Genomic DNA, 72089 nt, shown 5'->3' with positions numbered 1-72089 from the left:
TTCGTGTGCATTAGACCTAAGGGTGGGTTCACATGTGGTGTAAATGCTGCAGGTTTTCTGCAGTTGTTTTGCTTTCAGCAAATCTCCAACATTTTACACTAGTAGAAAAGTTCCTGAAATTTTAAAAATCTTATTCACATGCTGCTGAGAAAACCCCAGTTGTAAACCGACTTGCAGTGCAGGTTTTCAATCCACAACATGGCAGTTTATGCTGCAGGTTTTACCCCCGGCTTTCAGCCTTTGCATTACGTGGTGGACCCGCTGGGATCTCGACAACAATGCTACGGCAGTTTTTGTGGCAGTGGTTTTCCTTTTGATCCACAGCAAACTTGCCACGTGTACACATATCGTAACGTACCCGAGTGCGGGTCGTCAAACAATTTCCACACAGATTTTGCGTGCATTTCTGTTTTTCCGCACCAAAATCTGCATACCTCTTACTTGCAGCTTTTCAGATCTGCAGCATGTCAGCTTATATAATGGATTTCATCCTTCTCAATGGAAAGGGTAATATCTTCTGGCCTTTCTGCAGCAAAAAACGCACATAATATTAGCAGTTTTGTTGCATTTTTATTTATTTTTTTCTGCTGCCAAAACGCAGTAAAAACCGCAGCAGATTTTTCCGCTTGATTTGCCTTTACGTGTGTCCTTGACCTTAGACTTTTTTTCACATTACAAAAAATGATTGCTGTGGAATCGCAGTCCATAGGGAATGCATTAAGTAGCTTGAAAATCTCTTCCAGATCACTGTGGCTTAGACTCTGCTGGAGTGATTTCATTACTGGAGATTAGAGATTTCACTGCGGTTTTATTGACACGGGAGTTTCAGGTCAGGGTCCTTACACACATTGTTTTTCCACCACTATAAAAAAAAAAGCACATGCTTTGTTTTAAGGCACCTTTGGTGTTTTTTTTTTTCTTTTTTTTTTCTTCTAAATGACCTTGTGAACTACATTTCTTTTCTTTTTGTTCTTCCTATAGTGAAAGAGTAAAAACGCCAGAGTGGCGGCATACTGCTTTTTTTTTTTTTAAAAGAAGCCAACTAATTAACAAAAACACAGTAGCAAAAACCATGCAGGGGCAGAAATCGTATGTACCAAGTAGCTTGGAAAGCGCTCTGAATCCATGTAGCAAAAGAATAAATCTATAGCTACTGACTTGTTTGCAGCAATTTTGTCTGCAGCGTTTAACCCCTTAGTGACCAGCCTGTTTTGGGCCTTATTGACCAACACATTTTTTTTTCTTTTCATTTTTTTCTTTTCATTTTCGCGTTGCCTTCTGAGAGATATAGCTTTTAAAAGTTTTCTGTTGATGTAGCTCTATGAGGTCTTGGTTTTTTTTCAGGACAAGTTCTAGTTTTAATGGTGCCACTTTCGGGTACACATAATTTACTGATTAACTTTTATCAACTGTTTCTGGGAGGCAGATGAGAAAAAAACCAATACTGCCACTGAGCTTTTACGTGATAAATATTTCACCGCTCACTTTTCAGCATAAATAACAATAACTATACTCTCTGGGTCAGTATGATTGCAGTGATACCAAATATGTACGTTTTAACGGTTTACTACTTTTGCACAATAAAAAAATGTTTTTGCATCACCGCATGTTAAGACCCATAACTTTTTTATATTTTTCTTTCCACGGAGCTATGCGGGGGCTTTGTTTTTGTGGGAGAACTTGTAGTTTTCATTGGTATCATTTTGGGGTACATAATGCTGTTTGATCTTTTTATTCGTTTTTTTTTTTGTGGCGATAAGGCAGAAAGCAGCAATTCTTTTTTTTTTTTTTTTTTTTTTTTTTAAGTGTTTACCGTACAGGATAAATTGCATGATAATTGCATAGTGCAGGTCATTATTTTTGCTATTTTTTTTTTTTCATTGAAAAACATTTTTATCGATTAGAAAAAGGTTAGCTTTTTGTCATTAGAATTTTTTATTTATTTAGAATGCTTGTAAAATACTGTACATTGCTCTGTTCATGCAGTTCAATGTATTTTGCTGTCATTGCTTTACTGACATCCACTAGAGAGGCATGGACTGCTGAGACACACTGCAGGCAAGGTTGGTACCTTCAATTGTCCACAACTTGCGTGCACAGAAATCGGCATCCCACAATCTCACGTGCACGGTGCGGAAGCTGCCATCCTCTAAACCGCTTAGGTGCTGTGGGTGCTATTGACTGTGGCATCTGTAACATCCCGAAGTATGTTACTAAACTCTGTTTCCCTGCTACAACATGTTAAGTGTAATTTCATTTTCCGTCTGTATAATTATTTTGTCATTAATGTTATTTAATATATTTCCAGGCCTGTTTCATATATTATGCTGTAATTTCCCTGTACACCAGCAGGTGGCAGCAATGTGTTCAGCAGACCCTAGCCAGTTTAGTATTGCTAGACTGGAATAGTTCATTCCAGTTTTAGCTTCCCCTCCTCTGTGAGCAGAAGTGGGCTGGTCCCATGTCCTGTCTCATGGGGAGGAGAAGAAAGTTCTAGTTAGTGTACCAGCTACTCCCGCCTGGGTAGGCTGTGTTAGTAGGAGCTCCCAGAAACAGGGATCCCAAGACAGGATCTAGCCTCGGCTGAGGCCAAAGATCACCCTTCCCAGCCTGAGCCAACAGCCTCAGCTGGTTGACAAGAAAAACAGCCATCTCCAGCCTCCAGGAAGAAGCATTCCATGTGAGCCACACTGTGAGTACATATCCAGAGTCCGGGAGAAGCCAAATTCCTCCTCAGCTAGTCAAGCCCATTACTAAGCAGAAGACAGACAGAGCAGAAGATAGATACCTGCCAGATTCTCCAGGCACATTGTATAGAAGCAGAAGAGATACTGATCCCTGCCATACATTGCCTATACCTGCTGGGACCTAAAGACTTATGCTGTAACGTGTATGGATTACTGCTGCTATTTAGTAAAGACAAGTTGGATTATATTTCAAGTCTGGATCTCATTTACTATTACCAAAGTTCCTCAATTACTCCTATTAACAACACTCATTTTATTGCAAGTGAGCCAGGATCCAGGAGTCTAGCTGTACCAAGGTAGGAGACACCGTTGACATTACACAGAGACATTATCCCCCTCTGGCATTCCTCACCTGGTACGTAAGTTATAACGTAAGTTATAACATCTTAAAGGGCCCTGCTACAGTACCTGCGCAAGCTGCAATTGGCGTCACAAACAAACCATAAACTTATATACACATATCCTGACCCACTGCATAGTTGGCCACCGTACCACGGTCCTGCTCATTGCACATCTAAGGGGGTAAATACCCCGGATCGGCAGCCCAGTCTAATGCCTCATTCACACAGTCAGTGTTAGTCAGTGATTGTGAGCCAAAACCAGGTGTGGCTCTAAACGCAGAACAGGAGCAGATCTTTCTCTTATACCTTATGTCTGTGGAGGCTCCAATCCGTGTGAATGAGGCATAAGGGATTTGAGGGACTGCTGTAAAATGGCATATTGGTGTTCACTAAGGGGTTAAATCAGTCCAGAATACTTACTGGATACAGTGATTTGGAAATAATTTTCAGGCTACAGTGCATTCCCTTGTGGTCAGTAGGTATTCAGACCACTGAGGAAGAAGTGAGTTGACACTCCGAAACGCATATGGTTAAAGAAGCCTGATACCTATGCACTCCAAAACCCACGACCTGATATCCATGGATATGAAATAGAAGAGGGCTCTACGGAAAGTAGAAGCTTCACCCTGAGGGATAAGAAACAAACAAACCTCCCATTGAGGCTCAGAATGCACCGGAGACCATCTCAAACACGTGGGACGCCAGTCACTACTCCCGGACCAGTGTATTTAGCGCAGCCAGGAGATAAACCACTTCGCCAGGAGTTGGCTCCAGGAAGGAGGTAACACACAACCAGGTACCGGCTGCTGCGTGGGACGCCACACAGCAGCGGTACCGCTTGACATATTTTACCAAGGCATAAAGGTACATATGTTATATGCACACAAGGCAATCTTTTGAAGGGGACTGTGCCACAACTGAACAGGCACATTAGTCCCCAACCACAAGATCGAACATTTTTGACCTGTTAATAGTCAAGGTGTATTCTCTACATACATTGACCCATTCTAAGGAGCATCGGCACATGGTTGACTGCAAGTGCATTAATAGCCCTAATTATTCCATATCTTTCTGGTTGAAAGCTTATCCTCTGGCTGACACTAAGCTACCTCTTGCAAAGGGGAATCAATTGTGTATATCTTACATATGGGATTATTTCTATGTGGACTACATTGCTGTTGGTTTGAACAAAAGAAACCACATCCATGATTCCAACCTATGGTGTAAGAACACCTTGACTGATTTACGCTGCAGGAACAACATAGGTGTACTGTAATTACTATTGAATGTTTTTAATCTATCGCTATTAATAGATTTTTAAGTCGATGTACTTTTTATACACTTTTATACATCATATCTAGTCTGTCGGGTATATAAAGCAAATGCTTTATATAAATATAAAAAAAAAATTACGGCGCAAAAGAAAAATTATGCAAACAATATTGACCCGAGAGATGGACATAAACATCTCAAAAAGAGTTCAATCGAGAACCTGATTATTTTGTGCAAACCGTAAAACAGGGTACAAGCGTCTATGCAAAAATATAAATGGTTTATTTACAATAGGTTAAAATACAAACAAAAATGAATCAACATAAATTTCAATAATATACAATGATAGGCAGTACCCAGAATACACCACTATAGGATATCAACAAAACACTACTCAACCAAAACAAGAATATTATGCAATACAGTTAAATTTGTGTGAGATATACAATCAATGGATTATGCCGAAAACTCAATCGAGAAGATGCCCTTGCTCCGCCCAAAAATGATGACCAATCTCTCAGATAATGGTAGTATTGCAACAAAACTTATAAATTATTGGCTTGATATCAAACTAGGGAATAGAAAGATTCCCAACAGAGAGTTTCTCCAATATTGTCCCCTTTATTCAGTTATATGCATCGTAACTGAAATCAGAGAAAATACTCATGTAGCAACTAACGTTACATGTCCGCAAATGAGCGGGTATCTGGCTAAGTATCAAGCCAATTAATTGCCAATTAATTTAGATCAATATTACATAAAACAAAAATATACATTACCCAAGGGTCAAGTGATGTGCAGAGTCTTGGGGCAGCCAGCTCTGAATAGTTTTTCCCGATAATCCAAATGATTCTCCAGAGATCTATAATCCAAATGTTTTTTTTTCTCTTTCTCTTTTTCCTTTTTTTTTTTTTTCTTCCTCCTTTTCAATTCTGTCCTTCTGGATGGTTATGGTATGGGGCTTGGATAAGTCTGGTCTTGAGCTCATTCACAGCTTCCTCGTGACGCTCACTCCATTCCCATTTTACTCCTTTCTTCAGCAACTGCAAAAGAGGTTTTGTAATCTCGGCATAGTTATCTATGAATTTACGTGAATAGTTCATCATGCCCAGGAAGGATCTCAACTCCTTGGTGTTTGTAGGTGACTTTGTGTTGATCACTGCTTCCACTTTCTTCTTCTGTGGGTTAATTCCATTAGCAGTGATTTCGTGACCTAAAAAATTGACTTTGGTATGACACCATTGAGCCTTCTGTAAAGAAAGTTTTACACCAGCGTTTCTCAGTTGGGTTAGTACATGCCTCAGCTCCGCAAGATGCTCCTCAAAAGTCGTGCTTTTGATTAGGATGTCATCCACATAGGATAAGGTACCTCGTTCAGTGGCATCAGGCATTGCCTTATGCATGAACACAGCAAACTCATGACCCGCATTTATGTACCCAAAAGGGAAATCGGGTCCATGCATATTGTTGCTTTCCACATGTAAAGGCCAGTTTGTATTGATCCCTCTCGTCCACTTTAATTGTCCAATATCCTTGCGCACAATCCAGAGCAGTGAAAATTTTGGATCCCTGTATTTGCACCAAACTCTGGTCAATATACGGCATGGGCCATCCAGACATGTATACACGTTTCTTTAACTGCCTTAGGTCTGAACAGAGATGGAATAGACCATTGGGTTTGAGAATCCCAAGCACAAGATGGTTGAACGAGCTGTGCACTGGACGGATGATCCCCCGCTTCTCCAAGTTTTTGACGATTTACGATAGCGACTCATATGCCGCCAGCGGAAGTCAGTACTGTTTAACATATGCAGGGGTGCATTGGGATCCGTTTGGATTCTTGCAACGTGTAGGTCAGTTTCTCCACAGTCGCAAGAATCCTTAGCAAACATGTCCTGGAATTCGGCGAAGAGACCCTTTTAGCTGTTGACGCTCCGACTCCTCAGAACATGCGTCAGCCACAGAGATTTGCTCTTCCACCCATTCCTGAAATTCTGGAAAGATTTCAGGTTGACTTAACTCATAAGCTTCTCCAAGCTCACTAGTTAAATCATTTTGAGTATTGCGTACCTTCTCCTTTCCTGGTTGGCATGACTCGTACTCCTTCTCATCGATCTCATGGTTGAAAATCAGTGATGATTCTTCAATGTGGCATGTACCTTCTTCAGAGCTGAAAGGATAAACAGAGCGGATATTAAATAACCCCTCAGGTGTTGAGGAAAAATGTTGCTCCACTACCTGTTCTTCTGTCAGGTATTCATCAGGAATAAGTCCAATGACATCATTTTGGAAACCAAAAGTGTAATACTCCGAATCCATAGCCAGACCAATTATAGTGTCTTTTTGTAGAGATATACTATGGGGAGACATGTTATGAATTACCATATGCAATGGATCCTGATGGATGTTTATCATAGGACTCGGCTTTACCTTCAGGCCGAGTTGGTGCATCTGGTTGGACAAACAAGATCATCGCCTATGCCAGCAAGTCCTTATCACCGGTTGAGGTAAAGTTCAATGACTGTGAAAACGCATTACTGTCAACTGTGTGGGCTTTGCAATATTTCAGGAGTTTTATCCAGGGTGAAAAGATCATTGTGGAAATTGCACACCAACCCCTGCAATATTTGCAGAGTGATAGAAATAAGGATGGGAATTTATCAAACAGCAGGATAACCGCATGGACTATGTCCCTAATTGGATGGCCATTGGAAATCAGGTACAAACAGTGAATATAAATCAACATTGTTCTTAAAGGCAATGAATACCCATTATAACTAAAATAAGTAAATATAACTGTTTACACTTATGAAAAAGCAGAACAAGTCCTAGGAGATTTTTAGATGTTATCACATAATAAATTTATAATTATTTATATTCAAACCTCTCAGTGTGGTTTCAAAAGTTAAGTGTCTGTCGCTCTTTATCTATTGTTCTACATAATTCCTTTTTGACTGGGTGTGTCAAATCTGACCAGAGCACCTATCCCATTCCCTACCTGCATGTGGGTGAGCCTCTATAATCAATTATCCATAGTTTTAGATTTCACCTAGACTTTGTGAGGGAAAAAAAGTCTAAAATGTAGCCTCAGCCTAAGGCCTCATGCACACAAACGCATTTTCTTTCCGTGTTCGTTCATTTATTTTTTTGCGGACCGTATACGGAACCATTCATTTCAATGGGTCCGCAAAAAACAAAAAAAACGGAAGTTACTCAGTGTGCATTCCGTTTCCTTATTTCCGTTCCGCGAAAAAATAGAGCATGTTCTATTATTGTCCGCATTACGGACAAGGATAGTACTGTTCTATTAGGGGCCAGCTATTCAGTTCTGCAAAATATCGAATGCACACGGATGACATCCGTATTTTATGCGGATTGCAAAATACATATGGTCGTGTGCATGAGGCCTAAGGGCTCATGCACACGGCCATTGCTGTTTTTGTGGTCTGCAAATTGCAGATCCGCAAAACATCTGGCCCTCTGTAAAACTGCCCTATCCTTGTCCGTAAAAAAGACAAAAATAAGACGTTCTATTTTTTCGCAGGTGCTACCAAACAGACATTCGGATACCGACAGCATACAGGGTGCTGTCCGCATCTTTTGCGGCCCCATTCAAGTGAATGGGTTTGCTTCCGATCCACAAAAAAAAAAAGCAGAACGGATTCAGACAAACATTACGGCCGTGTGCACGAGCCCTAAGGCCGCTTTCATACAGTCAGTGTTTGATCAGTAATTTTCATCACTAATTGTAAACCAAAACTAGCTATGGGTCAAAAACACGGAATGGCCTCTATCACACGGTCAGTATTCGTAAGCCAAAAGCAGGAGTGGAACCTAAAAAGAGAAAATATAATGGAAATATTTGCATCTCTTCTGTGTTTTGGACCCACTCCTGCTTTTAGCTTACAAATACTGACGCAAAATAGTGACACAATACTGACCATGTGAAAGAGGCCAAAAGGGACTAATCTTTCTATCTGTCGGGATAAGTTTACAAAAAAAAAGTACAAAGAATGAATCCCAGGGACCTGTGTATACAGAAGTGCTAATTGCTAAGGAATGTGTCTGGCTTTTTTCAAGTATGCTCATCTGCTTTAAATTCCACTTGGATTATGGCACTGAATCCACAACAAAATCCGTGTAAAAACCACAGGCAATTCACGTCCCATTGTTGGCAGTGGACATGCATGTTGCCATTCATATGTCAGATCTGCGGCATTCAGACTTTTCGGACATGTTTAAAATACATATGTAATTCAATGCCGTCGTGCCGCACAAGTGTATGGCCAGCTCCAAGGGTTCCGTTCTGCTGCCCATACACTTGTATTATGACGAAATGCCTCTAAAGCAGAGATGCTCAACCTGCGGCCATCCAGCTTTAGGCGTATAGCTGTAGGCTGTCCAGGCATGCTGGGGGTTGTAGTTTTGCAACATCTGCAGGGCCGCAGGTTGGGCATGCCTGCTCTAAAGGCATTCCGTTTTGCATACCAGCATTGAATTATGTTATGGATTCAACAGAATCCATTACGTAATCCACTTAAAACCCGAACTCGATTTTGCCAAAATGCAGGTTCGCTCAACTCTAGCAGAAAGCCTCAGGTAATACCCGCAGCATAAGTAGACATGGTGCAGAAAGAAGGGGGGTCATTTACTATGGCTTTTACGCCTGAATTCTGACATGGAAGTCACACTCTGTAGTTGCAGCAAAATGTGTGACTTTTTGGCCCTTGTGCCACTTTTCAGAAGTGGTGTGAAAAGGGTAGTTGGGAGGGAGCGGGCCAGGAGGACATACACATATTTACGCTACATCTGGAGTCAATTAAAGATAGGATGCCGTCGTAGATTTGTGGTGCACGGCCTGCCGGAGAATGCGACAAATGCATGAGAAGCCTGTGCCTCAACATCAATTTGTCGCAGCATAGAGAGAATCAAGACCGGCGTTTAAAAATCTCATCCACTCAGCTGCTACTGTACAACTCTTGAGGGTTTGCTGCGTGCAAATCTGCAACGTTTAGGCTGCGTGGGAGCATACCCTTAATATGGTTTTCCGAGACTTAAATACTGATGACCTATTCTCTGGACAGCATCAGCATTTGATAGCTGGGGGTCCGACACCTGGGACCCCTGCCGATTAGGTGTTTGAAAAGGCATCGGCACTCCTGTGAGCGCTGCGGCCTTCTCTATGCTCACTAAGCACAGCACCGTACATTGTACAGCTGTTCTGCTTGGTATCGCAGCTCAGCCCAATTCACTTCTATGGGGCTGAGCCGTGCCTAGGCCAATGAATGTGTCGTCACTTGGCCTAGGGAAAACTGTCTTCTCAAACAGCTGATCATCAGGGGTCCAAAGGATTGGTCATCAGTATATAAGTCTCGGAAAACCCCTTTAAAAGTGTATCCTACTTCTACTAAAGCAATATATAATTGCTTGAAGTTACAGGCCCAGAAGCAGGAGAGATGCTGATTGCGTTGGCCCTTCTGATTTCTGTCAGGTTCATATTATCATGGACGGAGCCCCATGTGTGGATCTAAGGTTGTGTCAGGATCTGTCCTGGAACAAACAGATGGTTTTGCATGCAAGTTCAATCAGTTTTGTCTGCAGTTCCGTTCAGGGATTTAGTTTTTTCCACGCGGGTGCAATCAGTTTTTAGGGGTGCACCGAAATGAAAATTCTGGTCCGAAACCGAAAATTCAGGATGCCCTTGACCGAAAACCGAAACCGAAACTGCCTTTTTGCCCAAATACTTTTTTTTAAATGATTTTATAACAGTGCCATCCACAGACCCCCCACCCACCCCATAACAGTGCCATCCACAGACCCCCCACCCCATAACAGTGCCATCCACAGACCCCCCCCACCTCATAACAGTGCCATCCACAGACCCCCACCCACCCCATAACAGTGCCATCCACAGACCCCCACCCACCCCATAACAGTGCCATCCACAGACCCCCACCCACCCCATAACAGTGCCATCCACAGACCCCCCCACCCCATAACAGTGCCATCCACAGACCCCCCCACCCCATAACAGTGCCATCCACAGACCCCCCCCACCCCATAACAGTGCCATCCACAGACCCCCACCCACCCCATAACAGTGCCATCCACAGACCCCCACCCACCCCATAACAGTGCCATCCACAGACCCCCCCCCCCATTGCCACTCCAGTACAGACTAGTTATAAAATGTGTACAATTAATAAGGATTCTATTCATGAGGCCCCCTCTACATCCTACTCACAGGGCTGTTATCTTAATGCTGGCCGGCCGGGCAGACGAGCGGCAGCGTCACGACTGACGTCATGTGCCCGGCCTACTTTCTGAATGAAGGAGGCGGCGCAGGCATGTGACGTCAGTCGTGACGCTGCCGCTCGTCTGCCCGGCCGGCCAGCATTAAGATAACAGCCCTGTGAGTAGGATGTAGAGGGGGCCTCATGAATAGAATCCTTATTAATTGTACACATTTTATAACTACTGGAGCTGGGGGCCGGAGCACAGTGAACGCACCGGCCCCCAGCTCCTCCTCCCAGTCCCTCCCCGCTGATACATTGCAGCCTGCGATGCTGGAGCATGGCAGGCTGCGATGTCAAAAGGTGGCGGAACGCCGTTCCGGTGCGTTCCGCCAGAAAAAAAGCCCTGTATATAACCAACCATATTTTCTGCCGATATGTACCAATATCGGCCGAAATGGATTAGGCCCATTTTCGGCCGATATTTTCGGCCGCCGGAATTTCGGTGCACCCCTAGTTTTTAAGCATTTTTCACACACATAAAAACCTGAAGCATAACAATCTACATCTCCTAGCCACCATCAGTGAAAAACGCATTGCATCTGGATGCCTTCCATTTTTCACACAAGCCCCATTCACTTCCATGAAGCCAGGGCAGCTTGAAAAACGCACAATATAAAACATGCAATTTTTTTCTGAACACAGAAATGATGCATGAAAACTGCAGAGAACCATTGAAATGAATGGGTCAGGATTCAGTCCGGCTGCCATGTGTGAAGTGAGCGGAAAACTCGCTTGTGTGAAAGAGGCAGATATCATGGAATAAATACTTTTTTAAACACATACAGACGTGGACAAAATTGTTGGTACCCTTTGGTCAATGAAAGAAAAAGTCACAATGGTCACAGAAATAACTTTAATCTGACAAAAGTAATAATAAATTAAAATTCTATAAATGTTAACCAATGAAAGTCAGACATTGTTTTTCAACCATGCTTCAACAGAATTATGTAAAAAAATAAACTCATGAAACAGGCATGGACAAAAATGATGGTACCCCTAACTTAATATTTTGTTGCGCAACCTTTTGAGGCAATCACTGCAATCAAACGCTTCCTGTAACTGTCAATGAGACATCTGCACCTCTCAGCAGGTATTTTGGCCCACTCCTCATGAGCAAACTGCTCCAGTTGTGTCCGGTTTGAAGGGTGCCTTTTCCAGACTGCATGTTTCAGCTCCTTCCAAAGATGCTCAATAGGATTGAGGTCAGGGCTCATAGAAGGCCACTTTAGAATAGTCCAATTTTTTCCTCTTAGCCATTCTTGGGTGTTTTTAGCGGTGTGTTTTGGGTCATTGTCCTGTTGCAAGACCCATGACCTGCGACTGAGACCAAGCTTTCTGACACTGGCTAGTACATTTCTCTCTAGAATTCCTTGATAGTCTTGAGATTTCATTGTACCCTGCACAGATTCAAGACACCCTGTGCCAGACGCAGCAAAGCAGCCCCAGAACATAACAGAGCCTCCTCCATGTTTCACAGTAGGGACAGTGTTCTTTTCTTGATATGCTTCATTTTTTCGTCTGTGAACATACAGCTGATGTGCCTTGGCAAAAACTTCGATTTTTGTCTCATCTGTCCACAGGACATTCTCCCAGAAGCTTTGTGGCTTGTCAACATGTAGTTTGGCATATTCCAGTCTTGCTTTTTTATGATTCGTTTTCAACAATGGTGTCCTCCTTGGTCGTCTCCCATGTAGTCCACTTTGGCTCAAACAACGACGGATGGTGCGATCTGACACTGATGTTCCTTGAGCATGAAGTTCACCTTGAATCTCTTTAGAAGTCTTTCTAGGCTCTTTTGTTACCATTCGGATTATCCGTCTCTTAGATTTGTCATCAATTTTCCTCCTGCGGCCACGTCCAGGGAGGTTGGCTACAGTCCCATGGATCTTAAACTTATGAATAATATGTGCAACTGTACTCACAGGAACATCTAGTTGCTTGGAGATGGTCTTATAGCCTTTACCTTTAACATGCTTGTCTATAATTTTCTTTCTGATCTCTTGAGACAGCTCTTTCCTTTGCTTCCTCTGGTCCATGTCGAGTGTGGTACACACCATATCACCAAACAACACAGTGATTACCTGGAGCCATATATATAGGCCCAATGGCTGATTACAAGGTTGTAGACACCTGTGATGCTAATTAGTGGACACACCTTGAATTAACATGTCCCTTTGGTCACATTATGTTCTGTGTTTTCTAGGGGTACCATCATTTTTGTCCATGCCTGTTTCATGAGTTTATTTTTTTACATAATTCTGTTGAAGCATGGTTGAAAAACAATGTCTGACTTTCATTGGTTAACATTTATAGAATTTTAATTTATTATTACTTTTGTCAGATTAAAGTTATTTCTGTGACCATTGTGACTTTTTCTTTCATTGACCAAAGGGTACCAACAATTTTGTCCACGTCTGTATTTGCCACTATTTAAGTCAGGTAAAATGCAGATATTGATGAAGATAGTGATTTGGATATTCTAAAAATGTATAGCCTCGAGCCCTGTAATTACAGCGATCATATCGCCTCATAGAAATAATCGGGGAGAAAAACACTGGAGGAGATTTATCAAACTGGTGTAAAGTAGAACTGGCAACCAATCAGATTCCACCTTTCCTTTTCCAAAGAAGCTGTCAAAAATAAAAGGTGGAATCTGATTGGTTGCTATGGACAACTAAGCCAATTCTACTTTAGAACAAGTTTGATAAATGACCCCCTCTGTTTTTGTCTTGAATGAGCACAAGCTCCGTGTGATGACCGCATTCCAGGATCAAACACTGCTCCTCTGACTCAAACTCACAGCATCATATTGACTTATGTTGCTGTGAGTTCCCACCCGGATGCAAGTCTACTGCACTGTACTCACGTAATGCAATCAGTACAGTACAGTAGCAGTCAGGCAGGAGCTTACAGCATCATCAATCATGATACTGTGAGTTTGGGTCAGAGGAACAGTGTTCGGCCCGGGAAATGCGGCCATCACATGCACACGAATACACTAGTGTGGAATTAGCCTTATGCTGAAACCTGAACTCTGTCGAAAGTAACAGAACAGATACATTGAGGAAAGTATATCATATTGAAGAACTGTAGCATAAAATTGTTCCAAAAAGTGCAGCCAGGATTAGAAGCATATCAGTGATAACTATCAGACCTTGACCAGACATCACAAGGCAATAGACCAGAAAACACAAGGATTTAAGGAAAGGGACAAAGTTCGCTCCACGATGAGATAGTATAATTCCCATGGAAGAACTGATAGATACAAGATATATATATATGGGAGAAGATCATGAAGAACTTTTAGAGACCAACCAACTTTGGAGTGAATGAGACTCATAAAGCAGGACTAGAGGAACCACTTGTGGTAATCTAGAATGAGGTTGTCTCAGCAGTTATCATATCCTCCATTCTCATGAAGTGATTGAGCCCTAGTCCAGGGAACATCTGACTTTCATGAACTAGGTTTTGTTAGGCAAGTGGCAGAGAGCAAGTGATGCAGCGTAGTGTGTTTGATTATTTTATTCTACTAGGTATAGTCTGCTTTCACGTTCATGACATACAGTTGTGTTCAAAATAATAGCAGTCAGACATCACTAACCTGATCAATCACTGTTTTTGGTAGAAATGACATTTCTACATGGGAAATAATTTACTAGCAGGTGTAGTAGAGTAATAGAAATCCAACAGACCCAACAGTCATGACATGCATGCTGCTGATTCTCTGTAATTGAATCACTAATTGACAGGGACATGTTCAAAATAATAGCAGTGTGGAGTTCAATGAGTGAGGTCATTCATTCTTTGAAAAATAATTATTGCCCTTATTTAAGGAAGGAAGGCAGCAAATGTTGTACATGCTGGTTACAGTGCATTTCTCTCTGAAATTCCGAGGAAAATGGTTCATTCCAGACATTGTTCAAAAGAACAGCGTACTTTGATTAAAAAGTTGATTGGAGAGGGGAAAATATATTTAAAAAAAGTGCAGAAAATGATAGGCTGCTCAGCTAAAATGATCGCAAATGCTTTAAAATGGCAACCAAAACCTGAAAGACGTGGAAGAAAGCGAAAAACTACCATTCGAATGGATAGAAGAATAGCCAAAATGGCAAGGACTCAGCCAACAATCAGCTCCAGGAAGATCAAAGAAGGTCTAAAGTTACCTGTGAGTACTGTTACAATTAGAAGATGCCTATGTGAAGCCAAGCTATCTGCAAGAAGCTCCCGCAAAGTCCCACTGTTGACTTGTGCTGAAGAGGTTACACAAAGAGCACATTGACTGGCCTAAAGATACATTTTGTGGACTGATGAAAGTAAGATTCTATCTGCAAGAAGCTCCCGCAAAGTCCCACTGTTGACTTGTGCTGAAGAGGTTACACAAAGAGCACATTGACTGGCCTAAAGATACATTTTGTGGACTGATGAAAGTAAGATTGTTCTTTCTGGGTCTAGTGGCTGGAGACAGTTTATCAGACGACCTGAATTCAAGCCACAGTACACTGTGAAGACATAAAAGCTATTAGAAGGATTTTGAGCTTTATTCACTTTTTTTAAACACACTGCTATTATTTTGAACACAACTGTACAAGTCTACTGGAAGGTCTCTGTTAGGATGACCTATTCTTTCATCACATTCAATTTGTGACCAGAGGGTGATGTTCATAAATATCTGGTGGAAAATCAATGGACATTAAAGAGCATCTGTCAGAATGATCAGTCCTATTAAACCAGCCATGTTGCCTGGTAGAGTTGATCATGCTAATTAAAACAATACCTTAGCTATGTGTCTAAGTAGCAGCGTTTCCATGATATCAGCATTTTTATTATGCAAATACTCTTTAGCGCACCAAGAGGCTGTCCAGAATGCTTGGAGCATCCTCTGTGCACTGCTATTATAAAACCCATCTTCTTTGGGCACTTCCCCCTCCCCTTTGATTGACAAGGCTAAATATTTTATCTACCCCTGTATTCTCGCTCCTGTGCTACGGCTTAGTGACTCGGCAGACTCGGTCTGCAGAGCAGATTCTGACTGATCGTGATTCAGGATGATCAGGTCTTTCAGCCGGCACCAAAAATCATTGTTTCTGTGCAGCAGATCGTGCTCGGTAAATGGGAATCTGTTGCCCAGGAACAATGTCTCGATCGCTTGTCCTCATACAGTGGAGGTGATTGTTGCATGTAAATGCAACGTCATCTACACTGACAAGCAAGCAATTATGGGGAGCATCTAGGTCATATTCCTGATAATTACCTGAGACATCTGTGTAAAAGGACCGTAAGCTTGGAAAGTTAGATTGGAACGGCTCTTGAACTGTTTGCTCTCATTTATAATGTTTGGTTTTCTTTCTCAGCAAAGTGTAAGTTCCAACATTAGCTAAACAAAGTCAAAGTACACCAAACATAAAATCAGTATAGAGGCAAACACGTGTCATAGCTATAACATTAATTGTGATACATTCACTTTCCATGCAGTGTTAGATACTGACTTGCAGAATTATGTGTTGACTCGTTATCAGTATCAGACCATTGTGAGTCATAACTTCTTATATTAAAAGGGCAGCAGATTTGTACCCATGAAACTGTCTGACCTGTTACATGTGCACTTAGCAGCTGAAGGCATCTGTGTTGGTCCCATGTTCATATGCAGGGGTGCAGAGGTAGCAGTCGCTACCGGGCCCAGGAGCCTGAGGGGGCCCAAAGACCTTTGCGCCCCATTAGAAGACACCAGTATTATAGAAAGTGCATGCTGGTCAAGTTATAGCTCTGGCTGGAGGGAAGGGCTTGGGTCAAGAATTTGGCATGGTTGGGGGGGGGTGGTCTACTGTTTAAATTTTTGCCGCAGGCAGCATGAAGGCTATGTGCTTCCGGCATGCATTGCTGCAATTTATTTCATACTAGGTCACGCCTCTAACTCCGCCCAAAGCATAATTACTAACCCCTGTCACAACTGCAGCAGCTGGGAAACGGTTAGGTGAGTGTAAGTTCCTTTATTTTTTTACAGCAAGTGGAGCACCTGGGACAATTATTTTCTTGCGCTTCAATAGCCATTTAAATATTAGCTCATACATCATCAGATTATGGATATTTTAAGGTACAAATTGAACAAAATAAGGAAGTTATGGTCTTATATACAGGTAGAAACCATACAGACACTTTAGTAAGGAGCAATTTAGTAAATGTATTTATGCACATTGAGGCCTCTTGCACGCGAACGATGCGCATTAGGTCCGGATGCGTTCAGGGAAACTCGCACCATTTCGCAAGCACGTTCAGTCAGTTTTGACTGCGATTGCGTTCAGTTTTTTTGCACAGGTGAAATGCGCATTGATGCATTTTTCACGCACTTGATAAAAAACCTGAAGGTTTACAAACAACATCTCTTAGCAACGATCAGTGAAAAACGCATCGCATCCACACTTGCTTGCGGTTGCGATGCGTTATTCACGCAGCCCCACGCAGAAGATAGAACATGCTGTAATTTTCACGCAAGGCACAAGTGATGCGTGAAAACCAACGCTCATGTACACAGACCCATTGAAATTAATGGGTCCAGATTCAGTGCGGGGCGCAATCCGTTTCGCATAACACATTGCGCCCACGTGGAAATCTCACTCGTCTGAAAGGGGCCTTATGCATTAATTCCCTAGGTCAAAAAGAGGGACATTTAAGGATCACAGAGGGACATGGGTCAAAAAGAGGGACATTTAAGGATCACAGAGGGACATGGGTCAAAAAGAGGGACACTTGGGAGGCATGCTTTTACCACCCCATTACTCTCTACCCTCAAAAACAAACAAAACAAAAAAAACTTTAAAGCCACTGCTTCGGTTGGATTTGATTATTGTTCTTACGTTTCTCTCTAAATTGCATTTTGTGATCTTTACTACCTAACCATGTGATACAGATATCTTACCTAGTCAGAGTATGTGAGAGTGGCTCAACGTTTTATTTCACTCAAGTCAGCAAAACTGATGAAGAGCAATTTCCACGGATTTTCTCTTCCTCTGCTGTAAGAAGTAGTGAAGTGGTTAACCTTCGCCCCTCCCCATGGAGTAGCATATAAATGTGAGCCCAGCAACCTTCTCTCCCAGTAATCTCTTCACATACTGAATGGCTATGGCTTCTGTGTCTTTCATACTCCTGAGCTTGCTTCCTCTGTGTGGGACTGCAGTGCTAGCTGAAGATAACAGCGTTGATGGGTTCCCTTCTTTTTGTGGCGATTATGAGTGTCCTAAATACCAGATATTGAAAAGATACAACGTAAGTTATATATGTAGAATGATATATGACTATTCAGGGTGCTAGATATATTGCTTCATCACCAGTGTCCTATGCATCAAAAGGCCCTTTGCCACCACTACCCACACAGCACACCACAGTGGGTCAATCCATCAAGAATCAGATTATACAAAATACAAGCATTTTACCAATAGAGGGCACTCAGATAGTTTTCAAAAATGTTTAAAAATACTGTGGTTAGATGGATAAGGCTCATTACTCATACACAACCTGCGAGATGTATGAGATCTCAACATCGTGAGATATCCTCTGCCTACTGCCACCATTATTTATGGCTTCTTGTACTGATTTATTGATGATCTAGCTATAACTTGTGTTTTTGTGTAAGAATGTTCAATAGTGGTTTACTAACCACTTTTGGAGAGCATGACAGTTTCCAGGGTCCATGATGACCAACCCCTGTATGGGGGAAATCAGGAGAGAATGCTGATGACCAACTGATATTGATGGGTACCTTAAAGGTTATTCCTTACCATGAAAATGGTGACAAGCTCACTTTAAAAGGGGTTTCCTTTCTGTAGATATTGATGACCTATCCACAAGTTAGGTCATCAATATCACAATGGTGAGGTGTGAAAACCTGTACCCTCACCAATCTACTGCAGATGCTGGAAAAAAAACAATAGACCCAGCCAGAAGAAGGCACTACTGTGTACTGTGCATACCGGCATACTGCAGCTCCGCTCCCATCCAAGTGGTGAAAACAGCTGATCGGTGGGGGTTTGTGGTGTTGGACCCCCTCAATTTGATAATGATGACCCATCCTGAGGTAAGAAAGTCACTTTATGTGTTTAGCCTAACAAGCACATAAACTTCAGTAGGCTCTGTGTATATTTCTTTTGGTCTACTGAAACTGCTGTGCATTGGTTGGAGGGTCAGATGGAAAGAGGATCTGATAGGTGATGCATGGGGAGGACAAATGTTGTCACTGGAAAAGAAGCCAGACAGCAGTGAAAGGGAGAGACTGCTACAGTTTGGTAGCCATTGCTTGGGTCAAGTTGGCTATGGAGACAAGCTGTGATGTACAGTGGAGAAAACAGCAAGTAGTGATACTAGCTGCCTAGTGAGAGGCCTGTTTATCCACGTGTAGTGGCGTGAAGCCCAAAGATGTCCTGCAATGTAAACCCTCATTCACACGTCAGTGTTTCATGCACGTGTGCTCTACGTGTTCCCCACGGACAGCACACGTCCCCATTCATTATAATGTGTGTATTCAGACATCCGTGTTTTAGCACGGTCCGTAGGTCAGTGATTTTAGCATGGATGCATGCTCTATTTTGTCCGTGTTCACGGATCCATCACGTCCATGATAGTCTATGGGTCCGTGTTGCATTTGTGTTGCATCCGTCTTTAACTGATCTTTAAGAAGAGATGCTTTGAAAATTATTTTTGGGCTGTTTCGGGTCAGTAAAACACAGAGGGGCAAAAGGAGAAAAAAGAATGTGCGGCACTCAACACTGTAGATATAAATCCTCCTTTATTCAGCATACAAGTGCTCCGGTACATACAGGCTGGGGCGGCGCGCATATCAAACACACCTGGTAGCAGCGACAACCATTTTGCGCAGAACGCGCTTCCTCAGGCCACTAAACGTCAGCACGTACTCCTGTGCTGCTTTTTAAACATCTCACGGCACAAGTTGTCATAGAAACACATGACTCTAACGTGCCTAGATGTTAATCAATATAAAACAACATGCATTGTTAAAAACAATACTTAGATTAGAAACAGTAGTAGGCGCATCTTTCACAGGAAAACACTTAAATCATTTCTATAATTCAAACCGAGTTGCCCTAAAGCCCCTGCACGCAGGATCCATTTCGCTTCTTTCTGTAGGAGGAGTCGATGTCTATCACTAGGGACTGTCTCAATACCTGGGAATCTTAGAGACTCGTCACTGCCCCATGTGTCTCTCTCATATGTTCACTGAATCTGGGGCAACCTTTCCCCGATCTCACGGAATTCATATGTTCTCTGACTCATTCAAAAGGGCATCTGATAGTTTTCCCTATATAAAATCATCCGGAAGGACTTATTAGCAGGTAAACTATAAATGTGCTTCTGCAGGTAATCAGGTGTTTTTCCCTATGTTGGATTCCTCCAAAACTCAGGATCTTCTTTTGTATATTATACACTGAACAAAAATATAAACGCAACACTTTCGGGTTTTGCTACTATTTTGCATGAGCTGAAACATTTTCTACATACACAAAAGACCCATTACTCTCAAATATTGTTCACAAATATGTCTAAATCTGTGTTAGTGAGCACTTCTCCTTTGCCGAGATAATCCATCCCACCTCACAGGTGTGGCATATCAAGGTGCTGATTAGACAGCATTATTATTTTGCATAGGTGTGCCTTAGGCTGCCCACAATAAAAGACCACTCTGAAATGTGTACAGTTTTGCCTTACTGGGGGGAGTCAGAAAACCAGTCAGTATCTGGTGTGGCCACCATTTGCCTCACGCAGTGCAACACATCTCCGTTGCATAGAGTTGATCAGGTTGTTGATTGTGGCCTGTGTAATGTTGGTCCACTCCTCTTCAATAGCTGTGCGAAGTTGCAGAATATTGGCAGGAACTGGAACACGCTGTCGTATACGCCGATCCAGAGCATCCCAAACATGCTCAATGGGTGACATGTCCGGAAAGTATACAAGAACTGGGATGTTTTCAGCTTCCAGGAATTGTGTACAGATCTTTGCAATATGGGGCCGTGCATTATCACGCTGCAACATGAGGTGATGGTCGCGGATGAATGGCACAACAATGGGCCTCAGGATCTCGTCACGGTATCTCTGTGCATTCAAAATGCCATCAATAAAATGCACCTGTGTTCGTTGTCAATAACAAACCATAACCCCACCTCCACCATGGGCCACTCGACCCACAACGCTGACATCAGCAAACCGCTCACCCACACGACACGACACACGCTGTCTGCCATCTGCCCTGAACAGTGAAAACCGGGACTCATCCGTGAACAGAACGCCTCTCCAACGTGCCAGATGCCATAGAATGTGAGCATTTGCCCACTCAGGTCGGTTACGGCAACGAACTGCAGTCAGGTCCAGACCCCGATGAGGACAATGACCATGCAGATGAGCTTCCCTGAGACGGTTTCTGACAGTTTGTGCAGAAATTCTTTGGTTATGCAAACCAATTGTTGCTGCAGCTGTCTGGGTGGCTTGTCTCCGACGATCATGGAGGTGAACATGCTGGATGTGGAGATCCTGGGCTGGTTTGGTTACACGTGCTCTGCAGTTGTGAGGCCGGTTGGATGTACTGGCAAATTCTCGGAAACTCCTTTGGAGACGGCTTATGGTAGAGAAATGAACATTCATTGCACGAGCAACAGCTCTGGTAGACATTCCTGCAGTCAGCATGCCAATTGCATGCTCCCTCAAACATTGCGACATCTGTGGCATTGTGCTGTGTGATCAAACAGCACATTTCAGAGTGGCATTTTATTGTGGGCAGTCTAAGGCACACCTGTGCTATATTCATGCTGTCTAATCAGCACCTTGATATGCCACACCTGTGAGGTGGCATGGATTATCTCGGCAAAGGAGAAGTGCTCACTAACACAGATTTAGACAGATTTGTGAACAATATTAGAGAGTAATGGTCTATTGTGTATGTAGAAAATGTTTCAGATCTTCGAGTTCAGCTCATGCAAAATGGGAACAAAACCGAAAGTGTTGCATTTATATTTTTGCTCAGTGTATTTGCAAAAAGAGCAACTACCATACTTAAAGGGACACTGACAGGCCGAATAAGCATAATTAGCTGTATATATGTATGTACAGGTCTTCAATTGTGTAATAAAAACATATAAGTCTAACCCCTGTCCACCTTATGAATACTGTAAAATGATGTTTTATAACCTGATAGAATTGCGCGTCTTTCTGCCCAGGGGGCGGCGTTTCAGCTTCACTTCTGCCCAGGCAGCCTCCCTCCAACCGCCGTTCTGAAGCGCCGCCCAGCTCATCAATATTCACTTCGCTGGGCGGCTTCTGCTGTCCCCGACGTTCCGAGATCCGGCGCATGAGCACGGCACCCTCACTGGCCGGGATCACATCGCGCCTGCGTCCCCTCTGCTTTGAGGCCGCTTCAGCCTCTGCGTTCTGCACCTGCGCCGGGCACTTTTCTCAGCAGCGCAGAAGCCGCCCAGCGAAGTGAATATTGATGAGCTGGGGGGCGCTTCAGAACGGCGGTTGGGGGAGGCTGCCTGGGCAGAAGTAAAGCTGAAACACCGCCCCATGGGCAGAAAGACGAGCAATTCTATCAGGTTATAAAACATCATTTTACAGTATTCATAAGGTGGACAGGGGTTAGACTTATATGTTTTTATTACACAATTGAAGACCTGTACATACATATATACAGCTAATTATGCTTATTCGGCCTGTCAGTGTCCCTTTAAAATACAGTAAAACACAGATGCAACACAGACATAAAAAAACAGACACACAGACCCAACATGGATCCTTCGCGGACAGCTTCATGGATGCGGAGAGAGTAGGTTTGTTCAGGAGCAGCAACACAAGCGGCTTGTAAAGAGCGAAAGTGGTGGTCACGCAGCAGCTGGGCAAGGGATCGCAGATCCAACGCGGTCCAAAGACATGTAGAAAAAGTGGAGGGCCACAGCAGCGTATCACCAATATTCTTCTTTATTAGGATAACTAGCTTCATGGATGCATCACTGACCACCTGCTCACGGACGTGTGAATGAGGCTTAAACTGCCAGACCTTGTGTCACATGCACGCTGCAGATTCAGTGGTGGTTAGTTGAACAATCTATGTAAGGTAGTGATTATGATGAGCCACAGAGGTGCACGGCAGATCCTTGTGGAATGACTTCTGCTAGCGGTACAGGCTCTGACAGTGCGTAAAAAGGGGCAAAAGCTGAAATTCATCTTGGGAGCAACTCTGATAGACCTGTTAGAACATCTCACAGTCCTGACCCCAGTCAAGGACCACACAGAAAGTTGTCCTGTCACTGTTCTGGAATATAAATAAGTTTTATTCAATCTCATAGTCTGCACCATTTCACAAGGAGGGCCCCTTTAAGATTTTTTTCACCTGATCATTGCTCGGTGTAGACATGCCTCTGATCATCTGAAAAATGAGCAGATACCAGTTTGTTGGGTGATCACATCTTCTTGCAGCAATAAAAATGCTCATTTGTTGGCAGCCAACAAGTGAAAACTGTATTGGGATCAGAGATCATATTACCAACAGTGTGTCCCTGTATTAATGATAATTCCTGCATAGAAATGCAGATAACAAGTGCTGATCGACATAATGTTATCGTCGATCGGTGCTCATACCTGCCTGTGTAAAAGGACACTCAAATGAATTATCCGGTTTGCAGCAACATAACTTTAAATTATAATTTTGTAAGGTAGCTATAACTTTATTGCTCCTATCCTCTGTTCTGGGCTGTGGTCACATGACCATGTCCATGCAGCTCTTTCTTATTTCCTGTGATCTTATGTCCATGGGTGTGTCAGTGATAGGAAAATTTCTATGTAACTAGCTGGGTGGGAGGAGCTATAAACTACCTGGAAGTTGTTAGGGGCAGTGATAGGGGAGTGTCTATGTAACTGGGTGGTGGGAGGAGCTATAAAGTAGCTGGGAGTTGTTAGGGGCGGTGCTGGAAGTGTGGCAGAGAAATGCTGGCCAGTGTAAAATGCAGCAGGGATGGAGGGAGCCGTAGCCTGGATAATAAGGTTAGACAGGGAGCGGTCTCAGGAGGAAGGGGGGGGGGGGCGAGGGAGAATGGCAGCCGCCTCCTCAATGCCTTAATTAACTATGTGAATAATTTGTGCAGAGTAGACATAGGGGGCGGACATAGGGGGCGGGGCCTTCCATGCGCTTCGGGTCCTCCTGTGCCACGGGCTCTATAGCAACGGCGTGGTCTGCCTATATTGGCAGTACACCACTGCTGCTGACATGCTCTTTAACACTTATCGTTAATGTATTTTGAAGGCTGTGGTGATTCAAGAAGCCTAGCAGCCAACTGAGTTCCTGTCTGAGTGACCACTATTTTACTGTATGTACAAGGGGTCACATAAAGTTCTGCCGTAGCAATATATGATAAGGAGATGGCACTGGAAGTTCCAGAACAGTAAAGATTGTATGATATCTGCTATATGAACTGATACTGTGTTGTGATCAGATAAACTTAATATCCTATTCATGTTATCAGTCAATAACTTTAGAACAAAGTTTATCTTTATCTTACATTTATTTAGCCAGAAATGTTGTGCAACTAAATGATGTGATTATCCTGCCACGTTGACTGTGGTGTCTGAGCTGAAAGCAGCAGGTTATAGAGCAGGAGAAGCTGAGCAGATTAATATATAGTTTTATGGGAAAAGATTCAGTAGAACTTGTATTCTATTCATTTATATTTCTGCTTATTCTGGACTTTGAAGTCCAGGAGGTGGTCCTATCAGAGATTGACAGCTATCTCTGTATACACAGTCATAGAGGGAAGGCTGTCAATCACTGATAGGACCGCCTCCTGGACGTCAAAGCCCAGAATGAGCAGAAATTTAAATGAAAAGAATGCAAGTTCTACTGAATCTTTTCCCATAAAACGACATGTCAATCTGCTCAGCTCCTCCTGCATGCTGCCTTCAGATTACACTGCATTTTCATCATGACAGGTTCCTTTTAGACTAAATATTAATTTGCATAAAGGGGTTGTCCTGGCTACAGATATCGATGAACTGTCCTCAGGATAAGGATACTTGCAAGAAGAAGAGAACAGGACCATGTCAGGCTCTGCCACAGTGACCAGATCTGGAGGCGTAGTCCTCATTACATTTTGTTGTAATGTATAAAAAGTTACGCATTTTTTGGTTGTGCAATTGCCTGATAAAGGAACTTGTCCAGTTCTGAATCACGTTGCTTTTCACAGGTTACAATAAAAGGTAAAGAGGAGAATGCCTCTAGAACGTCTCGCTCCAGGAGTACCTAGGTTGGTCCTCTCTTCTTGTTGGTCCTCACTGTAAACATGAGTCCTCCCCACTGGACTGCAGCATCAGCATTTTATATGCATTCAGGGACATTGTGCAGCTAGCACAACCCCACATGGTGAGCACATTTCCCTGTGAACCTATGAGGTAACCCCCTATGTTGTGCCATAGTACAGGCTAGCTCATCCACATCAGATCTATGGGGGTCCAACACCCGGCACCCCTGGCAATATGCTGGTTTGGGTAGCTGCTGGCGTCAAACTATAAAGTATGTGGACCTGGAAGCAGTTGTCTTCATACACTATGTAGCTGCCGTACCCCAGTGCAGACCTGTACACTGTATAGTTTCAGGGGCCACAGCTGTCTTCTGCTTTCTGCTCCTGGCTTGGTCCACTGTTTCCTTTATGCCACTGGCTACTGATTGTGTGGGAAAAGGATGTTGGAACCCCGCCAGGATTTCCAACTTTTATTTTTTTGAACAATTTATCCAAAAATCACAGACAGCCAACATTTTTATGGACAAATTGGAAAACTATATAAAGATAGGTCAGATACTAATACTAAACACATTACCCGCATTTACTGTGTGCTCTAAAATGCTGAGAATTACAAGAGAAGAAAGGGATGCAAATGAGCTCTTAACAAGATCTGCCTCCGATGCCACCAGATGTAAGGCAGCTATCCTATAAGTCAATGTTCAACCCTTTAAATAGGTCTTGAGACATGACTCTGATATTAAATAAGCCAGCATCTCACCTGCAGACAGTTGTTTGGAGTGATTGCCCCTCATCAGTGCAGAGCATAGAGTACTGGAAAATTACATCAACCTGACAATCAAGTACCGCCAACCTAAAAAAAAATTAAAAAAAAAATCACTTAATTTGTTTCATAGACACTGGAAAAAAGTCTCCTATTTTTATGGACTGTTCAGGAATTTCTAAACGGTTGACAACCATGACCCCCACCAATCTGATGTTAATTACCTTTCCTGAGGATAGGTCATCAACATCTGTAGCCTGGACAACCCCTTTAATTAAATGACTGTGGAATGTTAATCCCGTTCACTGAGATTTTTAGTTTGTATGTCTGGATTAGTACATTTATCCTGGTAAGAATGTAATTTGTTTTTAGACCACAATTAAAATAGCATTGCTTAACACCACTGTGACCAGCACCAAATTTTATTTTTAGGAATTTTTCTACAGGAAGATTTATTTTTTAATTCCCCCCCCCCCCCGAAATACCAAGGTTCTTTAATACCAAGAATCCAAACTGACAAACAATATATGCTTATTTACACCACATTATTAAAATTATAATTATTCTTTACTATCTCAATACATAATAAAATATCAGTTTCATGAGACGACAGTGCTCCATACAATGCATTGTGCTAATGCACTATGACTAATGTACATCATGGGATTGAGTGGAAGCTGGGTTCCTGGTATTATTCCTTGGAATAAAGAAACGTCTGGTACTGGCCACTCATTATTATGCCCAGATCCACTTATTGTCTCAAGGCACTGATGGATTACCATAGCAGCTGGGGGCCCCAGTATCTACTTTGGAGGTTACACCTCCCAAAAGAATATGTAAGCTCAGTGCTGCTGTATTACTTTATAATGTCCTCCACGCAGGTGCTGCTTCTGAGGGTGTGTTACAGAGAAATACAGGGGAGCAGGATCTCCTCTTCTCTGTGTGTGCAGTGTATTGGAGACATCATAGGAGCTAGTCTCCATCCTCTAGCTCAGGGATGGGCAAACTGCGGCTCTCCAGGTGTTGTAAAACTACAAATCCCATCATGCCCTGCTGTAGGCTGATAGCTGTAGACAGACTGAGTATACTGGGAGTTGTAGTTTTAAGAGAGCTGGAGAGTCGCAGTTTGCCCATCCCTGCTCTAGCTCAAAGAAAACTGACAGTTAGAGTCTACACGGGGGAAACTGGTGATAACTGTAGAATACAAGTCATATAAAATGGCCACATATACAGAGTTATAAGAAGTTAAAGGGGTATTCTGGTTATGTTACGTTATCTCTTATCCACAGAATAGGCAATAACTATTATATCGGCGGGACCCCCATTGATCATGCGATTGATTAACCAGAGAACCCCATTAAACAGTCCTATCAGGCTTTTTGATTTTGGATATTTACTAAAGGGAATCCGTCAACAGTGACCTTCCTATCAAACTGTCTGCATAGACACATAGCTGTAGTTCATCTGATTTAAACACTGTTTTCTTTTGGTTGATCGAAGGCTCTGTCTCCAGTGTATGATGCTTTTTCTTAATATGCAAATTAGGCCTTTGGTGCAATGAGGGCATCACCATTGCTCTTGTTGTACCCAAGCTCCACTCGTTTCTATGGTCAGTCCCTCCCTGACAGCTTTACCACTGCCTGGCCCTATCAAATAAAGCAGTGAGGAAGGGGCTGATGACAGAAAGTAGCAGAGCTTGGGTACAACAAGAGCAATGGGGATACCTTCATTGCACCAAAAGCCTTAGGCTACTTTCACACTAGCGTTCGGGCGGATCCGTTCTGAACGGATCCGCTCATAATAATGCAGACGGAGGCTCCGTTCAGAACGGATCCGTCTGCATTATATTAGCAAAAAAAAGCTAAGTGTGAAAATAGCCTGGGACGGATCCGTCCAGACTTTCAATGTAAAGTCAATGGGGGACGGATCCGCTTGAAGATTGAGCCACATTGTGGCATCTTCAAACGGATCCGTCCCCATTGACTTACATTGTAAGTCTGGACGGATCCGCACGGATCCGCACGCCTCCGCACGGCCAGGCGGACACCCGAACGCTGCAAGCAGCGTTCAGCTGTCCGCCTGTCCGTGCGGAGGCGAGCGGAGCGGAGGCTGAACGCCGCCAGACTGATGCAGTCTGAGCGGATCCGCTCCATTCAGACTGCATCAGGGCTGGACGGCTGCGTTCGGGTCCGCTCGTGAGCCCCTTCAAACGGAGCTCACGAGCGGACACCCGAACGCTAGTGTGAAAGCAGCCTTATTTGTATATTAAGAAAAAGTATCAGAACTCAGGAACGGAGGCTCAGATCAGCAAAAGAAAAACTGTGTTTTACTCAGGTGAACCAAAGCTATGTGTCTATGCAGTTTCATAGGCAGGTTGCTGGTGAAAGATTCCCTTTAAATTTTGCAAAGAAACTGCATCAAATTTTACTGTTACTTTAAATTTGAAGCAAAATGGGAGAAAAATAATCCTTATATTCATCTTGGATGTACACATATATATTTTTTCAGACTTTTGAACTTAGAAGCTATGAAGCCACTCGCTGGATGACGACACAATTAGACACAGACATGTTTGGTCTTGGAATAATGAAAAGCTTCAAACGTCTCTATAATTATTTCAACGGCAAGAACACAGAAGGTAGAGTATATGTGGTGCATTCTTTTATTCTGTGCTTCCAAAAACACAACTATAGCTCCTCTTGGAAACATAGACAAAGGGCCAGGCAGAGGCAAACCAGCAAGGGAGGGTCGGCCACAGAAAGGAGTGGAGCTTAGGTGCAACACAGGCAACAGTGATGGCTTCATTGCACCAAAGGCATAACGGCATATTAAGAAAAAGTATCACTCAGAACTTGGGAACGGATGCTCAGATCGAAAGAAAAACGGTGTTTTAATCAGGGGAACCACAGCTATGTGTCTATATAAACAGTTGGTCGCATGATAGATTCCCTTTAAATTAAAAGACCCCTCTAAACTCTTGCACTGCTAGGTGAGGCCAGCATGAGTTAGTGACAACGCAGTGCCACATAGACTAAGGATTTCTTAAAAAACATTTCTTCCAAAATGAAGAGAAATCATATGTTAAAAACTGGTTTGTGGCCAATCCAATATGTCAGACCCCGGGAGATGTGCCCAATGAGCCCTTTCTTTCCCCGCAATTCATTCTCCTTAAGATTATTGTGGTAGTTCTTCTTATAAGTAGTAAGGTATGATATCACAAGCATCACGGCACTGTTTTTTTTAAAATCAGGCAGCATGAACTTCCCTTTAAATAAAGCCCAAAAATGTCCATATTAATTTGTCTGTGTATTAAACAAGCTTTTGCAGGCTCGGACACGGGAGCAGGCGAATCCTCCGATGGGCCCCCAGTCTCCCCATCCCCTGCACAAGTGGCACATGGCAGAATGCACTGACTGTATTACATACAGAGATTCAGTATACCTCAACCAGTCAGATTATTTAAAGAGTAAACAAACTTTTATTCAACTTAAAAACAAAAAACAAATGTATATACCTTATTCATTGATTTTGTCTTTTTACTAAATAATTTTCCACCTAAAGTCCTGATTTCAACTGTGCTTTAAATTCACTATTCTCGCACATCGCTGACTTCTCAGCTGGGTACAGAGTACGGACTCTGCATTGTATCAATTTGGCCGTAGCGAATGGTGTACGGGCAGGAGCGTACATTGCTGCTCCTGCCTATGCTGCCCCCTGAGGTTGGCTAAATGCTGGCATAGCACATCCGTACCATGTGCTAGGCCAGGATTAGAGGAGCAGAGCAGATGTGCGCTCCTGCCCATACGCCGTTCTCTGTGGCCCCATTGATACAGTGCAGAGTCCGTACTCCGTACACCACTGACAAGTCAGTGGTGTGCGAGAATAGTGAATTTAAAGTGCGGTTGAAAACAGGGCTTTAGGTGGAAATTTCTTTAGTAAAAAGTCCAAATCAATAAATACAGTATAATAGAAAAAATATTTTTAGGGCATTTGGGACATAAAAAAAATAAATAAATAAAAAGTCGAATAAAAGATTAGTTACACTTTAAGAAACGACTCATTTTATTATAGATGCATTGCGTGATGGGGATAACTTCTGGGCATGGGAGCCAATTTCCCCAGGACAGAACAGTCTGAGGCACAGGCTAGGCAGTGGGCTATTACTGAAAAAGAAATGTGTTTTGATAAAGTTTTAGGAACTTGGAAATGGAGGTCAGTTAAAGGGAAACGTAACTTAAGTTTTTTTAAACTGCATTAAGGCTGCAAGCTGTAACCCAACCAGAACCCATACCATTTGTCTGGCTCCTGTGTGAGCCTGAAACACACACAGAGTATCATGTCGCCTGATCTTCCCTCACAAAACTTCAAAGACTACAATCCCCACAATCCCTAGCTTTCCTGCTGAGTGTTGATGTTTATTGATTGTCTGTCTCATATACAGTCCGGTCATGCCCCTCTACTCAGTAATCACAAGCACACTAACACGTCCTTTGTTTCACATGTTTAGCTAGAGTAGACAATTGATAGCAACACACTGAGCATGCGCGACCTAACGAAGGCTCAGAACTACAGGTCGATGCCATGGTAATTTATGAGGAAACACAGTGGGTAGCAGAGGAAGAAAACTACTTTGTGAAATTTACATTATATTAGTTAATTATTTATGATGAATTAGTGTAAAACAGAAGTTCAAATTATGGTAACCGGAATACCCCTTTAAAGGGAACCTGTCACCGGGATTTTGTGTATAGAGCTGAGGACATGGGTTGCTAGATGGCCGCTAGCACATCCGCAATACCCAGTCCCCATAGCTCTGTGTGCTTTTATTGTGTCAAAAAAACGATTTGATACATATGCAAATTAACCTGAGATGAGTCCTGTCCCTGACTCATCTGACACACAGGACTCATCTCAGGTTAATTTGCATATGTATCAAATCGTTTTTTTGACACAATAAAAGCACACAGAGCTATGGGGACTGGATATTGCGGATGTGCTAGTGGCCATCTAGCAACCTATGTCCTCAGCTCTATGCACAAAATCCCGGTGACAGGTTCCCTTTAATGTGCATTTAGCTGTACAGTGAGCCCTCCGAGTTTTACTGGTGGGACATAGGCACCCAGTCCGACACAGAGCTGTTGCTTTAGGTCAGGTTAGTAGTGCACAGGGGCGTAACTACCATAGCGGCAGACCAGGTGACTGCTATGGGGCCCATGGCAAGAGGGGACCCAGTCTTAGTTGGGATTAGCTCTTCTTCTACTGGAGGTGAAAACTTGCTCAGGATGCTAACCTCTAAAGGAACAATTTTAAGCAAATGAGGCAGTGGACAAATGGCCCAAGGGTCATTGAAAAGGGTTTAGGCAGAAACCTGTGTGGGGGGCCTGGTTTGATCCTTGCTATGGGGCCCTTACTTCTCTATGTACACCGCTGTTAGTGCAGCTTCATGCCATGGGCCTGCACCACTATCAGCATGTACACTTAGCGTTAGAAGAAAAATGTTGACAAAATAAAATAAGAAAACCTGCCATATAAGTAAATGCGAATTTAGCCCAGACAGACGCTGACTGAATAACCCCAGTTAAGATAAGCCTTTCAAATCTCCTCTAATGCGGCTTAAAAACCACATTAATGCAGCTATGTATCTCCCTGTGACTGTAGGTAATTGGATATATGGTAACTACCTGCAGCATTTAAGAAAGCGTCTTTCATAGTTCATAGGCTGTAAATGCTATTTTTTTTATAATTTTTTTAAAATTAAACTTTAATGCATTCTTTAAAGGATTTTTGTGGAAATAATAAGCTTTTCGAAATACTTGCCTGTGGAATTCCTCATTACTCTCCCCTACTGCATGTGTGTTTTACAAGTTATTTCCCATCAGACCCAAACGGAATATCCAGTTATCCAGTGCCTATATGTTACTAAAAGAGAACTATGCCCTCAGGACAAATAGAACAACAAATACTTATGTCTGTGTATATATATATATATACAGTACAGACCAAAAGTTTGGACACCCCTTCTCATTCAAAGAGTTTTCTTTATTTTCATGACTGAAAATTGTAGATTCACACTGAAGGCATCAGAACTATGAATTAACACATGTGGAATTATATACATAACAAAAAAGTGTGAAACAACTGAAAATATGTCATATTCTAGGTTCTTCAAAGTAGCCACCCTTTGCTTTGATTACTTCATTGCACACTCTTGGCATTCTCTTGATGAGCTTCAAGAGGTAGTCACCTGAAATGGTTTTCACTTCACAGGTGTGCCCTGTCAGGTTTAATAAGTGCGATTATAAATGGGGTTGGGACCATCAGTTCCGTTGTGGAGAAGTCAGGTGGATACACAGCCGATAGTCCTACTGAATAGACTGTTAGAATTTGTATTATGGCAAGAAAAAAGCAGCTAAGTAAAGAAAAACGAGTGGCCATCATTACTTTAAGAAATGAAGGTCAGTCAGTCCGAAAAATTTGGAAAACTTTGAAAGTGTCCCCAAGTGCAGTCACAAAAACCATCAAGCGCTACAAAGAAACTGGCTCACATGCGGACTGCCCCAGGAAAGGAAGACCAAGAGTCACCTCTGCTGCGGAGGATAAGTTCATCCGAGTCACCAGCCTCAGAAATCGCAGGTTAACAGCAGCTCAGATTAGAGACCAGGTCAATGCCACACAGTTTGGGCTAAAGAACACAAGGAATGGACATTAGACCAGTGGAAATCTGTGCTTTGGTCTGATGAGTCCAAATTTAAGATCTTTGGTTCCAACCACCGTGTCTTTGTGCGACGCAGAAAAGGTGAACGGATGGACTCTACATGCCTGGTTCCCACCGTGAAGCATGGAGGAGGAGGTGAGATGGTGTGGGGGTGCTTTGCTGGTGACACTGTTGGGGATTTATTCAAAATTGAAGGCATACTGAACCAGCATGGCTACCACAGCATCTTGCAGCTGCATGCTATTCCATCCGGTTTGCGTTTAGTTGGACCATCATTTATTTTGCAACAGGACAATGACTCCAAACACGCATCCAGACTGTGTAAGGGCTATTAGACCATGAAGGAGAGTGATGGGGTGCTGCGCCAGATGACCTGGCCTCCACAGTCACCGGACCTGAACCCAATCGAGATGGTTTGGGGTGAGCTGGACCGCAGAGTGAAGGCAAAAGGGCCAACAAGTGCTAAACATCTCTGAGAACTCCTTCAAGACTGTTGGAAGACCATTTCAGGTGACTACCTCTTGAAGCTCATCAAGAGAATGCCAAGAGTGTGCAAAGCAGTAGCAAAAGGTGGCTACTTTGAAGAACCTAGAATATGACATATTTTCAGTTGTGGCCGGGGCTATGTGTGAAAGAACCTACTGCCCTGAAATACCCCCCAAACAGTACTGGCGGCTTGAGTTGTGGCATAACCGCTTCCGTCGAGAGTACACCTGAAAGAGGGTATACCCTGTGGGAGAATGTAAAGGAATGGGGCGGGCTGGGTGGGGAACACCGCTGCCGTCCGACGTAACATGGAGAGAGGTGTGAGCCAGATATAGGCCGGGACGCCCCTCCCACAAATACAGGCCAATAAATCGGCCTTGCTACTTGTGGCCGGGGCTATGTGTGAAAGAACCTACTGCCCTGAAATACCCCCCAAACAGTACTGGCGGCTTGAGTTGTGGCATAACCGCTTCCGTCGAGAGTACACCTGAAAGAGGCCAAAAACCCAGCATGAAAATACAGACGTCTTTATTGACACATTTACAACACCAAATTCTGAAAGGCACAATGAATCTCACTGACAGGGTTCGGAACATACCGACTGTAACAAGAAGAGCGCCACCGGCCCAACTTACGAATGATGTGAGCTGGCACCTGATTCCTGGAAGCGGCCGAGGCTGCTCCTATCCTGAACGAATGCCCTGACACAGTGAGGGGTCTAAACCTAAACTGGCCGCCAGTGTGCGTGCGTGCGCTATGAATTGGGATGTGGACAATGCTGCTGTCCCGAAGGGTAACAGTGGGGTATCGGTGCCGCGATTGGCCAGTGCCTCGGATAATTCCTGCAGAACGTGGACCGGACACCATTTGTGTGATGTGGGAAAGAATCTAATCTGGGTAGGGGGACCCGACTGGGAGGTCTTGGTCACAGGTAAAGACAAGACGAAGCCCTCTGGGCTGGGAACCAACTGTCGGCGGGATAGGAAGGGGCTGCTGAGTGACAGCGACGTGAACTCCCCCGGCCTCATGAAGCCATAAAAGGCCAAATAAATGGCGGCTTTGAGTACTAAGCTCTGGAGAACCCCGAAGGGCCTAAGGTCTAACAAATCGGACATGCCTCTGAAGATAGGGCCAGACACGGGCTGTCTACGGGGGGTAACACCTGGGGTACAGTTCTGTAAACCTTTCAACGTGGCCTTGACCACGTGACTGGAAAACAACGACGTTCTTTCTGGCTGAAAGCGCGACAGATGATGTTGGACCCCTGCCAGGTAAGTTTTGACGGTACCGGGAGAAAGGTGCATGTGCTCATGGCAGTACCCGATGAACGCCAATATGAAGTCTATGTGGCTCAGGCCGCCTCGGGGGTGTCCCTGCTGGAATCTGCAGTTCAACCGCCAGCCAGTGTTGTACGCTCGGGTGGTATTAGCCGAGAGCGACCTGGCAAACAGCCCATGGGCCGTGGTCAGGTATTTGTTTAGTTGAGAAAGAGCGTGGCCGGACGTGGAGACGGGGTTCTCGACGCGTCGGCTTCGGGGCAAACCTGGGAAAATAAAGAGTAATCCATCTTACCTAAAGCGTCAACTGCTACTACTTGCGCACCACATATAAGGGAACCACAGAATAAGAAGTTATGTAGGAGCGACAACTGTACCAGACGTCTCATCAAAGACATGACCAGCTGAGACCTGGATTTGCCACTGTCAAGGATGGCCAGGGAGGAAGGACTAGCAGAGGCGAAGACCACAGTGCGGCCTGTCCACTGGTAGCCCCAAACACGAGCTGCCGCCACTATGGGATACAAGTCCCTAACCTCCGTCGTCTGGGGGGCTCCCGTGGTCTCGCAAATCTCCCCCGGCCATGCCCCGTTCAGCCAATGGGGGCCAAAAATAGCAGCGAACCCAGGGCTGACCCCGCTGCTGGAGAATATGACGGGGGAGCTATGCGAGACCGCCGGGACAAACATGGACACGCCATTCCAATGACTCAAGAAGTGGTCCCACATGCTCAAATCCGCTTGCGCTTGACTATCCAGGAATACTGGACTATCCTGACAGGGAGCTGCTGAGAGGAGTGGTAACAATCTGGCTACAAAAGATCTACCCTGGGGAATGACGCGCATGGCAAAATTTAACATGCCTAACAATGACTGTAGTTCCACCTTGGTGGTGACCCTCCCCGTGACGAAACTGTGAACGACTGCCCTGACCCTAGCCAACTTGTCTTCTGGCAATTTTGCTGACATGGTCTCTGTGTCCAACACGATGCCCAGGAAGGTGATGGTGGTCGCAGGACCATCAACTTTTTTGGGGGAAAACCGGAACCCCTAGCTGAGCGAAACAAGCTAACAAGTTCTGAAGATCGCAACGCGAGCCCTGTGGAGATTCGATCAGCAAAAAATCGTCCAAGTAATGTATCACGTGTTCGCAACCAAACCTGTTCTCGAGTATCCAGTGTAGGGCTTTTGCCAGCTGATCGAAAATCCAAGGGCTGCTACGGGATCCGAAAGTCAATTTGGTGGCAAAATAATAACGGGAATTCCACTTGATCCCGTGCCACTGCCAAAGTTCTGGCCTGATAGGCATCAACTTGAAGGCGTCTGATATGTCCGCTTTGGACAAGATCGCCCCGGTGCCTGTGGCAAGGATGAGTGCAATAGCCTGATCGATAGAGGCGTACACCATGCTGACCTCCTCCGCCGGAATGAGTGAATTCATACTGGGAGTAGCTAACCCGTGAGGAGCCGATAGATCGAAAATCAATCGCTCTTTGTGGCTGAACTTTCCCGTGACCACCCCTATGGGGCTGATCCTCCAGCGCTCGAATGGGGAGGACAAGAAGGGGCCGATGATGTACCCCTTGTCTAGCTCCAACTGGAGGAGTCTGTCTATGGACCCGGGGTTGAGGGATGCGGACTGCAAGTTCCTACACTCATGGGTGTGATCCGGTAAAGCAACGAGACCTGTGTGGAAACCCTGGGTGAAACCTGACACAAGAAAGTCGCAGAAGGAAGCATCCTGATGCCCTTGTAAGTATGATTGCAAGAGATCTACATTTACCACGCTCATGCAATGTTTGTTGGTCTTTAATGAGCAGGCCACTTTCGGGTGGGCTCGAAAACAATTGGCGCAAATGTGTAACAGACGGCACTGACTATAATTGCAAGTGGCAAAATTGTAGTTGTTACAGATCTGTGATCTGCCCAGATATTTGATTGGCCGGCCGAGTTTATCAACCGCCAAATTTTGCTGGATGCCAGTAGATGGACCAGGAACAGGAGGAGAAGGGTTGGACCTGGGGGCGCTTGCGGCATTATGACACCACTCTCCAGTGTGATAGATAGACTGGCATGAAGAGCATGCCGGTGCTTTCAGTCCCGCGAAATGCCTACAGAATATTTCTGTGTCTATGTTGGCCCAGTTGGTAGTGAACTGGAACTGACTGAGTGCAGCTGCTGCCTTAGCAGAAAAGGAGCAATGGTAGTCATAAAAACCGAAGCCTCCGTACTTGTAGCCCAACTCAGTGACCCTGAAGAGGTACAGGTCCAACTCCTCTCTCCTATCTGGTCGTACTGAACAGATGATGTCTCGGTAGAGACTAAAGGCAAGTACGAACTCCGGAATCGTTAACTTCCTGCTAAGCCTCAGATCGCGCCCCTTCAGGACGACAGAAACATCGCCGCACGCAATGACCCTATTGTCCGATAAATCACGAGTGGCAATTAGAAGGGAGGCTAAGTTCACGTCTCTGCCATCGAGGATATCCTTCTTGATGTTAGCCGGAATAAAATGAGCTGGAGTGACGTTGGGCACTGTAACAAAGTTACCTGAAGTACTGGCAACGGGTGCCGCTACGACTGGCAACAGAGTGGCGGGTGAGGACAAGCCAGCGACCCTAGCCTCTACCGACTCCAATCTGGACTGTACCCCGGACACGGAGGAGGTGAGGCTATTCAGCATGACGTGGAGCTGAGTTAACGAGGTCTGAACCGTGGCCATGGAGACCTCTTGCTGACCAGGTTCTGCCGGGGTGGACACCAGTAGCCTATACAATTCCGCCTTCCGGGCAGCGGCCGAGAAAGGAATTCCTCTTTTGGCTAACTCAGACATGAGTTTCGGCACAGTCCAATTGCGCAGAGATGGAATACTGCCGGATTCCGATGCCCTAGAACCCAGGTCTTCGCCAGAAGCATCCACAATATCTGACCCGTGAGACATGACCGGACTGTTGAAACAAGCAAAAACGACGAACCGTCACTACCACTGTTAAGTGCCAAGACTGACTAACACCCGTGTTTTGACACCACCACCGCCACTGCAGAAACGTCATGCAAAGAAACCTAACCCTGGTGACCACCTGACAGCTGAGGTATGGAGGAAGAGGAGATGTGCGACAGCGGACGAATTAGACCAAAAAGACCTTACCGAGACAGGACAATACGCTGGTATGAGAGGAACAAAAAGGGGTCAACCGCAGAAGTAGACCTGTACACATAAAACAAAAGTTATTTTTTTTTATTTTTTTTTTATTTTTTTTTACTTCTTTCATTAACGCTAGTACCAGTGTACAATTAACCCAGGCTGGGTAACGAGGTACAACTGTCTGATTACCGGGAGAAATCGCGGAGTTGGCTGAACGATTGATGACCCAGCGCCAAAAAACACGGCTAACTAAGTGGTAAGCTGGATGTATGAAGACAGGGTTTTTTTTTTTTTTTTTTAACTTGTGCCATGCACTGTGAAGGCCCCGGCGTCAAACATATCGGGGTTACTTGTTACTGGGGGCACGGCACCCCAACAACTCAGTGCCTCCACCCTGTATGACAAAGCTGCCCCCCCCTCCGCCCCCTACCTAGCTAAGAGCACGGCGGCCCGTGCCAGACTTTAGCCCCCCATCAAACGCTATCAGCAGCCCCTTGCTGTCAAGTTAGGTGCAGCAAATACAGTAACACACACTTTGATGCGGGCAATGCAGTAACACACACTTAATGCGGGCAATGCAGTAACACACACTCAATGCGGGCAATGCAGTAACACACACTTTGATGCGGGCAATGCAGTAACACACACTCAATGCGGGCAATGCAGTAACACACTTTGATGCGGGCAATGCAGTAACACATACTTAATGCGGGCAATGCAGTAACACACACTCAATGCGGGCAATGCAGTAACACACACTTAATGCGGGCAATGCAGTAACACACACTCAATGCGGGCAATGCAGTGACACACACTTTGTGCGGGCAACAACTCCCGCTGGACAACTCTCACACACGCCTCTGAACAACATCCCCCTGAGAAAATAAAACTTGAACGGAGGAACCGCCGAATGAATCGGAGTCTCGCTGACTCCTGCCACCTGCGTGCGAGTCACGTGGGAGCGGGGCGTGCTGCCAGACTGCCGCTCCGGTGTGGGGATGTCCCTCTCAGCAGCTACTTACCCGCCGCACGATGCAGACCAGGACGCCGAACTGACAGAGGAAGCGCCGACCGGAAGTGACGATGTGTTACCTAGGAGACGCTGTAACAGGAACACCGCTGCCGTCCGACGTAACATGGAGAGAGGTGTGAGCCAGATATAGGCCGGGACGCCCCTCCCACAAATACAGGCCAATAAATCGGCCTTGCTACTTGTTTCACACTTTTTTGTTATGTATATAATTCCACATGTGTTAATTCATAGTTTTGAAGCCTTCAGTGTGACTCTACAATTTTCATAGTCATGAAAATAAAGAAAACTCTTTGAATGAGAAGGTGTGTCCAAACTTTTGGTCTGTACTGTATATGTATATATATATTACACACATATATCACACATCAGTTGAGACTATCATAATACACAATACAAGGAACTAGGGAGACATCTGGTGGTCAAAACTTGAAATGGCATTCAGACCCAATGTTCACATAAATCCTTCACATCTGCTCCAGGTTCACTAAAATGACCATGGTGCTTCAACAATGCAATACAAGAGGCCAGAAAATTGCCCCACCACACCCAACGCGTTTCGCAAACTGCTTCATCTTGTGTTTTACAAGATTATGAGGGAGATTTTTCAAAACTGATCTAAAAAGGAAAACTGGCTTACTTGCCCATAGCAACCAAACCAATTCCAACTTTCATTTTCCAAAAGAGATCCAAAAGATGAAAGGTGGAATCTAATTGGTTGCTGTGGGCAACTAAGCCAGTTTTTCTTTACACCAGCTTTGATAAAAATGTGTTGTTCACAAGAGTGATGCTTCATGTGAACATGGTGGCCAGTCACGGCCTGCTGTTGTGAAATCACTGTTGTGGACACATTACTGCAGTGGCCTGTGATTGGTCAGCCTGCTCATGTGACAGTCATCATGACACAAGAACAGCAGTAGTGCTGAAACGGTGTGAAGCTCTAAAGGTGAATATATATATTTTTTTGCATGGAAAAAACGTTTAAAATCCGAAAGATCTCTTTACAAGTCTATTTTCAGTGATTAAGGCGTACTATTAAAAGGGAATCACAAAGGAATCATATACAGGTATACAGCATTACAGCAAGGTGGCAGCTTACATTATTTGAGTGTTTGAAGACCTAATGGTTTTCCCCTCTAACTTTTTTTTTTTTAGGTGTATCTATTAAAATGACTGTCCCTGTTCGTGCTATTGTGCCATTGTTTGACCAATCCATTAATGCCACAATGTGTTTCTTTGTGCCAACGACCATTGCGAACCCCCCTGCACCTACGGACTCTTCTTTGTATTTGGACAGCCTTCCTCCAACATCTTACTATGTCAGGTAATAGCAATAAAAAAAATGGGTTGGTTTCTGGGACAGTTCTGGCTGCGTGCATACAAATTCAGAGTTTGTGATGGCGGACCATGCAAACAGGTATCTCCCAAGAAAGAGAGAACCATCTCTCCAGCACCACATATTGGAATAGACTCCCTATGAGTCAAGATGTGACTTTCTAACAAGCTTTGGAATTTGACAAGGGAATATAGTCTGGCCAGATAACCGTAGACAGCTGTTTTGGGTGCTTGCCCCTCATCAGTACAGAATAGGATTCTGGCTGGCTCAGTGCGATAGCTTGGAAGTGGCTTAGGAAGGGTGCTGCATCTTCTTAAAGGGCTTCTGTCACCCCCAAGACTCATTTTTCATTTTTGGGCATATTAAAATCCTTATTGGACGACTATTCCCTATATAGGGCTCTTACCTTGTTCTGTGGCTTGGTTTCACTAAAAATTGAGCTTTTAAAATATGCAAATGACTTCACTACCAGCAAGTAGGGCGTCTACTTGCTGGTAGCCGCCGCATCCTCCTTTAAAAAAACGCCCCCTCTTCCCATTGATTGACAGGGCCAGCGAGCGCTCTCCTCCTCCGGCTGGCCCTGTCTGCAATTCAAATCCTGCGCCTGCAGCTTACGTGTCTTCATTCGGCGCAGGCGCTCTGAGAGAAGGACGCTCGCTTCCTCAGCACTTCCTCAGTGCGCCTGCGCTGATGACGTCATCTCTTTCGGGTTTAGAGGTGAAGTCATCGGCGCAGGCGCACTGAGGGAGTTCAGTTGATAGGATAGAGCTATAGCAGAACTACTCAAGTATCACTCTATGTAGCCCTAAAGTTCTACTTGATAGAGTTTTTCAGCCACAATTTCAGGTTAGCAGAGGCCTTGAGGTGCCAAAACATAACATACACCCCTTTTCATCCGTCTCTTCTAATCAATATTGGATGTTTCTAGCCACGTGACAGGTTGCATTGTCTTGCTGGAAGATCCCATCCATGCCAGGAAAGACAGCATTTATGGGTGTACATGATCTGCAAGGATGGATTCATGCTCAAATGTCACGGATGGTGTTGCAGAAAGCAGGAACTTATAAATAAACATCCGACTGGCTTGATCCCAAACTAAGGAGCATATGGGTGAGCCCTATAAAACCCCTAGAGCTCTCCCTAACTGCTATTCCCATGCCAAGGTCTTTATGGTAGACGATTGCATGTCCACGTACCTCATACTATGTGACACATGAAAACCCTATAATAGTGAGGGGACACGACCACCGGCTCCCTGCACTTAATAGGGACGGAATCAGGGTCACCTAGAATCAAGCCAGCAAGGAAACAGACTTATCTGAGGAATCAGCAGAAGCAGCATCCAGCAGTGAACACAATCCAAGAAGAAGTATAAACCGCAAAGTGAGGCAGTATGGGAGGGAATATAAAGGGAAACAATTAGTGTAAATAGGTGACAGCTGGGAGAAGGAAAGGAGATGACAAAGTGAAACCAAAACAAAGAACTTCATGCAGGTAGAGAAGAACATCTAACAGACCTTCTCACAGAAGTGGCGGTGACACCAAATCAGTTGAGTGCCTTCCACATGGATGAGTGGGCCCAGAGAATGCCACCTAAACATTCCTACATTAAAACAGTACCTCTTAGAAGGAAGTGTCCCTTTAATAATTTTGCAATGAATGCGCTTTTTAGCTTGTACTAAATAAGGCGTTGTGTGACTGATGTCTGCTCTCGTCTTTTGCAGGTCATTTAGTGGCTATGCCCTGAAGTCCGACTATGAGAAGGAATCAAAGGCTCTCTCAGAAGAGCTTGAAGACCTAGGTCTAGCTTATGATATGAATTTTGGAATAGCAGCAGGATATAATGACCCTCTGACATTTTTTAAGCGTCACAATGAAGTGTGGTTCAGGGCACAGTAAATGCAGAATTTAGTATTTTTGTGGTGCAGCATTTGTACTTATGTGAGTATGTTTCTGAGATCTGAGATCTAGTTTTCTTATAACCTGAAACCACGTTCTGTGCTTTGTTTTGTACCTTACTGACATCACTTCCCTTTTTATTTTGCAAAAGGTGTATACTGGGCCAAAGCAAAAGTTGGCAATAGTAATTAAATGAAGGTGTGACATAAAACTATGAAAAGTTTTCTGTAAAAGATCACATCCAGAATACGCAAGAGTGATAACAACCATTTAGACACCCATGCAGTATGAACGTGATTCAATGGTCCAGAATTTTTTTTTGTTTTTCTTCTCTAGTTCTATTTTTCTCCTGATTATTTCAAATATAGGATTGAAGAATATACTGGTTCCCCTACTTTAGGATGATACCCATTCATTCTTGAGTAGATATTATCTGCATGTCTATAGCAAAGTTTAGTTGAATATTTTGGTATTAATCCCTTATCATTTAGGCATTATGTTCACCACTGAGTGTTTTTATGTCTTTTTTCTTTTCCTATTAGTATATGGAAATGTTGAATAAAAATGTTTTAAAACAAAAAAGAATCCAGATCAAGCATTCTCTAATGTCTAAATCTACTTTTACCAACTGAAACCTGTGTAATCTATGATAAGTAAGACATCGGGAACTCTTTGATTGGAGTGGCAATAATGTTATTACTTATAAGAGTTTGCCAAAGAAATCTGGCTACTGACATGTCCTAAAGACTTGACACAAGATGACAGCACTAGAGATGGCTCCTCAATCTGTAGAGCACATCATCCCCAAAAGTACTGATGAGGAATTTCCATCATGTTTATAGGAGCGACATAGCTGAGGGATTAGGATTTGAATTTCTTATCGTAGGATATGGAAAGTATAATCAGGTATGTCATGTTAATTAAAAGGGTTTTCTGAGACTTTTTTTTACTGACAACCTATCCTCTGGATAGGTCTTTAGGATCTGATCGGTCATTAGTATCTGAACACGAAACTTGTAACAGAGATCTGGCATTCCATGTGGTACATATGATCTTCAATGCTTGAAAATGTCAATAGCGAACATGCAATCTTAATGAGAAAGCTTACATATTTTGATCACACTGGACCTTAAAAGTGGTTGTCTCACTTCAGCAAACGGTATTTATCATGTAGAAAAAGTTAATACAAGGCACTTACTAATGTATCGTAATTGTCCATATTGTCTCCTCTATACACGCATGCGCAAGCTCCCGGGAATGTTATGGTTCATCATGAGCTGTGGGAGTTTACTTCTCAGCTAGGTGATACTGACCGCAAGATAGTGGCTGGTTGAGAGGTTGGCCTAAACACTGACGTGTATGAGGGTATGCATGTTTCCACATACATTGAACGTGAATCACATGGTGCATTGTATTCTGGATGAGTGGTGTTATTATCAAACCGTTCCAGACATAGCCGTGTGGTGTGTGTGAGTGCCGTCTATTGAAAGTGGGACGACTCCAGCACAGTCTTTAGTGTGGGGCACTGGTTGTATCATAGACCAGACATTTATTGCCCAGTACAGTCAATGTGGCTGATACAATATAGCCCCTCCAGCCAACAATCAGCTGACACAGCTGCATTGGTCAGTAACAATCTCAGAGGTTCACTCGCGGCACACCTGTGTCTATAAGTAGATTGGACCCTGTCCTGTTCTCCTGCTTGCAGTCTATTAGCAGCACCTTGCTAGCAAGCCAGGAATTTAGTCCAGACTTGTAACTGTGCAGAGGGTTACTCCTCAGTCCCTTTCTGCACTCTTCAAGTCTGGTTGCCTGAAGGCTCACAGATTGTGACATATAGGTTTTTGCCCTCTTTTTAAACAGACTACAATAAAGTTTTAGTTTTTTTCTTTTAAGACGTTCATCAGGCTGTGATAATATAAGTATTCAAGAACGTACACCAGATTATTAGAATAGTGTGACATAGTTGTGAGTTTGCTTTTCATACGTTGAGGAATGGCAGGCTTTCTATCCAATGATCTGAGCTCGGAGTGTTGGTTGAGGGGCTCCAAAGAGGTGTTCTCTGAAAAAGAGCTACCTACACAATCAATCCACACTAGTATTACTGCCTCTTTCAAAAATCTCAATAGGGTCTATAAGAATTATGTTCGGTGTTGGTTGGAGGTGCAGTCACTTGACACTTATTTAAAGAACAACATAGTTCCAAGGGGATTGAGAAATCCTATCCTCCCAGTTGCAAGACTACGCTCGTCTGAGTTTCTCAAAAGGTGGGAACAAGAATCTATTGCGGGCTCCCTTCGTTTGATGAAACTGTTGGTTGAAGAGGAGCGGAAGCTTCTGTTAAATAGTGAGGCAGAATTAAAAGAGGTCGTTGCACAGGCCCAAAAATTCAGTGACCATACAGACTTTTTCAAGAAAGACTCTCTATTACAGCAGAATATTGAGCGATTCATCTCTCAAATTAAAGAGAGGAAACAGCTTTTATTTAAAAGAGATATTAGTGATTTTAAGGAGGGTAGGATTTTCGATTTTGGGCCTAAGCGTCCCCAAGTAGAGGAACTCCAGGTGGTCAACTTGTCTAAGCGTGCACTCTCCCCCACAGAAATGAGGCTTCTCAAGAAAGGCCTCTCTTTCGTGGCCCTTCAGAAGTTCAACTTATTTAACTGAGTGAAAGACTTGCAGTTATTTGCACGCAGACTTAAGTGGAAAAGGTTTTTTTAAAATACATGACAGGAGAAGATGTCAAGAGCTAGGTATTGAGGTAGAGGACCTCCAGGATGTTCAGTTACTGGCAGGTCTATCAGAGGAGGGAGATAGACTGATTGGGGATGGTCCTTTTACGGATCTCAGAAATCCATCTAAAATATTTCCCCCAGTCAGTGATAGCATCCCGATTGACACTTTCCCGAATGTAGTAACACAGGACCTCCAACTATTAGAGGAATTACCCGGGAGAAAGAAAGTCGCTTGAGAGGGACACTAGTATTGTAATTAAACCCTTCGACAAAGGAGGCAACATTGTAGTGATGGAGCAGGAGGATTATCGTTCTATGTGCCTCCGTCTCTTGGAGGACACTAACACCAATAGGCGCCTCTCCACCAACCCTACTCCCATGTTTAGGCACCAGCTCGCAACTTAACTTAATGATGCTTATGAGGACAGGCTTATTAGCAAAAATGAATTGGAATACCTGCTTCCTAAATCTCCGGTTGTAGCTACATTCTATAGTTTGCCCAAACTACACAAGCAAGGGACAGTGCTGAAGGGCAGACCTATTGACTCGGGCATAGGCAGTCTCACTGCCACATATCTGGACAGAATTTTGTGTCCATTTGTTGTGGCTCTGCCTTCTTATGCCCGGGACACCATGGATGTGCTACAGCGTCTGGAGGGTATTCATTGCGAGGAAGATGTATTACTCACGAGTTTGGATGTGGAGGCCTTGTACAGCTCTATACCCCATGACTCTGGGTGTAGGGCTGTCAAGGCCTTCATCCAACAAAGGGGCAAACATTGTCACCGGCATAACATCTTCCTGATGCAGTTGCTCAACTTTGTCCTCACCCCACAATGTCTATCTTTTTGATCAGCACATCTACCACCAGCTCAGGGGCATCGCCATGGGCAGTCAGTGCGCCCCGATGTTCGCCAATTTATACCTGGGCTGGTAGGAGAAGGAGATTGTGTTTGGTGACACTATGGAACAGTACACATCAAATATACAACTGTGGATAAGATAATATTAGCTAAGCTAATACTATGGAAAGGGACATGTGATAGCTTCATGGAATTTGTGACAGCATTAAATGTAAACCAGATGGGTTTATTTTTTACATCAGAGATACAGGAACAACAGATTGCGTTCCTGGACCTGTTGATCACAATTGGTACTGATAGAAGGATCACCACTAATCTGTTCAGAAAGCAAACCTCCACTAATAGCCTTCTACACTGGGAGAGTGGTCATCCACTGGCCCTAAAAAGAGGGATCCCTAAGGGACAATACCTCAGGGCCAGGAGGAACTGCTCTGAACTGGGTGACTTCAGAGGGGTTGCATCTGATCTGAGAGGTCGATTTATGAACTGTGGGTACCCTCAGTATACCCTGAGAAGGGCCTTTCACCACTCTATGAGTACCGATCGTACAAAACTCCTGGTCCCAAAAAACTAGCAGTAAAGAGGACTCTACACCTAGAATTATTGCTACTTTTGACAAGGCCCATCAACATGTCCGTGGCATCTTACAAAGTCACTGGTTTATCCTGCAATCAGATCCAGATATTGGTGAATTGATATCAGACTGCCCCTCATCCGACGTATCGACGTAGTTCAAATTTACGTGATCACTTGGTACACAGTTTGTACACACACCTGAAGTCTGAAACCTGGTTAAAGAATACCTTAAACTGCAGTTTTCCCTGTGGCTCTTGCGTCATTTGTAATAATATCATGAAAGGAGCGTTCTTTACTAGCCATATAACAGGGAAGAGATACAGTATACTCTCGTTCATTAGATGTACATCTATAAGTATTGTGTACCTTATCAGTTGCCGATGTGGGTTACAATATGTCCGCAAAACGAAACGTGAACCGAGGAGAAGATTTGGCGAACATTTGTCTAATATTCGCAATCAGCGGGACACATCTGTGGCATGGCATGTATGTGACATGCATGACGGTAACCCTGATGTGTTGAGAGTGCAGGGGATTGAACAGGTCAAGATATCGATCCGTGGGGGGGGGGGGGGGGGGCGACATTGACATACTCCTACTCCGCAAGGAAGCAATGTGGACCTTTAAAGAGGACCTTTCACCTGGAAAAACATTGTGAACTAAGTATCCTGACAGGAGGAGGAGACGCCCACTAGAACAAGGGCAGACTCCGCCTACTATAACTTACTGAGCGAAGATACCGAGGGTTTTTGCCCTCTTTTTATACAGACTACAATAAAGTTATTCTTTTTTTCTTTTAGGAGGTTCATCAGGCTGTGATAATATACTTCTCTATACACGGCCCATATCCAGGAGTTATGACCACCCTGCAATCCAGTGGTGGCCGTGCTTTCACACTATATAGAAAAAAGTGCCGGCCTGTAACCCCTGTATACAAGCAGTGTATATTGAGATTGAAAAATGAAACAAGCCAGCAAAGGAAGCAATATGGATAATCACAATACATTAGTACCTTGTACAGTATTAGCTTTGTTTAGACAATAAATGCCATTTGCTGAGGTGAGACGACCTCTTTAATCATAGCATAATAAAAACGTAACAAGAACAGCCTTAAATACATCATCTTGATGCGCATCAAACCACACGTGATGGGGGGGCGTGGTCTGCCGGACATGGAGTCAGGACGCGCGCTGAACGAGCTCCCCTGCCATCCTGAGGATATATTCCTGTTTAAATATCACCCTAAAGGGTGTTTTTGCTGTGTGGAGCATTGAAGAATCACCCGGTGAGACATTTTGTTCGCTTGGCGGTGTCCCTGAAGCTCCAGTGGCCAGAATAGAGGAAGACTGCTCCTTGCCTGGTGCGGAGGAGGGGGAGGAGGCGGCCTAATGAGTGCAGGTGTTAGCGCTAATACTGAGGAGACCCAACATCGACACCGGCTGAAAGCAGGAACGCGGGTGCATGAACCTGGGTCGCTCCGGTGCTGGCAAGTCACAAACACTTTTGCTGAGTAGCGGGAGAATCGCCTGGGGGAGAAGACATCTCACCTCTCGGCATGTGGCGACATACAAGTAAGGGAAAATACATTAACCCCTGAAGAGATAGGAGGGTGAAGGGGCTTTACATAGTGGACCTTGGAAGGTGGTGAAGCAAGCACCCCACTGTGATATAGGCTGAAAAGCCGCAACTGACATCCACCTGTGAAGGCAATCTGCATGAAGGGGGACCATGCAGCCTGAAACTGCTTCACAGCATAGGTTCAGAAACAATGGTGACAGTTTTCAAATATCAGGGCATGTCTTCACCAGCTAGGGATCAAGTACTCAATGATATACCCGTCCAAATTGAGAATCCAAGAGGGAGACAGAGCTAGATTTTTCCAGACTCCGGCGGAAGCGGCTGACTGGATTGATCAACAACGTCCGAGATGAAGAGAAGGACTATGGGATTGCAGAGAACAGCTACAAGTGTCCTGCTATTCAGATAGGGTTCTGATTGTACTAATCTGGACATGCGGAGCACCTCAGTTGCTGCTGGACGGATATGATTCTTCACACAGTTAGCAGGATAGCTTAGTAATGCTATAAAGTATTATTTCTGACAGGGGTTAATGTAAGTTCAGACTTACATTTCTGGAATTGAATAGTTTCGAGGGATTTAGGTCATACTATGTTTTAGTATATTTGGGCAGACTGTCTTCCTTAGCTTACACTAAAAGGATTAGCTGGTTAGGGATATAGAAGCTTAGACGAGTTGGGGATGTCTGGGCAGGGTGGGTGCAGAATGGGATGTTCTACTCTAATTGCAAGTTGGAATGTGTGTGTGTGAATGGGGCAGTGACACTAAAGAATCTGGAGGGGAGTGGGATATATTTCCTGAGCAACAATGGCTATATGTAAGCTCATTTCCTGGAATATCCGGGGGCTAAATGACAAACTCAAAAGAGTGCTAGTGTTTAATTACATTAAGAAGTATAACCCAGATGTTCTTATTTTTCAGGAAACTCATCAAAATGTGTTTGCGGCTAAAAGACCATGGGTGGGATAAGTCTATTATGCGACCTACTCTAACTACGCTAGAGGGGTATCCATACTGGTCAGTAAGACTCTTCCATTTCAGCTGATGTCCGTGCACATTGATACAGCAGGGAATTATGTATTGCTGCAGGCTAACATTAGAGGGTGTGAGGTCTTAATAGTAGGTATCTATGTCCCCCCGCCGTTTAAAGAGGGAGGTGGTCGACTGAATGATGGCTAGAGTGGTTACTCTTCCTGCGGTTCCCTTGTTTATACTGGGAGATTTTAATGCCACTCTAGATAGGGAACTTGATAGACTTAGGCCATCTCCCAGGCATAACCCCGCACTACTATATTGGGCGCAGGCGCATCACTTGGCGGAGATATGGAGGGACCTGCAACTTAATGCAAAACAATACTCCTGTCACTCGGCCTCTGTCAACTCATTGTCCCGCATTGATTTGGCCTTCACAAATCGGGCGGGGCTAATGTGAGTGAAAGCTGCGGAATACCTGCCGAGAGGTATCTCAGATCATGCTCCCTTGCAAATAATCCTCACATTACCAAGCGGTAGGCCGCGCTCTATGTGGAGATTTAATCCGATGTGGTTGTACGTTCTTCCTGTGGGGGTGGCATGTAGGGAAGCTATCTCAGCCTATTGGGAAGTTAATGAGGGCTCCTCCAATCCACTGGTGGTATGGGATGCAAGTAAGGCAGTCCTAAGAGATATATTATTAGCGGCGATAGCAACACATAGAATGGAAATACTCTCCTCACCGGTGAAATTGGAGGAAAAGTTAGATCTTGCAGAAAGAGCATATGTAGCTGACCCTACACCAGAGCTTCAATCGCTTTGGCTTTTTGCTCAAAGGCAGTATACTTTATACTTAATGGAATTCACGCAGAAACGCCTTATGGTTCAGAAACAAAGCATCTTTGCTGTGGGGGATAAGAGTGGGAGAACTTTGGTGTATCTGGATAAAACAGAAACCCCACAAACAGTAGTACCAGCAATTAGGGATGGGCAGGGTGTACTCTTTACTGCACCAGAGGAAATGTGTGACCAGTTTGCCAGTTATTACTCATCCCTATATTCCTCTAAAGCTATCAGATCTGCAGAGGAAATAATGCTTTTTCTGGACACTATCCCTGTGGCCGAGTTAGCGCATGCAGAGGGGCAATTATTAGATGGCCTTATGGTTCCACAGGAAGTCCAACATGCAATATTGTCCATGGCAAAAGGAAAGACTCCTGGTCCGGATTGCTTCCCTGTGGAGAGGTACAATCTTCAGATTGAGGAAGTGAGTCAGAGGCTCAATAAACTTTTCATGAATGCTCTGGAGGGTGAGGTCTTGCCAGCATCGTTCCATGAAGCTACTACAGTCGTGGCCAAAAGTTTTAAAAATGACACAAAAATTTGTTTTTACAAAGTTTTCTGCTAAACTGCTTTTAGATCTTTGTTTTAGTTGTTTCTGTGATGTAGTGAAATATAATTACACCACTTCATACGTTTCAAAGGCTTTTATCGACAATTACATGACATTTATGCAAAGAGTCAGTATTTGCAGTGTTGGCCCTTCTTTTTCAGGACCTCTGCAATTCGACTGGGCATGCTCTCAATCAACTTCTGGACCAATTCCTGACTGATAGCAACCCATTCTTTCATAATCACTTCTTGGAGTTTGTCAGAATTAGTAGGTTTTTGTTTGTCCACCCGCCTCTTGAGGATTGACCACAAGTTCTCAATGGGATTAAGATCTGGGGGGGGGTTTCTAGGCCATGGACCCAAAATGTCAATGTTTTGGTCCCCGAGCCACTTAGTTATCACTTTTGCCTTATGGCACGGTGCTCCATCGTGCTGGAAAATGCATTGTTCTTCACCAAACTGTTGTTGGATTTTTGGAAGAAGTTGCTGTTGGAGGTTGTTTTGGTACCATTTTTTATTCATGGCTGTGTTTTTGGGCAAAATTGTGAGTGAGCCCACTCCCTTGGATGAGAAGCAAACCCACACATGAATGGTCTCAGGATGCCTTACTGTTGGCATGACACAGGACTGATAGTAGCGCTCACCTTTTCTTCTCCGGACAAGCCTTTTTCCTGATGCGCCAAACAATCGGAAAGAGGCTTCATCGGAGAATATGACTTTGCCCCAGTCCTCAGCAGTCCATTCACCATATTTTCTGCAGAAGGTCAATCTGTCCCTGATGTTTTTTTGGAGAGAAGTGGCTTCTTTTCTGCCCTTCTTGACACCAGGCCATCTTCCAAAAGTCTTCACTGTGCGTGCAGATGCGCTTACACCTGCCTGCTGCCATTCCTGAGCAAGCTCTGCACTGGTGGCACGCCGATCCTGCAGCTGAATCCTCTTTAGGAGACGATCCTCGCGCTTGTTGGACTTTCTTGGACGCCCTGAAGCCTTCTTAACAAGAATTGAACCTCTTTCCTTGAAGTTCTTGATGATCCTATAAATTGTTGATTGAGGTGCAATCTTAGTAGCCACAATATCCTTGCCTGTGAAGCCATTTTTATGCAACGCAATGATGGCTGCACGCGTTTCTTTGCAGGTCACCATGGTTAACAATGGAAGAACAATGATTTCAAGCATCAACCTCCTTTTAACAGGTCAAGTCTGCCATTTTAACCCAATCAGCCTGACATAATGATCTCCAGCCTTGTGCTTGTCAACATTCTCACCTGAGTTAACAAGACGATTATTGAAATGATCTCAGCAGGTCCTTTAATGACAGCAATGAAATGCAGTGGAATTAAGTAAATGGGGATTAAGTAAATTTTCATGGCAAAGGACTATGCAATTCATCTGATCACTCTTAATAACATTCTGGAGTATATGCAAATTGCTATTATAAAAACTTAAGCAGCAACTTTTCCAATTTCCAATATTTATGTAATTCTCAAAACTTTTGGCCACGACTGTATAGAGGTCATACACAAAGCAGGGAAGCCTCCAGATCAGTGTGGCTCATATAGGCCCATTTTGTTGATAAATTCAGACGCTAAACTATTGGCTAAGGTGCTAGCTAACAGATTGTCAGTCATTTCATCCGTATTAGGTATGGATCAATCCAGTTTTATGCCAACGACAGACATAAACTTGAGAGGCCTCTTTACAAACTTACAAATCACGCATGATAATGCAGGCAACAGAGTGATCGCCTCGTTGGATAATGAGAAGGCGTTCGATTCGGTGGAGTGGGGTTTTATGTGGGAAGTCTTAAAGAAAATGGGGGTCCCCAAAAATGTCCTCCAGCAGTTGCATCTGCTATACTTACAACCGACGGCTAGGGTAAGCGTCAATAGATATTTATCCAAGTCGTTTGTGCTGGAAAGGGGCACCAGATAGGGGTGTCCTTTGTCACCCCTTCTGTTTGCTTTAATAATGGAACCGCTATCGGTGTATATAGCAGGTAGTAATAGAATACAAGGTTGGGATATTGCAGGTATCTCCGAAAAGATCTCACTTTATGCGGATGATATGCTGATATAGTTAGGAGATGTAGGCCCCTCCCTGGAAGCTCTATTAGAGATAGTTGAGGCCAAATCGGCATTATATTTGGTCGATGAGTTGTCCCCTCAGAGTGTCTCATCCAGGTCATCACTTCAGGTGGTGAATACTTTCATGTACCCGGGGATAGTTATACATAAAGACGTCACCCAATTTGTTGCTTTGAACGTAAGCTCGGTAGTTAAATACATCTTGCAAAAACTGAAAGCTTGGGAGGCATTACCGCTATCTCTGATAGGACGCATCAATATATTTAAAATGATCCTTCTTCCTAAGTTACTATATATATATATATATATATATATATATATATATAGTGACCCCCTTAACTTTACTGAAATCTCACTTTTAGACCCTAGATCGCATACTAATGCCATTTTATGGAATAAATCCGTCCACCGCATAGCTAGAGATACTTTGAAAGCTACTAATGAGAGAGGTGGCCTGGCACTTCTGGATATGTATCTATACTACATTGCGACACAATTAAATTAGGGTACTTTCACACTTGCGTTGTTTTATTCCGGCAGGCAGTTCCGTTGCCTGAACTGCCTGCCTGATCAGACAAACATACCGCAAACGGATGTAATTTTTTCTGACTGATCAGGCATTTTTCTGACTATTGCATTGCAATACCGGATCCGTTTTTCCGGTGTCATCAGGCAAAACGGATCTTTTTTTTTTTTTTTCATTTTTAAAGGTCTGCGCATGCGCAGACCGGAAGGACGGATCCGGCATTCCGGTATTTTGAATGCCGGATCCGGCACTAATACATTCCTATGGAAAAAAATGCCGGATCCGGCATTCAGGCAAGTCCTCAGTTTTTTTTCGCCGGAGATAAAACCGTAGCATGCTACGGTTTTCTCCTTTGGCTGATCAGTCAAAAGGACTGAACTGAAGACATCCTGATGCAAACTGAATGGATTACTCTCCATTCAGAATGCATGGGGATATGCCTGATCAGTTATTTTCCGGTATAGAGCCCCTGTGACGGAACTCTATGCCGGAAAAGAAAAACGCAAGTGTGAAAGTACCCTTATGCGGCCTGGTGGATTAAGGCAGACCCTTATAACCCAGCGGTGGTATTGGAGGCGGCCCTCATGGGATCCTCTGAAGCTATGACAAACTTAGTGTATAGAGCAGGGAACTACCCGTTAAAACATCTTACTACACTAATGGTGGGAGTGATCAATGCATGGAATGCCTTTGCGGTGGTGGGAGAGGATGGAGAGAAAAGTAATATACTATCCCCAGTAACGCCTTTGTGGGGGAATTCCAAACTGGTGGAACTAAATTCTCTACTTGACTTTGAGTTCTGGCCGCGAAGAGGCATCAAATACCTCACTCAAGTTTACGAGGAAGGTTTCTTTAAAATGTTCTCAGCCCTACAGACGGAATACAACTTACCACAAGCATCTGTCTTTATATTTTTTTCAACTGAGACATGCTTGCGAATCACAGTTTGGGGCTGGTTCTTTGAGGCTAGAATATAGTGAAATAGAGAAAATTGCCAGACGGGCAAATCATACCAAGATGGTGTCATCTTTTTACGGTTTCCTTCTATCCTCCTGACCTTTGCTGATGACAATGGCTTTTCTTAGAAGGCTGATATTCCTATATTGGAAGATTATCATGAGAAAGAGCTGTCGTCCTCCTGGAGGAAGATTTGTGCACGGGATCAGCTGATTCAGGCAAAATGGTTACACAGAGTCTACTTTACCCCAGTGAGATTGGTACGCATGCATAAACTTGCTTCAGATACATGTACAAGATGTAATAATGATAAGGGGACTCTATTGCATATGATATGGGAGTATCCGGTTATTGCTGAATTCTGGATACAGGTGCATAAGTATATTAATGGTCATTTGGGGCTCCCAGCAGTTGTAACACCTGAAGTTAGTTTACTGGGCCTTGTCAATGATATTATTCCAACTAAACATACCAAAATCCTTTATAGGCTGCTGAAGTTTTAACGGGAGAAAGTAAATTTTGCTGAATTGGAACCCCCCTAAAAAAACAAATCTATCTCATTAGATTCAGTTTATTAATGCTACATTATCAGTATATAAGTAAACCTATGAAGCCAGGGGCATACCGGAAAAATGTGGGAAGATCTGGGATATTTGACCGAGTGCAAACTCGGTTACAGTGTAATCGAGCTGGAAAAGTTAAGAGATGTTTAGGTCACTGCCAGTATGAATGGGTGTGTGAATGGGGACAGGTTCTAATGAAACAACTCTGCTTTGCGACTGATGAGAATTGTATTAATAACCTTTACACTTGAAGATACATCATCTATATGTAATCCTATTATCTTGCCTGTCAATTTGAATGTGACGGTTGAGGTTTACACCTTGTTGTGGGGGCTGTTCTCCCCTATTTGATGTGTTTTTCCTTCTTTGTGAAAATGGAAAAATAAAGCCTTTAAAAAATAAAAATAAAACACACGTGATGTTGTGCTTGCATGAAAAACATACACATAAAAAAAATCATATACTATATACTTGTTTCTGCCTTAAAACCTTGCGTATACCACATGGAACCTTAAATGGCATTAATTAGAGATGAGTGAATTTTTCAAAAATGCGATTTTCCAATTTTTGGGGGGAAACATTCGGTTTAATCCAAATATATTCGCAGCGAATTTCATTAAAAAAAAAGGCTATTTCCTGGCTGCAGAGAGCCTTTATACTGATGTAGAACACTGTGCCTTGCAGTAACACGCATAGGGAGTCTGTTTAAGTAGTGAAATAATACTGTGAGTCCTTATGAAATGCAGATGACAGGCGTCGCTCTTAGAATCACTGCACACTTAACTTATTTGGGCAGTCACGGGCCAAAACTGACCAAATACCATAACTAAAGTATGAACTCAGCCTTACAGGTCGATGTTAACGCCAAGAAGAAGCGCACTCCGTTTACACCGTCGTCAGCTGATTCCACATAGATGTCTACAGAACCGGATCTATTAAACACTTATACAAGTAGAGCCCCCCGACAGAGTGGAGAGGGTGTCAGCAGTAAGTTTGTGTTGACGTCACTGATTATTTTGCCCTTCCTCTGATCCGTAAGAACAATAACCCCCAAAAAACGGATCCTGTCTGTGGAGCATCCACCTTCACTCTGTCAGCATTTGGTCAGTAATAGAGTTGAGCGAACTTGTGTTTTAAGTTCGGCGTCTAAAGTTCGAGCTTAGGTTATCAAAGTATTCCGTTATGGACTCTAAATAACGTTATTGTCCGTGGTAGTGGAATCCATAACTGGATTCTTCGATAACCTGAACCCGAACTTTAGACGCCGAACTTAAAACACAAGTTTACTCAACACTAGTCAGTGTGGAGTTGGCAGCAGCAGCATCAGGCTGATTGCATACATTTTCCCTTTCAGATGCTGTGGTCAAATGTGACCACGGCATCTGCACAGTCCGTAAGCGGAAGTCGCACACTTCCGCTTTGGTAACAGTGTTCCCCAGCTGAGATCAGGGAACCTGTTACATTGATCTAATAGGCTGAAGCCTTTAAGCAGACTTCGGTGCCTATTAGATGACTATACCAATACAGGCCACTAGGTGGCCCCATTGTATTAGTATGTAGTGCAAATTAAGTGTTCAATAGTGTCTATATAGACATTAATGAACACAATAGGCAATCTAATGATTGGCAGTTATTGTCACCCAAGGTGACTTAAAAAAAGTAAAAAAATGTTTTTGTAAATAAAAAAAAAAAGTTCAAATCACCCCCCTTTCCTTAAAATAAAATATTAATGGCATACAGAAAATGGCGTAACGGGAAAAAAAATTAAAACAGCCAATTTGCCATTTTTTGTCACTTCAACTACCCAATCATTTTTTTATAAAAAGTGATCAAAAAGTCGCACACACTTCAAATTGGTATCACTAAAAAGAACAGATCATCCTGCTAAAAATGAGCCATCACACAGCCCTGTACATATAACTACAAAAAAGTTATAGGGGTCAGAATATGGTTATATAAAAAAAAAAATCCTAAAAAGGTTTTTTTTTTTTTTTCTGTATTAAAACGCAAGAAAAATTGTAAAAGTGTGGTATCGTTGTAACCATAATGATCTGGAGAATGAAGATAACAGGTCAATTTTACCACATACTGTACAGTGTAGAAAAAAAAAACTTTTAGCAGAATTGCATTTTTTCTCAATTCTACCCTATTTGGATTTTTTTTCCTGCCTCCTACTAGATGGTATGCAACTGTAAATGGTGACATTAGAAAGTACAACTTGTCCTGCAAAAAAATAACCCCTCATAATGCTATGTGAATGAAAAAATAAAAAAGTTAGGACTATGGGAAGGCACGGAGTGAAAAACGAGAAAACGCAAAAATGGAAAATCCCATGGTCCTTAAGGGGTTAAAATCTAGATGTGTCAGGCAAATTCCGATATTTGGAATCAGCGCGCTCATTTTAGTATAAATCACATGTTTTTCTCTGAGTAAAAAAATCATTGTTGCGCAGTGTTTTTATTTCGACACTAATACACGGCAAATAGGGCTGTAGAATATATCACTGCACTGCTGAATGGCAATTAGGCCCTAATTTGTTTCTACTTTTACACAACACCAAACAGGGGCGTAACTAGAGGTGACTGGGCCCCACAGCAAATTTTTGTATGGGCCCCCCCTGTGTAAACCCCGCTTCTTTGACTAGTCACGATCTAGACCAGACCAGGCTGCCACGCCATCCTTTTCCTATTATATATGCATACACACACACCCTATCTGTCATGTAGTGTCATTCTATCATACATCATATAGTGTCTTAGGCCCCATGCACACGGCCGTTGTTCACAGCCGTGTGCGGGCCGTGGAACCGCGGCCTGGATCCCTCCTGAGAGCAGGAGCGCACGGCGTCACTGGTTGCTATGACGCCGTGCGCTCCCTGCTGCCGGCACAGTACAGTAATACACTGGTACGATCTATACCAGTGTATTACTGTACTGTGCCGGCAGCAGGGGGCGCACGGCGTCATAGCAACCAGTGACGCCGTGCGCTCCTGCTCTCAGGAGGGATCCAGGCCGCGGTTCCACGGCCCGCACACGGCTGTGAACAACGGCCGTGTGCATGGGGCCTTATACAACGCATTGCACCCGCACTGAATCCGGACCCATTCATTTCAATGGGGCTGTGTACATGAGCAGTGATTTTCACGCATCACTTGTGCATTGTGTAAAAATCTCAGCATGCTCAATATTCTGTGTTTTTCACGTAGCGCAGGCCCCACAGAAGTGAATGGGGCTGCTTGAAAATCGCATTGCATCCGCAAGCATTGCGGATGCAATGCGATTTTCACAGATGGTTGCTAGTATATGATAGGGTCCCGAACTTTATTATTTTCCCTTATAACATGGTTATAATGGAAAATAATAGCATTCTTAAAGGGTTTCTACCACTTCAGTATGACCAAATTAGCTTTCAGACACTAGCGATCTGCTAGTGTCTGATCTCCATGACCATGCAATTCTTAGACCTTTGTGTGGAGCCGTTTCATTAAAAAACTAACTTTTATTCCTATGCAAATGAGCCTCTAGGTGCTATGGGGGCGTCTTTTCAGGACCTAGAGGCTCGGTCTACTCACACTGTATGCCCGCCCATCTCGTCTTGAATGCCTGCCTCCATCACAGCCATCACGCGCCTGCGCCGTTCACTTCTGTCATCGGCGCAGGTGCAGTGAGTAAATGATACGCTCCTGGTGCCGGATTCCTCACTGCGCCTGTGCCGACTACGTCACAGTGAGAAAGCCGGCATCAGGAGAGCGGCCTTCACTCACTGCGCCTGTGCCGAAGACAGAAGTGAACGGCGCAGGCGCGTGAATTTGTCTGATGGCTCTGATGGAGGCAGGCATTCAAGATGGGCGGGCATACAGTGTGAGTAGACCGAGCCTCTAGGCGCTGAAAAGACGCCCCCATAGCACCTAGAGGCACATTTGCATAGGAATAAAAGTTAGTTTTTTAATGAAACGGCTCCACACAAAGGTCTAAGAATTGCAAGGTCATGGAGATCAGACACTAGAAGATCGCTAGTGTATGAAAGCTAATTTGGTCAAACTGAAGTGGTAGAAACCCTTTAATACAGAATGCTAAGTAACATGTGGCTTGAGGGGTTAAAAAATTATTCACCTCATCCACTGGATCGCGCAGCCGGGCTTGTCTTTTTTCAGGACCTGGCAGGAAAAGTACTTTTGGTGATGCCACCGCGCTCACCACCAGGTTGCTAGGAGATATTGTTTGTAAACTTTAAGTTTTTTATCACGTGCATGAAAAACGCATCAAAACGCATTACACCTGCGCAGAAAAAACTGAACGCAATCGTAGACAAAACTGACTGAACTTGCTTGAAAAATGGTGCGAGTTTCACTGAATGCACACTGAACGCATCTGGAGCCAACCCGCATTGTTCGTGTGAAAGGGGCCAGCCATTCCCGTATTGCGGACCGCATATGCGGATCAGCAATAAAGGGGCACCGTTCTGTGTGCATTCCGCATCACGGATGCGGACCCATTCACTTTAATGGGTCCGCAAATCCGGAGACGCGGAAGGGTGCGAAACGGAATCACGGAACGGAACACTAAGTAAGCACTACGCAGGGCTTCCGTGGGGATCCATTCCGCACTTCCGTTCCACCAAAAGATAGAACATCTCCTTTTTGCAGAATTGTGCTTTCCTGGGTAATATACCCGGAGAGGTGAACATGACATCACACTACACTGTATGTACAGTATGACCCCTGCTGTAGGATAGGCGCCCATTCTATGTATTGCTGCAGGGCTAACACCAACTGTAGTCTGTCCCCATAGTCTGAGCCCCTGGTAACCAGTGGAGTAGCTAGAAATGACTGGGCCCCACAGCAAATTTTTAAACGGGCAGGCAGGTGTCATACAGTGGCATTTGATTCTTTACCATACATGTGTTTTTACTGGACTATGACGTACACAATACAAAAATGCAGTACTCCACGCTCTTGTATCCTGCACAGTCTGGTAAAAAAAAAAAATTATCCTTTTTTTTTTTTTTTTTAACAATGAAACTCTATGGTGAACTGATGTTACTGTCATGGCATCAGTATGAAGCATCCGAATACATTTTTTTGTATACGTTAAACGGATGGGAAAAACGTGATGTGAACCCAGCCTTAAATGTGGGACAAAAATGTGATGTGAACTAGCGGTGCATTGTACAGTTGTTGAAAAAACCATACTCGCCTGCTCCCCGCCGCTCCGTGATCTTCCAGTCCCCATTCTGGCCTCATACTGGTGTCCCCAAGCTGCACATGGGCGCCCAGAGGAGTGTGGCATCAGATGGATAGGGGGCCTAGAGGGCAGGGCATCAGATAAGTAGGGGGGCCACAGGACAGGACTGGGGGGGGGGGCTTCTGAAAGGACAGCAGATGAATGCAGCTGGGGGGGCAAAGGACAGCAGATGAATGCAGCTGGGAGGGGGGAAAGGACAGCAGATGAATGCAGCTGGGGGGGCAAAGGACAGCAGATGAATGCAGCTGGGCGGGCAAAGGACAGCAGATGAATGCAGCTGGGCGGGCAAAGGACAGCAGATGAATGCAGCTGGGCGGGCAAAGGACAGCAGATGAATGCAGCTGGGGGGGCAAAGGACAGCAGATGAATGCAGCTGGGGGGGCAAAGGACAGCAGATGAATGCAGCTGGGGGGGGGGGGGGCTACATGAGATGCAGGACAGCTAGGGTTGGCAGGGATAAGCCTGGAATGTATGGGCTCCTGATAGTGACAGGCACAGGCTCTTCTTTCTGCAGCACTTCCAGTCTCCCCTCTCCCTCCTGTGACTGCCGACTACAGAGCAGTCTCTGTAGCAGAAGCTGGGCTGTACTAATAGTTAGGAGAGGGAGGGGAGACAGGATCTACCAGTAGCACACTGTACTGTGCCCTGGCTGCACTATTAAGCAGTCAGGCTCCTCTATTAATGGTCTGTGCTGATGGGCGGGGTTTAGCTCACTGCTCCGAGGACATTCTAAGGGCCCTTTCACACTTGCGTTGGCCGATTCCGGCATAGAGTTCCGTCGTCGGGGCTCTATGCCGGAACAATCCTGATCAGGATTATCCTAATGCATTCTGAATGGAGAGAAATCCGTTCAGGATGCATCAGGATGTCTTCCGTTCCGGGAACGGAACGTTTTTTGGCCGGAGAAAATAACGCAGCATGCAGTACTTTTTGCTCCGGCCAAAAATCCTGAACACTTGCCGCAAGGCCGGATCCGGAATGAATGCCCATTGAAAGGCATTGATCCGGATCCGGCCTTAAGCTAAACGTCGTTTCGGCGCATTGCAGGATACGACGTTTAGCTTTTTCTGAATGGTTACCATGGCTGCCGGGACGCTAAAGTCCTGGCAGCCATGGTAAAGTGTAGCGGGGAGCGAGGGAGCAGCATACTTACAGTCTGTGCGGCTCCCGGGGCGCTCCAGAGTAACGTCAGGGCGCCCCAGGCGCATGGATGACGTGATCGCATGTACACGTCATCCATGCGCCTGGGGCGCTCTGACGTCATTCTGGAGCGCCCCGGGAGACGCACGGACTGTAAGTATGCTGCTCCCCCGCTCCCCGCTCCTACTATGGCAACCAGGACTTTAATAGCGTCCTGGCTGCCATAGTAACACTGAAAGCATTTTGAAGACGGATCCGTCTTCAAATGCTTTCCGTACACTTGCGTTTTTCCGGATCCGGCGTGTACCTCCGGCAAGTGGAGGACACGCCGGATCCGGACAACGCAAGTGTGAAAGGGCCCTAAAGCAGCAGTGAAGTGAGTGTAGAGGGGGGTGTGGCCAGTTTGTTTACTACTGCTCCGGGCCCCTTGTCAGCCCGGGCCCCGAAGCAGCTGCTTCCCCTGCTTCCCTGGTAGGTATGCCACTGACACCAAAGGCTTTTCAAATAAGTGCAACGCTGGACGGCAAATTTATTTTGCCAGTAATAAATGGCAAACACAGCTGTAGAATATATAACTGTGTCACGGTGCAGTTCACCGTGACGTGGATTTCCATGCAGGCTGGCTGCACGCCCTTTGCATAGTGGCTGAGGTGTTTCATGCAGGCTGGTTGCTTTTGGCTGCGTGCTTGCTGCGGTATCTTGTATGTTCCTGCCCGTGTCTGTGCATGTAGCTCCCTTTGGCTGTATTGTCTTCCTGTGTGTATTCAGGTCTATTGCGCTTTTGCGTACTGGCTGCGGTGTTCCGTGCATGCTGGTTGCTAGGGGCAACGTCCTGTATCACAGCCAGGTAGGCTGCGGTTTCTGGTTACCCCGACCTGATTTGGTACCTCCCTGTTTGGTTCTGATGGGGTTACCGTATTTTTCGCCCCATAAGACGCACCTAGGTTTTAGAGGGGGAGAATAAGAATAAAATATTTTTCATGACACCTCAGGTCAATCCACCAATCAGACCCACAATGTTAATAAGACCCCAAAAAGACCTCAGATTAAACCCCAGCTCATACCCCAATGTAAAAGACCCCCAATTAGACCCCAGATAAGAGCCCCATGCCTCATATCAGCCCCCAGTAGCCTCTTTTTAGCCCCCAGTAGCCTCATATATGCCGCCAGTAGCCCCATATATGCCCCCAATAGTCTCTCTTCAGCCCCCAGTAGCTTCATATATGCCCACAGTAGCCCCATATATGCCCCCAGTAGTCTCTCTTCAGCCCCCAGTAGCCTCATATATGCCCCCAGTAGCCCCATATATGCCCCCAGTAGCCCCATATATGCCCCCAGCAGTCTCTCTTCAGCCACCAGTAGCCGCATATATGCCCCCAGTAGTCTCTCTTCAGCCCCCAGTAGCCTCATATATGCCCACAGTAGCCCCATATATACCCCCAGTAGTCTCTCTTCAGCCACCAGTAGCCGCATATATGCCCCCAGTAGCGCCCATCAGCCTCATATGAAATAAAATAAACACTCACCTTTCCTGCTCCTCACCTCCCGCGCTCGGTCTTCCTCCTCTTCAGTCTGCTGTGCTGTGACCCGGCGTGCACAGCGTGAGGTCACAGCGCTCCCTCACACTATGCGCAGCCCTGCACAGCTGAGGACCAGGAAGCGGTGAGTACAGAGCTTTCACCGCTTCCCTGTCCTCCGGTACTAATGAAGCACTTCCAAAATGGAAGAGCTTCATTAGTATTCACCCCATAAGACGCAATGGCATTTCCCCTTTTGGGGGAAAAAAATGCGTCTTATAGGAAAAAAAATACAGTAATCTCCCCTTGTTGGTTCCTGGCTGGGTCCTTTCAGGTGCGCTGGTTAGAATGCTATTTCTGCCCTTGAGCATGGAATGTTGAGGTCAGTCTTAGTCAGTCCGTCTTTGTCATGTCTTGTCTATGTTTGCCTTGCCTCGTTTTGCCCTTTGCTGCTGACCCAAGGGGTCTGGCCATCTACGTCTCGGTATGTGCCGCCTGGTTATGCATTGTTGTCTTCTGTCCTGTACCTTGCTATGCCTTGTTTATGCTATGTACCATGCCTTGTTTCTGTCCTGTATTTGTTCGCCTAGCAGTGCGTTCCTTGCTCATGTACTGTCGGTACCTTGTCTGGTATCTCCTTGCCGCCAGCTCCTGTCTCTATCTCTATCTCTATCTCTATCTCAGTAAGCAGCTTTACAAAAGTCGCACATCTTTACGAAAAAGTCGCACGTCTTTACGAAAAAGTCGCATGTTCTATTAAAAAGTCTCATAAGATAAGCATGGTCCTCACTGGAGTGAAATTGCGCAATTTTTTGCGACTTTTTTGCGACTTTTTAAATAGTCTCAATAGTAAATCTGTCTAGAGATTAATTTGCATAAGAAAACACGCCCACTTTCAGAAAACTGGCGAGCATAGTGCAGAGCAGAAAAAAGTCGCACATTTTTGCGCAGTTTTAGTGATTGCGCAAAAATGTGCGACTTTTTCACTCCATTATTCTGACTTGAGATAAATCTGGCCCTATGTTTATAGCACTATAAGTTTCAGGGACACTATTTGCAGTGTCCCAGGGGGTCAGTAGTGTATGCTGGGCTTTGTAGTGCAGATTGACTCACTAACCTGGGATCCACTGTCGTCTTCAATTGGGGCAAATACTGGAACAGGCAGGTATTCAATGTTCGTGACGCCAGTGTCAATTAAACGGTGACACGCCGTGTATAGTAATGTAGAAGAATGAAGCAACCACGGGATAGCCAACCAAAACTGGAACTTTACTGAATGTCAGTGATTGTTACACATGGACGCAGTTGGAAGCGCAGTTCCATGGAAGACAGTTGGTTTCTATTTGAATACAGCTGGTTCTTAGAAGTACAGAATGGCCGGTTATAGCGATGTTCTTTACAGAGTGTTAATTACAGGAGATGCAGTACAGGCGGCTTGCACACTATTCCTGACTGGTCCTGAAACATGTGACTTTTCCTCCAAGGTCTAATGCCCTATATCTGGCATACCCTTGAAGCTGTCCTTATCTAGTACCTCCTCTGTTATCTTGAGTACCTCTCGCTTTATCAGATTGGCCTCTGTAGTATTCTGTGTCCCGGCTGGTTGCTTGCTTCTGATGTTTCAGCTAAACGGATGATGACTCAGGAGGGGAACCTTTTCCTTGGATCCGGAACCCGGTTACAGGGCCTTTACTACCCTCTCCTAGTCGGCAGGCTTCAGGCCTGCTCTACTCTCACAGGCCCATAGCCTGGCCTTGACTCAGACACAGGATCATTTCTGACTCCTCTTCCCACTGTCTGACCTACTACTACTTCCTGACTGGGCCTTATATAAACTAGGGTTCCCTAGCTCCCTCTAGTGATTCAGAGCTGGAATGACACCCTAGCCGGCCTGCACATGCACATTTCACAGTAACAGGAAGTACATAGCATTACATTAACAAGATGTTTTATACCAACCTCCCCATAAATACAGGGGGAACGACAGTACCCAAGTGACCCTTCTGTAGTGACGGGGTATTACTCTCCCGTACACTACATATTTTCTGGGCACAGTTATTTTTTAGGCACTGTATGCCAATAATTATTGAAAGGAAACTATGTGTGTGGTAATCGTATTTTCAGGGGGATTATCTGTTTCTGCAGTATAGTATTGGGAAGCACAATGGGCAAAGTATTAGAGGTGGCAGGATGGGGTGTTCAGAAGCTAGGGAGGAGGATGGAAAAGTAGAAAACTAAGATGTCTGTTTGTCAAACTCTGCAGAGACAAGAGATAGCTGAAAGAAATAATCATGGTGGTCTGGCCTGAATGGAGAAGATAAAGAAAGAGAACTGACTTGAAGTACCCTCTCTCTCCTCGGATTCTACCCTTCGAGGACCTCCAGGCCATTTTTTTTTTGCCAAATACCTTTGCTTTTCAGTACCGCAAAATCCTACACTACTGTAAGGACTCTTTCACACGAGGGGATGCCGTGCGTGGAATCCGCTGCGTGAAAGACAGCCAAGTCCCACTCTGGAGAGCAGAGACACGGAGCATTAACATGACTGATAATGCTCCGTGCCTCTCTGTGACCTTTTTGCTACAAAATCACAGTGACAACTTTATCTCACTGTGATTTCGTAGTAAAAAGATCACAGAGAGGCACGGAGCATTATCAGTCATGTTAATGCTCCATGTCTCTGCTGTCCAGAACGGGGCTTGGCAAGTGTTCCGGAATTTTGGACAGAGATAAAACCGCAGCATGCTGCAGTATTATCTCTGTCCTGAAAAGGCAGAAAGACTGAACTGAAGACATCCTGAACGGATTGCTCTCCATTCAGAATGCATCAAGAGAATACTGATCAGTTCTTTTCTGGTATTGAGCCCCTAGGACGGAACTCAATACCAGAAAAGAATAACACTAGTGTGAAAGTACCCTTAGCCTCTATTTTTAAAATGCTTCTGTGGGGATTCAAACTCACAGCCAGCTACATTGGAGGCAAGAACCTTAATCACTAGGCTATAGAGCTCAATGCTAAGTCATTGTTGAAAAACCTCATAGAAGTTTGAGGTTTTTCAGCAATGACTTAGCACTAAGCTCTACAGCCCAGTGGTTAAAGGGGTTGTCCGAGTTATGGAAAAAAAAAATATAGCGCTAAGCTAAGCAAGTTTTAGGCAAAAAAATATCTATTTCCTCATTTCCCTGGTTCTCTTCTGGCCCTTTGCTTACTTGCAATAAAAACAACCTTTGCCCCTCCCCCTGCACTGCTAAGGGAGGGAATACAAGTACTGCCCTGAGTGACATAGCAGCATGTTGTATGTGTAGAACTACAAGTCCCAGCTGTATAATGACACTGCTAAGGGAGTGAATACAAGTGCTGCCCTGAGTGACAGGTCTGCCTGCTGGGAGACTCAGCAGCATGTTGTATGTATAGAACTACAAGTCCTAGCTGTACAATGACACTGCTGATACACACAGGATCTTCCCCCTACCTGCAATGCTCGGCAGAACTTCTCTTTCAGCTCCTGTGCCCAGCATTTGTCTCCTCACTGCCTGCAGCTACACAGTAAACACTTCAGCCCTGACTCTGTGCAGCTGAAGGGGTTAAGAATCCTGGCCTAGAGCAATAAGCAGCAGCCTGCAGTGCAGGGGGGTGTGGCCAGCACAGTGACCTAGTGTACAGATCTCTCAGCCTTGTGCACAAACATTATCAGAGCAGGGAGAGAGGCTGACATCACAGGTCATGTGACCCTCAGTGAAATCTGAGAAACCAGCCACTGGAGAAAAAGTGAGTTAATTGGAAAGCTGTTACATTTTGCCTAGTTAGAAACATAGAAAGAATAAAAAAAATAACTCCGACAAGCTCTTTAAGGTTTTTGTCTTTAATGTAGACGGTTGTGAGTTCAAATCCCCACAGAAACATAAAAAAAATAGAGTCTAAATTAGATTTGTATACGCAGGGTGTCCCCAAGCATAGTGATCATGCTTGGGAATACCCCTTTCAAGTTCATAACACTGACTCTATATATGGACACATCTATATATGGAGTCAGAGTAGGCACTCCTAAGGCTACTTTCACACTTGCGGCAGTGTGATCCGGCGGGCAGTTCCATCGTCGGAATTGCCCGCCGGATCCGCCGATCTGCATGTGACTGAAAGCATTTGTGAGACGCATCCGGACGCATTGCAAGAACGGATCCGTCTCTCCGCTTGTCATGCGGACAGACGGATCCGTCTTGTATCTTTTTTTACATTTTTACTGGTCTGCGCATGCACGCATTGCAAGGACGGATCCGGCATTCCGGTATTTTGAATGCCGGATCCGGCACTAATACATTCCTATGGGGAAAAATGTCGGATCCGGCATTTTGGCAAGTCTTCCGTTTTTTTCGCCGGAGATAAAACCGTAGCATGCTACGGTTTTATCTTTTGCCTAATCAGTCAAAACGACTAAACTGAAGACATCCTGATGCATCCTGAACGGATTACTCTCCATTCAGAATGCATGGGGATATGCCTGATCAGTTCTTTTCCGGTATAGAGCCCCTGTGACGGAACTCTATGCCGGAAAAGAAAAACGCTAGTGTGAAAGTACCCTAAGCTGGGAAATTCCCCACTCTGGAGTCCCGACTGAGCGATTGCTGGGACTGAAACAGGGGGCCTCTTAGAGGATCGGGCCTTGGGCAATTGCCCAGTTTGCCCCCCCCCCCCAACGCCGGCCCTGCCGCCTACCTCTACTACCATTATAGACGTGGACAGATGTTTATGGGATTTATTAATTTTTTTCCTTGTTTATCGATTTGTTAATTGAGCTCTGTATTGATCTACCCGACCTGGATTGTCTATTTTGCTGTGCTTTGTTTGAGAAAGAAAAAAACATAAAACTTAATAAACTTTAAGTTGGAAAAAAACGTCTACATCAGAGGACACGTCACTGGACATGAGATATGTGGTGCTGTATTACCCTGTATGTTTTGTAGCTCTGTATATAGTTTTTTTCCAAGTATGTCTTTAACGGTAGGACTGGAGAGAAGGTGCTAGGTTAAGAAATTGGCATTGTTATGGGGGGGATGGGGCACTGCTTCAGTTTTCGCCTCAGGCAGCAGAAAGGCAAGGCGCACCCTTGTGTTAACCTGCACATAGTTAGTCCTGCTTTCAGCTGAAGCAGATATAAGTATATGCAGTCTAGGCAAGCTAATTGTACAGCGATAGTGCTGACAGTTTGCTACAGTGTATCAGTCTGCAGTACAGGCATTACAATATAGTTACATATGCCACCTATAGAGCGCCATAGTAAAAAAGAAAAAAAGAAAAGTATGTAAGCACACTTTTTGAGGTGGTCAGCTACATAGAAAAGGGCAGGTTACAAATAAATAAATAATACAGACATCTACCTGCCTTTGGCATCTGTTGGGCACATGGGGGGAGATTTATCAAAAATGGTTTAAAGAAAAACTGGCTTAGTTGCCCATAGCAACCAGATTCCACTTTACATTTTTCAAACGAGTTCTGAAAAATAAAAGGTGGAATCTGGTTGGTTGCTATGGGCAACTAAGCCAATTCTACTTTACACCAGTTTTGATAAATCTCCCCCCCATGGAGTTCACTTCTTGGTGTAAATGCTGAATGTACACAGAGAACCAGGGGTTAATATGAGCTTTGAAAATAAAATAAATGACTTTGGGAACATTGCCTCATCTTTTCAGTATGTGTTTTGCCTGCACACTATCTGTACAGCACTGCCGAATATGTTAGTACGAAATAAATAATGCTAAATAGATAATCGGATAGATTCTCTGCTTAACGCTATTCGTTTTACCCAATTTTTCATTATCTTTCACTGTTAATCAGTGATAGCTACAGAACATCGCAGTTAGATAACACAGGGGCACATCACGTGATGGGGGAACAGCCCCTGACAATACAAGCAGCGAGTTATAAAACCCTGCACACATCCTCAGTGTTGTCTCCACGTGAGGGCGGTGGGAGAAGACTCCAGGCCTTACTTTTAACTTGCTGATTGGGAAAGTTACACAAGCCTGCTCCACCCATATCCACCTCCTATATCAGCAGCTGAGCTCCTCCACAGACACATCCAGACATGGAGATGAGGAGAAGACTTCTGCTGGGGCTGCTCTCTGTACTGGGGATTGCAGTGCAAGCGTCTGATGTCTCCAGTCAGAATAAGTTGCCTTCATTCTGTCGCAGTTATGATTGTCCAAAGTACCAGCTGGTGAAACAATATGATGTAAGTATGGGGAAGGGGCTGTGGGTGTAGTGGGGCAGATTTCAAAATGTACTCCTTGTTCAGTACTGCAGCCATCATGTGTAAAGCCTCATTCACGTGTCTGTGGTCAAATCTGTGAGCAGGTGGTCAGTGATGCATCCGTAAAGTGATCCGTGTGCTTTTTTTTTTTTTTTTTTTTTTTTTTTTTTAAAGCATCTCTTCTTAATCTGTGAAATATGGATGCCACACTGTTGGCATCCGTGGTTTTCACGGACCTATAGACTGTGATGGATCCGTGAACATGGACAAAATAGATCATACATCTGTGCTTAACTCACGGACCTTGCTAAAACACTGATGTCTGAATACACACGTTAGGAATGTGAACGGGGACGAACACTGATGTGTGAATGAGGCTTAATGACTTATAGTTGTGAATTCACTTACACTTAGGGCTCATTCACATGACCGTATGTATCTTGCAGTCTGCAAAAAACAGATCTGCAAAAAATACGGATGATGTCTGTGTGTATTTTGCAGGAAGGACCAGCTGGCCCCTAATAGAACAATCCTATCATTGTCTGTAATGTGGACAATAATAGGACATGCTTTATTTTTTACGGAACGGACATGGAGTAACTTTTTTTTTTTTTTTTTTTTTAAATTATTATTATTTTTCCCTTTTGCAAAAAAACCCGGAATGGACAGAGAAATAAAATGCATTCGTGTGCATGACCCCTTAATGTTATAAAACAGGCATGCTCAACCTGTGTCCCTCCAGCTGTTGCAAAATACAACTCCCATAATTCCTGGACAGCCTATAGAAGGGCATGGTGGGAGTTGTAGTTTTAAAACACCTGGAGGGCTGCAGGTTGAGCATCCCTGTTATAAAACAACCAATTCTCTTTGCCGCTGTGTAGGAATGAGCGAACTTCTGTTCTCAAGTTTGGAGTACAAGGTTTTGGTTCAGGTTATCTAAGAATTCGTTATGGTCCGTGGTAGCAGAATCCATAGCGGAATTCTTAGATACACTGACCTTAAACAGTTCGCACAACACTACTGCTGTCCCATCCTAGTCTATGGAGCACATTTACTATACTATAGTGTTTGTCTGTTTTTAGTATAAAAAAAAATGTGTCTGTGGGGAAAAAAAGCGTCCATGCTTCACCTGTAAAACGGTATTTGGTCTGTGTGTCCATTTTTACCCTCTGTGTATTATCCTTAATCGATGGTCGCTGCTCAGCTGAAAATGGCAAAATTCGTTTCACCTAAAGTCACGCAAGACTTCGGTGAATTTAATTTGGTATTCATTTCTGCATCTTTTAAAGGATAACTGTCATATATTCATAAAAAAATCAATTTTGGCATATGTTACTGCTGCAGCAGCATTATGCATAAAGCAATCTTTAGTTTCCTCACTTACCACTGTTTTCCCCTTAGTTACGGCTGTTTGGAATCCTACATGATAGGGGTCTTCTCAAGATGGCTGCTCTACCAGTTCTGAGACCAAAACTACATTCCCTCAGGTCACATACAAACTTGCTGTAGCTTCCTGCCAGCCAATCAGATTGGATTACTGAGAGACACGCCTCCTCACTCTGAAGCCTAATGCAGGCATGCCGTGTGAAGGACCGCCCCTCTGTCTTCCGAGACAGAGGAGCCATAGCAACGGTCTTTTAAGGGAGCAGTGGAAAGGGACAGGAGATATTAATGAAAGCTTTAATTACAGATCTTTTGACAATCATTGACAGACTAACTCAGGCATATATGCCTAGCTCTAACAAACTGGCAAATAAAAAAAATAAAAAAATAGTTATCCTTTAAACTTCGGAATCCGAAGTCTGGTTTGATACCGAGGTACCAAATCTAACTTCGGATTCCGAAGTTAAAATGTTTTTAAAGATGCAGAAATGAATATCAAATTAATTCACTTAAGTCTTGCTTGACTTTGGAGCAAAAATTTTCACCCAAGGAGGCGATGCTGTAGGGAGACAAGTCTCTGTACAGCATTAAAACTAAGTGAATGGATCTATGGTCCGAAGCTATAAGCCTACTGGTCTCAGTTGTCCCCCCTTTTGCTGCTGCAGTATATGGCTAATTTACTATAAGACATGCACATTGTCATAAATTAAGTGCGCATATGGCGGTCTGTGTGCCTGCCTCCAGGTGAAAAAGTAGTAAACTTGCCTAGGCTGGACTTCTGGCCCTTCACATGCCACCACTCTGTCCCCATCCTGCCCATCTGTAGTACTTGGTAAAAAAAAGTCTGCATGATATAAAATATTGAAGAAAGGGATGGAAACAAGCTCTTAACAATCTCTGCCTCTAATGCCACCAAATGTAGGACAGCTATACTATAATCTGCCTGCAGATAAGTTGCTGGCTTTTTTAATATCTGAGTCATGCCTCAAGACCATCTAAAGGGTTGAACACTGAGTTAAAGGGGGTCTCTGAGTTTTTGTTTTTATTCTTTCAATGTTTCTAACTAGTCTCACAGGTTGAACATAACCCTGTTCACGGGAATATAGTAGAATATGGTAAATTAGAATAGACTTCACAGAAACACCATTTATTCTGAAACGTAACTTTTAATATGTCAATAATAAAAGCCAATAATCCCTTAAACAGAGAAAAAATATAAATCAGAAACCTAGATATGGAAATAATATTCCATTGGCCTATGTTTGCAGGATGGCAGACAAGTGTTTCATAGGCTTTAGGGGCAATGTCCCTGATTCTGGCCCTATTATTGTCGCCCTGCCTGCAAACGGAATAGAAGCCCCGATGGGGGCGATCTCGTGCCTCCTGATAACCCTAGCACGGGGAATTATTTCAACAATGTGAAATGGTGGCCCTATAGTTAGACCTAGACTAATGGACGTTCCAAAAAATAAAGTGCATATATAATGCCTCGGGTGGGGTAACAGGAAACCACCCAATAACATACAGTAAAAAAGGTAAGTGATGCAACAAATATCAGAGTCAGGTGTCTGAGACGGTCCTGACTGTCCCTACATGTTTCGCCTAGTTGATTTCAGGCTCTTCAGGGGACATAACATGTATAACAACACAACAGGGTGCCAGTCACCAGAGCAGAGAGAGGACAAGATATTACTTGTCTATTAGCCCAGTGGTCGTTATTATAAGGAACCACTGCTATATAGATTGCTGAAAAAAACTAAGATAAAAACATCCTACACAATATGATATACAAATGTGCGGATGTCCCTGGCCATATTATTGAAGAAAACCACAGAAATAAGATAATAATGCACTTAGTAAAGTAGATGCAAGCACTATATATGGACAAAGTCCTCACTCTAATATGATAATATCTGAGACACTTAGTCAATATATTTTGATCAAAACACATCTAAGCCCGCCTACCGAACGCCAAGGTGGTCTCAGGTCAGGCGGGTCCTACGCAACCTACCTAAGCCGTTGGGCTTCTATGTTTAGGAGCGCAGACGCCGCACATATGGTGTGCTGCTCCTAGTAACCTCCATGTGCATCAAGCAACCAATGGGAGGAGGAGGAAGCACAGCCATATGTACCACCTAATCAAGGTGCCCGGTAGGCGGGCTTAGATGTGTTTTGATCAAAATATGCTTGCATCTACTTTACTAAGTGCATTATTATCTTATTTATATAGATTGCTAGATGGCTTCTTCAGTAAAACCAGGGGTATACAGGTTCATAACCTAGATCAATAGTAATAGCCGTTATTCTAAAGAACCACTGCTATATCAATTGCTAAATAGCTTTTTTTTTTTTTTTTTTTTTGTGAAACCACAGATATACAGGTTCATTACATAGGATAATAATAGAATTGGGGCAACTCGTAGTATACCCTACTTATACCTCTTATATTGCAGGGCAAAGTAGCTGAATAGAGGGGGGGGGGGGGGAATTCAACTGAATAGTCAGGTAAAGATGATATCTACAGATGCTGTAGCAAACTAAATAATCAATCAACAATATCTCCCTAACATGATAAATAAGCTGGTAGAACCAGCAGTACTTGCGTGCCCATAAGATATAAGGCAGCGCCCCTTAGATGTCCACATAAAGGGAGTGGCAGTCAGCGCACAGATGAAGACACATGCCAGGCGGCCAGGAATATCCAAGATGTGAGACAGCACTT

At 44.2% G+C, this 72089-nt stretch overlaps 2 protein-coding genes across 2 annotated transcripts in view; both read left to right on the top strand.

Annotated features, from left to right (window-relative positions):
• The first annotated feature begins 17515 nt into the window (after nucleotides 1-17515).
• On the top strand, nucleotides 17516-41823 carry LOC122934604 (heme-binding protein 2-like). The gene is made up of 4 exons (XM_044290191.1): nucleotides 17516-17916; nucleotides 28213-28342; nucleotides 39512-39680; nucleotides 41417-41823. Exons 1-4 carry the CDS (start codon nucleotides 17767-17769, stop codon nucleotides 41589-41591), a joined length of 624 nt encoding a protein of 207 aa, XP_044146126.1. The 5' UTR covers nucleotides 17516-17766; the 3' UTR covers nucleotides 41592-41823.
• A 25853-nt stretch (nucleotides 41824-67676) lies between these two features.
• Nucleotides 67677-72089, top strand: part of LOC122934603 (heme-binding protein 2-like) — an 18477-nt gene continuing 14064 nt past the window's right edge. Inside the window, exon 1 of the mRNA XM_044290190.1 lies at nucleotides 67677-67966. Within this exon, the coding sequence (XP_044146125.1) occupies nucleotides 67820-67966 (147 nt within the window). The 5' untranslated portion in view covers nucleotides 67677-67819. The remainder of the gene's footprint in view (nucleotides 67967-72089) is intronic.

This window comes from Bufo gargarizans, chromosome 4 (assembly GCF_014858855.1).
Source record: "Bufo gargarizans isolate SCDJY-AF-19 chromosome 4, ASM1485885v1, whole genome shotgun sequence".
Lineage (NCBI taxonomy): Eukaryota > Metazoa > Chordata > Amphibia > Anura > Bufonidae > Bufo > Bufo gargarizans.
Note: the sequence above shows the minus strand (reverse complement) of the source record. Positions and strands in the feature narration are given on the sequence as shown.

Coding starts and splice junctions, on each gene's coding strand:
- LOC122934604 (XM_044290191.1), top strand. CDS start 17,767: ATGGCTATGGCTTCTGTGTCTTTCATACTCCTGAGCTTGCTTCCTCTG. Junction 17,917..28,212: donor AGATATTGAAAAGATACAAC/GTAAGTTATATA, acceptor ATATTTTTTCAG/ACTTTTGAACTTAGAAGCTA. Junction 28,343..39,511: donor CAACGGCAAGAACACAGAAG/GTAGAGTATATG, acceptor TTTTTTTTTTAG/GTGTATCTATTAAAATGACT.